The sequence below is a fragment of the Cariama cristata genome, unplaced genomic scaffold (assembly GCF_000690535.1).
Source record: "Cariama cristata isolate BGI_N322 unplaced genomic scaffold, ASM69053v1 scaffold6117, whole genome shotgun sequence".
Lineage (NCBI taxonomy): Eukaryota > Metazoa > Chordata > Aves > Cariamiformes > Cariamidae > Cariama > Cariama cristata.
This window is the reverse complement of record NW_009628253.1, coordinates 1-54,582: the sequence shown is the minus strand read 5'-3', so window position 1 is coordinate 54,582 and position 54,582 is coordinate 1. Positions and strand designations below refer to the sequence as shown.

The 54,582-nt window shown below is 42.8% G+C and overlaps 1 protein-coding gene across 1 annotated transcript; it reads right to left on the bottom strand.

Annotated features, from left to right (window-relative positions):
- Nucleotides 1-27,531: 27,531 nt before the first annotated feature.
- On the bottom strand, nt 27,532-43,516 carry LOC104165161 (transmembrane protease serine 11E-like). Its single transcript, XM_009704723.1, is given in 11 exon segments — nt 27,532-27,693; nt 28,101-28,243; nt 29,133-29,398; nt 29,625-29,805; nt 31,416-31,454; nt 32,415-32,578; nt 34,140-34,207; nt 34,628-34,743; nt 35,887-36,010; nt 40,380-40,386; nt 43,422-43,516. Coding segments are annotated over 11 exon segments (1,365 nt in total).
- Nucleotides 43,517-54,582: the final 11,066 nt, after the last annotated feature.

Below are 54,582 nucleotides of genomic sequence, written 5' to 3'. Positions count from 1 at the left end.
CCCCCCCCCGCCCAAAAGCATGCTTTTCCCAGGAAAATGACTGTGTGCTTTGTTTTTTTGAGCAATACTTAGAGGTAAGGAGCTAAAATACAGGAATGAATAGCTCTTAGGAAAAGAATACTTTTATGAAATCTAAGGAAGATCAATGGTGATGTATTCAGGTTACAAGTGCCCAAATACCATCAACCATGAAAGTTCAGTACTGAATTTGGATTCTTCCTTTTGACAACATCAAGTTCTAAACAACCACTCTCTTGGCTGGCCAGATTTTGATCTCAGTGACACCAGTTCACATCTTGAATCACTTCATTGATTTAATTACCTATAAATGATGCAGTAATTCTGGATTGTGGGTCTATAATTAAGATAAGATTCTACCTTTAATCACACACACTATCAATAACTGCCCTTTATTTAATTTTGAATTCCTTTTTCCAGCTCAGGTTCACATTCATTCTCCTTGTTCACATTTTATAGCTTTTCTTGCCATACACTGGATCTGAATTAGTGTTACTTATTTTGGGGGGGGTGCCATCTTATGATTTTTCTGGCTTTGTACATGCTTATTAGACCTTCTGCCTTGATGAACCAAGAAAAAAATGAAAAAGAAAACTCAGCTTGTATGTCTATTACTTGAGAAAATTACACTGTATTAATAAGTCAAAGAATCAATGAAGTTGAAGGATTGTTGAATTTAAGTTAGAGAAGTTGGATATTATGCACGTTGTTGATAACTAATCATTTCATCCTGGAAATTCGTGCTATTTAGGTAGAGCACACTGACAGTTTGAGATCTTACAGGTGAGAAAAAACACTAAGCTACAGCTTCATGCACTACACTGCGTCAACTCATGCTAGCATTTAAAAGTACTTCATATTTTCCTCAATATTTTTTTAGTTCCCTATGCTACCATGACATGTGGAAACAGGAAAAACTGGAAACAAAAAGTTAGAGCAAGAAAGCATCTCAGTTTTTAAATCAGTGCAGCATATACCCATGCCAGCAGTCTTTTTCTTCTTTTGATTTCAATAGGAATTTCTGAAAAAAGCATCACAAGTGAGACGCAAGAGCTTTCTGTAAGTTATTTCCTCTCTCAGTGTACAGCATTCCACCTGCATCTTTAAGGCCACACCTGTATATATACATACTGACAGTCGAGTGTGCTGTCAACCTCTAATTTCAGAGCTAAATAAACTGCCGTCTTGGCCACTATGGCATTGCCATGTTCCCCAGTTGGCTGAATTACTGTGGAAAGATGCTTTCTGCTTTGTTTCCAGCCCCAGTCACCCATAGAGGGCACCCTTAATGTACCGTGCTGGCCCAAGGACAATGCGAGAAGCATTCCCTTAAAATAAAGCTTTTAAAGCAGAAGTTGTCAAATGCCCTAAATTTATTTTAGGATTTTTTTTTTCCTCAAAATAAATGCTCCTTAATCTTAAAGATCTTTTTTACATAGATTTTTTTTTTCCGTTTTACAACATTATTTTGTAGAACGAGAAAAAAGGGAAAGTACTATTAAAAAGTCTCTAAAAAACTTCATCTAAAAAGCTTCATTATTCTGGCTTTTGTACTATAGATGCATTTTTAAATAAAATTGCCTTCAGTGAAGAACAGGAAAAACTTTCAACAAAAGTTCTGTTCTTTTCACGTCATATCAGTACTAAGCAAGTACTTGAGGGAACACATGAAGAGCCTAGGAAAGCTTGGGTTTAAATAAGGGCTTCGGTTTTAAATTTTGGGAAAACACTACCAAATCTCTTTTGAAGCTTATTACAACCACAAACATTCTTACTCAGTTTGGTCTGGGTGCTGCCAGATTCTGAATAATCTTTGGAAAGACTTGGGTGCTGCAGCTACCATAATTTCTCTTTCTGTGATCTGTCCAGTTTATCTTCAATTTTCTTATGTTTCAGCAGCTGAGAGAAGAAAATAAGTGTTTTATGTGGGGATGGGGAGAGCCCACAGACAGCAAATGAATGATACTTGTACTTTTTAACATTATTCGCTTTTTTACAGCAAGTTGGACTTCCTTGAACTTCAGCACACTGCCTTTTCTTGGGGCCCGTTCAGTTATCACCTCTAAATTAGTCCTCACAGCCTGATCTCCCAGAGCAAAGAGCCTTTAGGAGTGTTTAAAAAAACCTGCTGCCTTGGGGATCTGCTCCGACTGAATTAACCTCCCAACCCAAAGCCCGTAAGGCACTGATCGAGCAAGCCACACGTTTGAGTTTTACCTTAAGATCCACATGGAAGGTGTGACAAGCACACCTCGTGTAGAGTTTCAGCCAGCCTTGCAGCTAGCTCTTGGTTCTGAAGTGATTTGTATTTCACCCCCCCCTCTCTCCCAAATACACACATGCACACTTCTGCTCCCCAGGAAGATGTGAGTCATGTGTGACCCTAAAAAGGCCAAGCGTCATGAAACAGTGGTCTCATCTACTCACTGCTGCCGGGTCTTTTCAGCTAAGCTTCCTTTGAGTTCAGCTCAGATGGAAACCTTAGCCAGTACCTTCAGGCTTTGGCCCTGCTGATGTGACAGTAAGCTCTTCACAACTCAAATGATACAAGGTACTTCCCAATATATCGGGATGACTGCAAGCTTATCACTGGGTATAAAAGCAGAGAACCTTTCAGTTACAAGCATCCTGGTGAAAGCTAACCCATCCACCAAACAAGGTTATCAGGTGTTAAAGCTCTGCTTTCCATGGAAGCATAAGTGTATACATGGGACTTAAGAGAGAACAAACACAAAGCAACTGAAGTACTGTGATAAGGGTGAATAAAACCTGAATGTGCCAAAGGAACTAAGTGGGTCCTTTCCTGATTACCCACAGGCACTTGAAAAATTCTTTCCTATCTCTGGGAATCTCTTCTCAGATGCTTAAGTGGCTTTGCGGATTTGGCCTTTCAACTCTCTCCAACTCACTTCCCTATCTGTACAGACACCAGTGCCCAGGGGCTGGGAAAATGTGGGGTGCTTTGGTCCTAACTGAATTGTACTGAAGCAGCTGAGAATCTGCACCACTGAGGATGCAGAGGACAAAGTGAGCTCCCATTGCACTCCATGGTTGTCCTCTGTGGTCGCGGCCCAGAGGGCAGCTAAGCAGAGGCATTGGATTCAGGACACATTTCCTCACAGAAAGGGTCATTAGGCATTGGAACAGGTTGCCCAGGGAGGTGGTGGAGTCACCCTCCCCAGAGCTGTTTAAAACAGCATGGACGTGGCACTTAGTGCCATGGTCTAGCTGACATGGTGGTGTTAGGGTAAAGGTTGGACTCGATCCCAGAGGTCTCTTCCAACCAAATCCATTCTGTGATTCTGACACCATTTAGCTAACAAGCCCTGTTTGTGAGCCACAAAGCGGCAGGGGACAGTGCAGAGCTGCAGAGAATACCGAGTACCAAATGTTTCACTCAACAGTTCTTGGGACCCTCCCTCACCTTAGCAGCACAAAGAACAGGAGGGGTGTGTGTATAGGGAGGGAGGTGCATGGCACTTGCCTGCCCCTCTGCTGCTCCCCTCTCATAGTGAGAGATGTGCTAACAACCTCTAAAATCATCATCTCCCAAGGGAGAAGACTGTCTCCTTCCTTACCAGCTATGGTACAGGGACTCATCAGTGAGTCCTTAAACTGACCGAGAACAGGCACAGTCATCAGAACTGCAGCGTTTGCCTGTGGTATCACAAGTGTCTCTGCAACACCCAGTAGAGACGCTATTTCTAAGTTAAACCCACACTAATTCAGTTCTATCAGACAGGACAAACTTCACGACCTGTATTCATTAAACACTTTCCCCAACATCTGTACTAAAGGACACAGAAGATTCTCTTACCACTTGAAGTCACTGAAGCAAGATATCTAAGAAAGATATCCTGACACACAACACTGAGTCCTAAGGCAAGAATTACTTGATGAAATTCCATGACTTCAGCAGAAATATAGGGATAGGCAGTACTTTCTCCAGGGCAAGTACCCAGGTATCCTCTTAACACAATCCCCCGTCACTCTGCCCAGATCCAGCCAGTTAGTTCTGTGTTGATTTTGGATGGTGGAAGGACAGGGGAGAGCCCAGGTGCCTTGCAGATGATGAGACGACAGAGGAAATCCATGCTAGTCCATTCCTTGGCTTGAGGCACTTACAAAGAGAAAACAAACACCTCTCCTCTCCCCCAGCCAGCCAGTTAGCCAAGGAGGGAGCCATGCTACACTCATACCTGAGGAGCATCCATCCACCCAACCCATGGCCTGGCTTACCCATCACATGGGAGCAGGAGAGGGTAGGGGATAATGGAGACGGCATAGCCCCAGAAGCAGGGGAGAATACAGTGTCTAATGCAAGAGTCCACAAAGACATGTGGGCTAGGACAGGGAGAAGCAGCCCAACAGCAGGGCTGGGAACAGAGGAGAAGGAGACAGGGACATAGTAAGTGCCCGGGAAAGGAGAAGGGTGGCATAGACTGTCCTCAAAGACGAGAAAGCCCACAACATCTAGGAGAAAGTTATTGTAATGGTAAAAAGAGCAGATGGGTACATTTTCAAGTTACTGGTGGGCAGGGTTAAGGCTGGTGTCCATTTCTATTGAGCAACCAGCCATGTACGGAACAGGTCACGTGCTGTGGCTGCTTGGTAGCCACTACTCTCACAGCCAAACACTTGCCAGCCTTCAGCTGAGACAATTCTCATTAAGATGAGCTTGATGAGGTACTCATTTCAAGCTCTCCTGAATGCACACTCCTTCCCTTGGGGTCAAAGATGACTTTCCACACTGGACGCAAAGCCCTTCCACCCTCCTCCCTGCACACAGGGCAGTTAGTGCTGCTGCCCAGAGTAGGCAACTGGGATCATCCCAGTCACCCAAGTCTGTCTAGAGCTGTCTATCTCAGCTCCCTCCACATTTTGGGGTGCCAGAGGGGGCTGAAGAAGCAAAGTTTAAAGCAAAACCTTGGAAATCTCCCCCGGGATGCTGTTAGTAAGAGGGTAGTGAGGGCCTCCAAGGAGTTCTTGGAAAACCCAAAAGAATATATTTTGTGAGAGAAGAAAAAAATCCAAGTCTGGTGCAGGAGTTGGAGAAAACCAGTAGGTAAAAGTTGTACAGATCAGCCAAGCATTAAGTGAACCCGCTATAAAAATAGAGACTCCTTGGGGAAGGAGCCTTTAAGGCTGTGACTGTGTCCTTTTTATCCAGTGCAAGAGGGGATGGTCTGGCACACCGCATTTTAGCTTGGCAAGGGAAGAATGACTGGTCCAGCTGGAGGAGATTCTGGTGAGCTGGAACATCTCTTTCCACAGTGGCATTCAGTCAGGTCTGCTTTTTCAAGAGAGCACAAAGGGAACCCTCACAGCCACTGGCAGGAAGCCAGGCAAGTAGCAGAGACCTTTCATCATCTGTTCCTCAGTCCCCCCAGCTCCACCCCACAAGACATTTTCCAGACTTTCCAGTCAGCCCTGAGATGTTGACTGGTGCACCAGCTTCATCAGCTCTCTGGCATGATCTCGCTGCATTCCCTCCCACCTTCAATGAGATAAGAGAGTCAGGAATGTCAAGTTCACACAATGGGTGTTACTACTCAACTCTAGAAACCAAAGCAAACATCAGGACAATTGCTGCCAGTCCCAAGGAAAGTGTGGGATGACTTCCCTATGGGAGGAAAAAATTTTTCCTGGTGAAACATCAGCTCTGAAAAGAGCTTCTTTCAGGCCACAAATGAAGGAGGCTTCATCAGGGAGGGATCAGAGAAGGGAGCACTTGGCAGGGAGTTGCACTAACTCAGGTAATTTGAATGCTTCTGATTATCAGAGATGATTCACTTCTGTTCACTTTGCAGCAAGTATTGTGAAAGACATAGCATTTATCTGCATTGACTCACTGTTTCACAACATGAGCTTAAGGTATCGTTCCTACTATGACGATGGGAATGCTTGGACATCCAAAACCCTGACACCAGTCAGGGAAAGACTGCAAAGGATTTTGGTAAATCTAGACAAATCAGGAAGTGTGATAAATTCAACTCTCTCCTCCTCTATTAAATAGATGGTGTGAACCCATGAAAATAATGTAGATGTTCTGAGACAGCTGTCTGTCAAGAAATCAAGAGGATATTTCTGTCTCTGGAAAGACTGCTTTGATTTTTATCACCACAAGCTGAGTTTTGCTCATAGAGAATAATCAGACTTACAAGGAACATGCTATTATTCATTAGTGTATGGAGTCACTTTAAATAAGCTTATGGACAATTCTTGATCTCCTGCATACTTGTTAGATGGAACACCTGGAGCTAAACACACAAAGTCAAAGTTTATGGTAGGGACCATTTATATCAAGTGACCTAAAATTACAGCAAAGGACTCACCAAATTTGAGAGAGGGAGGTAGAAGGTAATAGCTGAATTAAAGGCAGCTCTTAAGAAAAGTCACAGCAATGAAGGAAAGGCAGCACAGTTCTCTCTATGTTTGTTATGGGGTTACTTATCAGGTACAATTAACATGCTCTGAAATAATGGTTCTCACTGCTCAAGCAGCACTGGTATTTACTGTCACTACTGTCAGAAGTGCTCAACACCCATAGAGGAGACAGGGTTTCTAAAGCATTGGCTTCCATTCAAGCATCTAAATTAATAGCCATGTTCAGAGGAAAACTGACTGCATTGGACGCTGTCTGAAAGAACTTCTTAGCTAAAATAAGCGTTTCTTTGTCAAATAAGCCATGTTTTTTAAAAATGAAGGACTAGAGTGGGAGAAAAGGGATACAACTTTACTCAATGAAGCATTATTCCTAAAGACTTCTTCCCAGCCCTTGCCTTCCTCCCACCTCAGCAATACACAATGTCTTCTCGCTCAGGGAGAACATTCCCTCTCCAAGGTCCTACCTATATCACAAAGTTAAAAGTCTGCAATTATTAGATAATAGTTGTAAAATGGTAGCACCTAAGTAAATGCAGCTTATGCAAGACTCTATACATACAGATATGCACCAATAGCAGATTGGTGGAAATATGGTACGGTCCCTAGTAGGCAAAGAGGGCAGAAAGGACACAATTACACAAAGGAGGACAACTTGACTAAGATCTCCAAGGCCCCCAGCAGTGGAGCCGGGAAGAGATGCTAGCACTGCCAAATCCCTATATAGCACCCTGCTTCCCGAGAACAATGTTCACCACAGCTCACATTTTGTTGTGGACAAGCGGCATGGCCCTAAATTAAATGATAGTGGGAAGCAAAGCATTGATTGTCCTATTAACTGAGTATCTGTGCAAGGTTGCTAAACAGGAGGTAAGAGATACGCATCGGTCTCTAATGAACGAAACACAAAAAGATACAAGCACAATCACATGCTTATTGCTGTAAAGAGCTGAACTCTGTAATTATCATCTGTGGGGAAGTATCTCAAAGAGAAAACAAGAAAGGAAATTGCAATGTGTCTATTTATTTCCATAGCTACTGTGTGACTGAGAGACATTCAGCAGCCTCTGCTATTTGTAGGAGGGTTTCCCAACAAACCATACCAAAGGCACAGGAAAAGGGCTTGTGTATTGTTTTCTCAACACACAGCAACAGCCTGACAGGTTGAGTTCCCCACCCCATAAAGGAGAGGATGTAAAAGCATGCTTTCCTTAGAGACAGCGGGGCATAAATCACAAAGCCAGGTTCAGGGCAAGGAAAGAGAAGACACACAAATGATTCAAGATACAAAAGGAAGCTGAGATTATTGTCAATATCTACTTCACCACTGCAGGGACAAAGAGAGGTGACATGCTAGAACAAGTGGACTGGCAAGTGCCTGGTCTGCCAGGTATGGTCATGACTCTCATGTTATCCATTTCCCAGCTCTGCTAACCATGAGGGTTGAGGGTACACCAGACACCCGGGGTCTAAGAGTGCGCTGTTCACATTAATGACTCTTGTATTATCACACAATCCTTAACGGAAAGGCACAGTGGTCCAAACTTACCAATCTCTCAACTCTCTCGCTCAGGTCTCTAAACCTTCCTGAGGATTGTCTGGACAATTCATTATTGTACCGGATGTTGGTGATTTTTACGTTGCCAGTGTAATAGAACAGCTTCTGATCTGTAAGTGAAAGAAGAGGAACAGGCAATACTCAAAGCACCAAGATGAATGAACTTTAGAGAAACACTTGGGGCTGACTGATATCCACATGTCTAGGGCGTGGATGAGCCTTCACCTGTATTCAGCCCATTCAAATACAGCTTCCAAAAGCTAGGAGCCCAGGAGCAAGAACTCAGTTGAGTTAGGTGATCTAAGCCAAATAATGACAAAAAGCCCAGTTTCCCCAACAGTTGCATTTGTGGCCAACCACCAGCACTTTGAGCTCACACAGGATCACAAGCTGCATCTTGCTGGTCACCTACCTTGCTTTCTTGCCTGTATGTTACCAAAAATCATAACCAAGACAACTCTCTAAACAAAAAGATAGTTTAGAAATCCAACGTTGGTTTATTGCAGCGCTATGCCCACTCAACGCCAAGCCCTGGCAGGCGGTTGCTGCTGGTCAGGGCAAAGGAACAGAGAAACACCACAGGTAGAGATGAGTGGAAGGTTCTGTCACTCGCATAAGGGAGACCAGAAGCCTTGTGTGTTGACCTCATCACAGAAGTAGATCATGAAGATGTGAAAAGATTGAAAGCAACTGAAAGCCAACAGACACCACAGCCCTAAACCAGCCCTCCAGCAGGAAATGTTCCTAAGAGATCTGTAGAGATGCTGAGGAAGGAAAGAAAGCACTAGAGAAACCAGTGGTTTTTCCCCAAATGAGCTTTAGACAGACTGATGAAAAGCAAACTCCCAGCACTGTGTGGTACAAGCACAAAGAAAATGCGCTAAATATTAGCAACAGTGATACATTATGTAAAACTTACCATATGCCAGAAAATAAACTAGGAGACCAATGGTGATAGCTGCTGCTACTGCCGTTCCAATAACAATTAGGGCAATTTTCCAGGGCTCAAGATGTCTATCTTTGATGGATGACTGACGAATTCTGGGGGAAAACAAGAACAAAGGGAGAAGATTAGTAAGAGATCCTTTTCTATTAAAAAAAAACCCCCACACAAAAATGAACCTAAAGTTTTCCCCCCCAATATCAGTTGATTCTTCCCAGCAGTATTAATTGACTTCTGACCCAACACCCTTGAAAATGAAACCATGACTCAAGACTTTTGAAATAGATGTTGGGATATGCCAACAGTCACGGAACACAGACAGGGTCTGAAGGTTTGGATTGCTTTTATTATTAGGGCCAAATTAAACAGGAGTCCCACTAAGCACTTTCTCTTGTGAGCCCCAACTGCAAATTTGCAAGAATAAAACTTATTTTTCAGCTAGGTCAACTTTCATACAGCAATGTAGGCAGTTTTCAATTGGTTCAACAAATCAGTTATCACAGACACACTGGCACCTTTGCTCCCAAAACTGCTTTGTGCAATAAAATTGGTAAAAAGGATCCCATGCTTTGTATAGTACACATCTATACATTATCCCAGTTGTTCAGTCCATTTCAGCCTGCAAAGCAGGGCTGGACAAAAAAAGAGAAATATTTCAGAGGGCCAGCCTGTGCTTTGTGTTTTACTCAAACTCAATCTAAAAGCAAAAAGAAAGCACTGCTTTAAGCAGTATTTGCTGAAGTGATGGAATGACAGGGAAGGGCAAGGACATGTGACCGGAGCAGGGAACATAGGTAGGAAGCCTCCCCAGATACTTCTCTCTGCCATGCTCTTAATTACGCAGGTGCTAACCCAAATTAACTCAAGGAAAGTCAACAGTCAGTAGGTCAGTATTATAGTTAGACAAAAAACCTGCCTGAAAAAGATTACTTACAGCAAATTCTGCCTTTGGCTATAAACTCAAAGACATCTGAAGATCCTTAAAGCCATTTTTCTATTATGTTGTCGGCCATTACAGATGCAGAACCGGAAGCCACAATTTTTGGCAGAGTCTCCTTCATTCTAGAGCCAACTACCTCACTCATGCAAACATGAACACCTTCAGGTTAAGGTACAGCCTCCCCCAGGAAAGCAGCTGGCAGGGATCCTCTCCTGAGGGTAGGAGACATCTCAGTGAGTTCCCACTTTCATAACTCACTATAGCTTACTTCCAGAACACATGCCTCAAGAGCCAGAAGTTTAAATACATTAAAATAAGTTGAAAATAATTGCAAACGACTACTGCAGTTGCATGCAAGAATGAGACAGCAAGCACACTGTGAATCGTACATAAAAATCAAAGCAGGTTCTGATTTTTCATTCTAATTTCAGTGTAGAGCCTTACAATTACAGCCTTACTACTTCAGCTTGGAAAACAACTGACTCAGGCTAAATATCATGACATCTGATTGAGTGAAAATGGGAATACTCATTTGTCATTCCTATCTGTTCTGACCTGTCCTGGATCTTCTAGCTAGTGTTTCCTTTACTCCTGAAATGCTCTAAACCAGCTGTTAACCTCTCATCTCATCTGGTTTGCTTCAAAATGCATCTGTGAATCCATAGCAGGAAGAAAAAAAAATTCAGCAGTCCGGTTAAGAGTTTGGAGATGAGCAGCTCCAAAATTATTTCCAAGACTACTGTATGGAAGTTGCTTTAAAACTCTAACTGGAGAAATGAAAAATATGCAGGTATAAATAGTCAGGACTCTACCTCATTAAGAAGAATATTTTTAAATAGTAGCTCTTAGGTGAAACCATAAAGTCAGTGGTAAGTTCAGCTTTAATGTCATATGGGTTTGTTGTTGTTTTTTTTTTTCTGCCACTCCAGCTAGTAGTCCTTTGCATGGCTCATATGCTTTGCAAATGTTTCTACTATGTTTGAAGTAAGACTAAGTTACAAGAAAAGCCAACAAAAAAACAAAACAAAACAAAATGTCACATTTAACTTGACACAACCTACTCACATTCATTCTTTAAAAAGACAATTGTCTTTTTAAAAGTTGTCTTAAGCTGCATAGAAGGAAAAACACTGAGAAGGTCTTTCCGCTACGATGATGCTGGCCCAGCCCCAAACCAAAATGCTGGGTTTGAGAATCCTATTTGAAAGGCTGAATGCCACCTCTACACCACAGTAGGTGCATGTGAAGAAATTATTGCCCATCACATCAGTGAAAGAGCAGTTTCAGACCAGAAGTAACATGGTTGGGACACAGTTAATATAAATATTGAGTACTATAGAATTTGAAACCTTTTCAGGATTCTTTTGTCCATAGTATAACTTTTTTTTATAACTCTTATTCTTTATTTCTTCCCTTTCGAGTTCCATGTTATCATTTAGCAAGCAGAAACCCCAGTCCACAACAGTTACTCACACATATAATTTTACTCACACATGTGACTTTCACTTAATTCACGAAACCTGTTTGAGAACATCATTTCTAAGAGGTGCAAAGGGGACTCAGCATCAGCTTCTAAACTGAATTTCCTCAAATAAGATGTTTGATAAAAACATCTTAGAAAGGGACATGGTTTAGTGGTGGACTTGGCCATGCTAAGTTTACGGTTGGACTCAATCTTAAAGGTCTTTTCCCAACCTAAACAATTCTTTGAGTCTATGATTCTAAAGTCACTTAATAGAGGTGGGGGGGCTGTTTGGGGACTTGGGATGTTTGGGTTTTTTTTCTCTTTTTTTTGTCTAAATAAACTTTTCCCTTTCCTTTTAAATAACAACATGAAATGACTGTTAAGGTTTACTCTCCACTCCTCATTTGTTTTAAAAACAAATATTGGTTGTAAAAACAAAAGGTATTTTTGAGAAAAATGTCCTTGGTTAGGCTGTACCATCTGGATACTTCCCTATTTGAATAGAAGTGCAGACTGAGCACACCAGGAGGATTTCAAATCCAGGTTTTCAAAGATATCTGTGAGACAAAGACAAAGATTGCTGGGCTAATACTTTTCCATTCCCATTAACTTTAAGCTTTATAGACGCTCTGCTCAGTCTCCTCAGGTTCATTCCTCAAAGATCCATTATTTCGTCTGACAACATGTCCCATTGTGTAAAGCTAGACAGTACTAACAGGGATTCAATACACACAAGAGAAGTAACTATCCCAGAACAGAAACAGCTTCGATCTGCATGACCCTGCAGAGCTTGAATACTCTGCAGAGAGCTGATAAAAGTTCAACATTGGGAATTTATTTTCTCAGGTCAAGAGTCAAGCAGTCCCTGCTAACTCCTTGGGAACTCTGCTTAACAGATTCAACCTAGAAATGCACAGCAGGATTAAAAACACTCCAGCTGAGAAGGGCACTGAGATCCTCCACAGTAGAAATGGAGATTTTAAGCCTGAACCAAATACCAGCTGAAAGCCTCCCACTGACCTCAGTGGGCCTTCTGTCGGGGTCCCTTCTGCCTGCAGCCTAAGCGGTCCTTCCCTCAACCCAGAGACTCTGCTCTTTCCCAGACAACCATGCCCATGCAGTAATCTTAAATATGCTGCAACCAGGGACTGGATTTCATCTCTCTGCAGAAGACTGCCAAGATCCAGATTAAGATTTGTCTGATTAGGAAGAGGAGTGAAGTATTTGCTGACAAAGAGAAACAGCAAAAACTGATATAAAATCACCTGCACTGACATAACAATTTTACTTGGTTATCCTCTGTTTCCTACTAATTCCTGACACCGTCTTGGCTTTTTCAACTGGCATCCAGCTGGCATTTTCCTAGAAATACCCACTGAGACCTGTCCTGAGTGGTGGTAGGTGATTTGAAGCCCTACATTCTGTACTTGGGTTCCCCCCCATCATGAGCACAAAGCAGCCCCCCAGGAATCCTTTCCTCAACAATGAGCTCCCACCAATAGACACAGAGCTAGAGGGATCCCTCTCCGTATGCATTTTACAAGGCAGGCATAAGGAGGACACAGTTAACGATGTGTGTTGGCTTTTAGTAACAGAGATATCGGGGGGAAAAAAAAGTCGGTCTCAAAGAAAAATTAAAACTCTTACCTAATATCCTAATTTGTGTTTCTTAAGGCTGCCGTTCAACAAATGTATTGTAAGCATCACATTAAATAAATCATGCATGCACTTGCCTCACTGCAGCCTGAAACTGTTAGTTTACAAAAGAAATGAGAGTGTCTTTTACCTGTTGGAATTTAGATGCACTTCTTGCAAAGAAGCAGAATTAAAACTGCCTTCTACAAGTCAAACTGCTTGCTTCAGAGGAAAAGCCTCAAAAGGTCTTCCTCACCAGGGCAGAAAGCTCTGACATCTGTGTGAACCCCTCCATTACCTGCAGCGAGCTTCGTATCAGAGACAGTGACTAGCTAAGTCAGCATGCACCATGAAAGAGAACACAGGCTCTGCTTTGGCATGCGTGCACCGACAGAGTCTGCTCAAGAAAGGTGCTGACAGGACAGCCTAACAGCCAAACCCGAACCAGTCACCTTGAGCTGATCTCTTGTAAGCTAGTAAATGTCCTTTGTTTTTAGTACTGTAAGAGAAGCATGCTTAGACAATTTTTCTCCACAATTTTAGAATACATGCAGTACTTCACTCAAGGTGCTTTGAGAAAAAATTAATAAAAACCCACTATCAGCCTTAGGAATAATTGTAATATATAAATACACACATAATAGGACAGTGATAGTGTTTTAAACCATTTACTGAAATAAATCTGTTTAATGGTATATGAAATTTCATTATAAAACAACTATACTTACATCAGTCCTGAAGAGTTCTGCAAGTCTGATACAACAGACCATCCCTTCTGCCTTCATGACAGTTTGTGTGCATCTATGACAGCTTGTATCCACTGAGAATCTGACCCAAACTATCCAGCTTTTCCTGTAGTTTAGAAGCTTATGTTTCTGGCTGAATAATAAGTTTTCCCGTATTTTATACTTTATATATAATGAACAATCTCTGGGCTGGGTAGATAAACCAGTGAGATGCTGTAATCTAGCAATGTATTTTCACTGAACAGATAGACCAGTTTCTTCATGGGAGAAATGCTGCTGAAATTAGAGGAGACTCCTTAGACAACAGGTGCAGCTGAGACTCTGAAACCCCAGGCAATTCTCTAGTGACAGAGAAATGGGACAATTCCCATGTTCAGTTCTGTAGGAAATCTGCCCCCATTATCACCAAATCAGTCCACAGACCACATGCAGTTTTCACATTGTCTTGTATCAGAAGCATGCCAGATGAAGCCATCCCAAGCTTTGTGTTAGCTCGACTTCACTCAGAATGAAGTTCTTTGTGTAACCAGAAATACAGACATGGAAGGAATATATGATGGAAGCAGAATAACTTGATTTTAAAAGCTTATGCTGACCCAAAATGCCCAACCATAAAACTGTCTGTGAAAAAATTAGTAAAGTGACGCACTTCTGCAACACCCTCTAACAGGAACAGCAGAGGCCAGAAAAGCTGCTGGGTTTATAATGAGGTTTGCTCAGTTGATGAAGACGACTACATTTTAAGACTCAGGAGGAGGTCTTTTCTCATTCTGGTTTTCCTGTCTAAAATTGTCAGAAACTGAGGGAATGTGGCAACGAAACACAAATGGTGCCAATTCTATATGAGTCAAATCAGGTGTGGTATGTACCAGAATAAAAAGTATTTCACTAGGGTTTCCTGGAATCAGGATTTACTCTGGGGCAAAATGAGCAGAATAGGTTTGTTTGGTATCATGCAGGAACCACATCTGCCTCTTGCAATAATCAAGGTTAACTCCCACTAATGCCAACGGGGCATGAGTGTCCTTGTACCAGGGCTGGTATCTATTTCCTGCTACACCTCAGCAGTCTGTAATTTACACTCATTTTGCTCACCTACTGCATGACAAATTGGTGCAAGCGGCACTGCATTTCCACCTACATATTCACTTTTAGACTACCGTATACAACACCAGCTACTCTTTGCCCTGGCAGGGTGAGGTACGAGACCTTCACGAGGAAGTTGCGGGTAGGACATTGCATTTGCTTCCCAGAATGGAACAAGACCAGCAAGGCTGTCTACTCCACCCAGTTTTCCTTTGCAACTTTGCTTCCTGAAGGATTTTATAGAGCGCACATTCCAACTTAGCTTGAAACGTTGTGAAAAGAGGCATCTTGGAACTGGATAAAGCTAATACTGCAGCACCACTCTTGTAAGAGTTTAAGGCACAGCATGATGAGCTCAAACAGCAAGGCCTACAGCTCCATGCTCAGATCTACATCCCTGCCCAGCAAATGAACTCTGGACATTTAACAGGCTACACAGGGTCTTTGATTAAGATCAGGCAGTCTCCATCTCTTCCCAAATGTGTAAATATTTAATCATCCAACACAGATTTCCCCTAAGGTACTTTAGATTTTATAATAATCTAAACAACTATTTAAACAACTAAATCCTTTCCTAGCTAGGAGGCAACCAAACTGGACTCAGATGTTGTTTAACTACCCTCTAGCAGGCTTATTAAAATTATTTACACAGCTGTTGATATCAACAAGACATGGCAACTAGATTTACCTCTAACTAGAAAACAGAATGGCTTTCCAGTTCTGCTAAGTAGAGAACTCAGTTTTCCCTCTTTCTGTAACACACACAAACTGGTATTCATAACTGATGGGGATTTCTTCCTCACCTGACAGAGCAGCATAGCTTTTAAGGTACGGATATTAAACAGGACAGAGGATCTTTGGGTGTTGAGCTCCACTAAGGAGCACAGAACCAAAAGCTGAACTCAGTCTTCTCCTGTCACAGTCAACATTGTATTGATTAAAATGATACTGTCCTCACAAAGTGAGAAAAACAGTTAAATGGGCATAAAGAATAAGATTTGTCAATCCAGAAACAATGTTTCTATTTTAGCATGTCCAGAAATTATTAAAAAAACACAATTTCTAAAAATACCGAGGATGGAAAAAATAAGAAGTATCTTGCAGTCATCCACAGCCATTTGCCCAAAGCAATGCCAGAGAGGACACTAATATTGTAGTGTTTAGCAATCACACACAAGAATTCAGCCATCCAGCCTAATCATTAGGGTGTTAAAAAAATTTCAGATTCTTTTGGATTTTGTTTCTGAAGTCATACTTTTAAGCTTCATCAATTGCTGAGGCAACAATAAAAAAAACAAACTCAAGGGAGACCGAGCATCTTCTATCGTCACATGAGTCCAGGAGCCACAGCATTAAACAGAAACAACAAATTCCAGGCAGCTTGCTGTACGGTTATGACCAGATCCCTGCTCTGACCCAAGGCACCTGGGAGAGTTATTTTTGTAAAAAGACTCTGAACTTTCCAGAACGGTCTTAAACATTGTTACAGTAAAACAAAACTAAGGATATCCAGCATCTCTGACTGCACAAAATACTTTTGGACATAAAACATCTTGTCATTACTCCCTAGAAATCATGGCTTCTTCCTTAAAAGTACTAGAATCAAAACTGAAATGATGAATACCTGTAGTGTTCCGCTTATGTAACTGTGCTGTCATCACCGATTTAACTGGGATTTTTTGCAGGGTTTGGGGGAAATAATATCGCAACTAGACCTGACCAAAACTCATGGTTTCCAAGAATCGTGTTATTAACATTTGATTTTGATGCAAAAGAGCTTCCAGGATTCTGCACTGCTGTAATAAAAGCCTGCTGGGGGCAGGATAAAACAATCACAGGGAGGAACAGTAAGCATCAACCTAAGCCATCACATCATTGTTCTAAAGAGAAAGCAAATCTTTGCGCTCCAGGCCATGCTAGGGAAGGATTTCCCTCTGCATTTCTCACTCCAACCATATGTTATTCTTTTCATCCATACTACAACCTTGAAAACCTCCTTTTCAGCCTCTAACTTACTATTTAGCCTTCCCCTCCACCTATCGCCCCTTTTCAGGCTGGCTGCACATTTCAGATGGATCCATGATGCACTCTACATTTAAAAGGATGAAAGGGGCAGAGATAGAGCAATGAGGTCCAAGATCAGGCAGGAGAACAAACGGATTTCTTTTCTGGATCTATATATGTCCTTAAAGTCCTAAAGCTGTCCCACAGACAGTATCCTTTACCACCATTACACCTCCAAATCAGACTTGCTGAGTTAAAACATGCCACCTACTTTTGAAGATCCCATGGTAGGTCCCGGTAAGTCTGGTAGCCTTTCTGACCACCAACCAAGGCTTGACTAAAGTCTGGACTGCGTAGCGAATGCTGCTGGAAGACGCAGGAGTCGCATTGACTGGTGTGACGGGAAGGGAAAGGTGTTGAATGAAGATCCTTCATTGAGGTACAGCTGGCACAACACCCAGCACCCTGTGGGTTATTGCAAAATGAGGGAGCGAGCTTCAGAATAAAAACAAACAGAGGTAAGCATGGAGTTGATAAGGAGACTGTAACCTTCGGATCAGCTCCGCATCAAAGAGCTCCCCAGGCAGAGATGGACAGAGTAGATAAACCGGCCCAGGCAAGAAGACTTGTTCTTCACCACAGCAGAACAGGAAGTGCATGAGATTTCCCTTTTCCAGCACTCCCTTTCTGTCCAACTTGTATCCCCACAGCAGGCCTTCTCTTGAGCGGCAGCACCTTCTACCGTACACTCACTGTAAAACCCACACAGGAGAGGCACCACACTGTCCGCAACGCTAAGTCACTTGCCTCCTGAGATAGCCAACACAAAGGCCAAACACAAAAACAAATGCAGACATAAATGGCTTGGTCAGCCAAGCCTGATCTCCCTCGATGCTCGCTCCTCCACAGCTGTCCTGGACTCCCTTGGCATCAGGGACATGACAACTATAAGTATCCAGCCTCCTAATTACACGTTAGTCATTTAATGGTTGGCATAACCCCGCCTGTGGAAAATGCTTACTCTGTGAAAAGGGCCACCAACCTCCTTGGAATTCCCTTCTCCCAGCACAAACATGATTCTTCAGAGCCAGCTGGAATGGGGGAAAATGGATATGCTCTAGTGAGAAATTCTGCACTTGTGTCTAAAATCCCAAAGCAAAAAGGAAAATTACCAGAAACCAAACTTTTGGTTTCTAGGCTTTGACGTGCTTGGATTTGTGCCAAAAAGTTTGAAGCATTTGTTTTTTCAATGAAGTCTTATGATTTCAGTCATTTTTATGGGACCACTTCTTATCTTCCAGAAAGAACCTCAGCAACAGAGGGTAAGAAAAAAAAACAGCAAGAGGAAAATTTCACCTAATCATACCAAGTCCTTTTCCATCTTTAGGAAAAGATGCCCACTCACAGGCACCTCAAGGCAATTATAGAAGCCAGTGCCTGGACAGCCCATTTTCAGGACAGTGGGAAAAGCCGAGCCCTGCTGCATGGCATCTCCTAGTTCTCTAACATTGATTTCTTCCTTTGCTTTGATCAAATCAACTGCTTTTTTTGGTTTCTCCTAGCTCCCCATAAAAAGGGCATTGTTGCAGTTACCTACCTTATGAGGAGCTTTACTGACTGAATACACAGCTACCTGTCAAGTACTAATATCCTCCCTGGGCATTCCCTTCCTTTTCTCCCCCAGCCCTGTTATTTTCTTTTTCAAGATTAGTAAAACTCAAAAAAGTTTGTGCACAAAGGAAATCCCTGCTCCACCCAGAAACACATGCACACCCACAGGAATTCCAGCACTTGATGTAGTGCTGCAGATCGATTACAAACCAATTCAATCCAGGAGTCAAGAAAATACCTCAGAATTCCTTGGTTTGATTTTTTTTTTTTCTTTTTTAATATTGTGATCACAAAATCTGCCATCCTTACAAAACACACTCCTAGAACAGAAAAAGTTTAATTAAGTTTGGGATGTAACGCAAAGAAGCACACAGTAATTTCTGCCCAGAATGGTCAGGTTGAGGCTGTGCATGCCTGCTCAGAGAGATAAGAATTGGCAGCATTGTTAGCGGGTTATTAACATTAATTTCTTCATTAGTATTTAGAGACTACTAATCAAGTGCCCTGAGTACCCAGGCCAAGCGTACTGGGAAAAGGGGTTGAACACTTCAAGGGCCACAAGATACACAGAATTTTCCCTGATGTGACCAGAAGTTCAAAGGCCAGCTCTACCCACCTGGGTCAGGTAAAAAACATATTCTAGCAGAAGTAGATTTTAGCAAACAGCTAGAGTTTGAGACAAAAGTTACCCAAGATCTGCAACAAGATTTTGTGAAGATGAAGAGCATTCATTAGGAGAATACTACCAGGTTGCAAAGTGTCTCGGACAACAGGTGAATGAAGTTCTGGTAACTTTCAGAGCACACTAGGACAGACCTTCCTGTTGTTACTCCAGAGCATGAACAACAGATATTCCAAAAACATGATTTGATTTCCTTACAATCAGGAATTTTTTGTGATCTGCTTAATAAAAATTGAAGTAGGTCTCTCTTGTCTTCAAATTATTTAATCATTAAAATGAACTGTCCTGGAAAACAGTGGAAAATAAGGAAATATACTTGCCTGTGTCAGATTTTGCAAAATCCATTTACACATACCTGTTGTCCAGGAACAACGGTACAGACAGGCAAAGAAAACGACAATCATTAAGGAACAATTTTCCTCACAATAAATTAGCAATTTGCCAAGCGTTTGGTATTATGGGGTTATTCAGTAAGCTAAGGCAGTTACTGACCTCTTTGGTTAATACTAGGGAACCAGTACAGAAACTAGCGTGGGGCGGAAATCTGAGAATGTGGGTGCGCAGGATTTTGTGAACAAAAGCGTAAAAAGATGTAATGACCGTTCTCTCCATTCAATCCTGCAAAGTCAGCCTAGCCGGTCAGACAGACTGCTTGCCTAAGACTGGTAATAATAGGCTACCTTGGTTTATGTTTGCATACTTACATAGGCTCCCTGGCTGTAGAGACAAAGAGTGCCTTTAGAGAAGACCATTGGCCAGCCCCATAGCAATAACATCTTCGGAATTTACAAGCAAAGATATTTTATATAATTGTCTACCAGTTACTCAACCCAGGTCACGAATTTTTGACCAAAGACAGCGGTCAGTCGTTACTTTTAGGCTGAGAAGTGAATGCTCCTGCCAGTAATATTTAACAGAACTGATAGAAGTGCTGTCAAACACCACGGTCTTAAACAACCCAAACTAATTCGATCTGCTTTGAGCAGAGGTTCAACGAGATGACCTCTGTACATCCCTCCCAATCTAAACTACTCTGTGATTCTGTGAGCATCCAGTAAGACCAAGCTGGTACACTGTGATGAAATCCTTCCCTAGGACAAGTCCACTCATTTTTCATCATGACACCTTGACAGCTCAGTTATGGCTTCAGGCCTCCCCCTCCTGAAAAGTAGAAAGGCATCTTGTATTTGGCCTTCAAAATTCAGGGGAAGCTCTAAATGAGCTACATTTTTATACTTTTTAACTTCAGTTGTGGACATGCTATACAACTTTACTGTTTTGACAAAAGAAGTCACCAGTTTATTATCCCACGATTCCTTTGCCACATGAAATTCCCAGCCATGGCTTTTTAATAACTGATAAGTAGAAAAATAAAATCAGAAAATCCACTAAAAGGATAGAATGATTCCCCAGAGTCAATCTCAGGGCTGGGAGAGAAGCCAGGTCCTTTATCTTGAGCCTTGAAAAGTCACTCGGGGCCAGATTTTATTACATGCCCATGCAGCTTTGAGACACTGAACGCGCAGAGGCTTTCAGGTGCTATAGCAATGGCCTCAAGCCCTGAAGTATGCTAGAACCTGCCTTGGTTGGTTTCCAAATAGTCCCTCTTTCCAAGCCCTTATAACAGAAACTGCTACACCTACCTGAATTGCAGCCAGATAGGCCAACCCAGAATACTGACAACACCTTTTGACAACAGAAGTCCCCCCACTGCCAGAGTCATTAAAAAAGAATTCATAGCCCATCGCCCCATTCGAGGCAAAAAGGTAGCAGACGTGTACCCGTCTTCCGCAGCTGCTCAGCCAGAGCTGCTACTTGGCATAGTGAAACAGGCCAGCCCGCATTTTCTTCCAGATGTTGCCCGGCAATCAGGCTAACAAGCTGCTCTCTACATCCTCTGTTCAAATCCTTTGCTCTCAGTCAAGATACACAGCATCTTCAAAGAGACAGGAGATCTTTATATCAATTGGACTAGGTCTACAAAGAAATAAGGCCCATTAAGATAAAAATAAATCCTTTACAAGCACAGCTGGAATTAAAGAACAGCAGCATTGTTTCACACATCAGAAATGCTAGGGAGACTTACTGGGAGCACTAACACAGAGCTCTGCAGAAGACAACACACTCAAAACAAGACTTTTTCTACATTTCTATGTCACCAGAAAATGGTTACCCTGGATTTGACTTCATGTAATTTGTTAGCAGCTAACTTGCCTGGTGGAAGCCAACAGAGTCTGGCTCTTTGAGATGTTTTCTGCCACAGCTATTACCTGTTCCAGTTTGCTCTGCAGCAGCATGCAAGAACCTAAATGTGATCCTTATGAGCAATCGCCTGATTTAGCATAGACCGCATCAGCCTTTGAGGCTTCATAGACTAAATTACACAATGAAAATCAAGCCCAAGACCTCTATCCTGCAGCCATCTCAACTCTGGCTGTCCTTTCAGCCACAGTTCAGGAGCTGAGTCACTCTGATGGAAAAATGCAGCATGCTTCAGGCAGGACTGCTCAGCACCAAACAATGATCCCACTTGGTTAGCTGCCTCCCTGTGAGACCTTCTGGCTGAGCTCACTCTTGGGTAACCTGTGTTCTACCTAGGTGGCACAGAATGGATTGTTTTCTTTTCCATGCCCTGCTATTTTCATTGATTACTCAATCAATGGTAACAATGTCAGCCAAGTTGGGGACAACAGCACTGGGTACTGCACCTAAGGGTCAAGCATGAAGATGACCTGACGTCAGTTTTCTTTAGGTTGTCTACCAGAGCATTGACCTGTCACAGAAACAGTTGAGGGGCAGTCAGCTCATCTGAGACAGTACTCACCACTTAACCATGGCCATGTGCCTTTCCCTGAAGCTGCTAGGCACTTTGGGAGAACAGAATCACAGAGCAGTTGAGGTGGGAAGGGAGCTCTGGAGATGATCTAGCCCAAAATCCCTGCTCAAAACCAGGACAGCCGTACCATGGTGCTCAGGATCATGTTCAATTGGGCTTTGTGTATCTCCAAGGTTGGAGTCTCCATAAACTCTCCTGACAACCAGTTTCGATGTTCAACCACTCTGACAGTAAAAAAGTTTTTTCTTGTGTTCTCACCACCCTGTAGCATGGCAGACATTATTTCCTAGTACGGCTCCTCCATCTGGTCTGTCTGCTGGGGAAGGAATGATCCCAGTAACAGCTCTCCTTGGTATGCAGGTCATCTCCACTGGCCTGGAGAACAGTGCCAGACTGTCTGGGTCACGACTCCAAAGGCTGCAGACTGCAGGTCATCCCAAGAGTCTGGGGAAGGTCAGAGATGTGACAGTTGCAGGCAGCTGACTGTATTGACTTACAAAGAATGATCTGTGGTTAAAACAGGCTCTGGATGCTAGGCTGACGGCAAGGCCCTCCTCAAGGGACTGCCCAGTGGCACAACTGGAAGACAGAAAGCACAGCAGCTGCAGGGACAAACATCACATAGCAAGCACAACTTTTCAGGTTTACTGGAGAGAGGAAGGAATTCAGTAACTGATCAAGCTAATCAAGCTAATCAGAGACATGTCATGTATTTCTTGGACCTATTCAAGCTTACATAAAAGAAAAGAATTGCATTTTTGTATAACAAGTCCCCAAAAGCCTTTTTTTGTCTTTACAGAAGCAATTTATTTGCACCTGCAAAAAAGCCACCACTGATGAATGGCAAATATTCTTCAAAGGAACTGTGATTTAAGAATGGGTTCCATTAAAAATAAAACTTTACCCTAAGATAAAACAGATTAACTGCCATTTGTTGTATTTGTTTCTGAACTATTCTAACCAGATGAGTTTCGAAAAGTTTTTTTATGGCAATAATGAATCAAAGACCCCAAGCAAGCTGAAATATTGATAGCTACGTTTTGTAGAAGGATCCTGGTTCAACCAAACATACAGAAGATCATGAGAGTTATTCTTCTGTTCAGTTCTTCACTTTAAACCCTTTGACAGAATCTCCACTCACATAAGGGCCCCAGCCAGATATGACCACACGAGCTGAACATATCCTTGGGTCATGGCACAGTTGCTAGCTACTGAATGATCATAAATGCTTTAAGTGTCACATACGCAGCATGTACTTTCTCAGAAACTCAGCACAAAACCGTTTTCTCTAAGCCATAAAAAAAGTAAAAAAAAGTCAGATTTGTTAAAATGATGTCCTTTTAAGAAGTCTGTCTCTAAGACTCCCTTTATTGCACTTGACCCAGTAAAACACAACAAAAGGGCTACTGTTCTTCCAAACAAACAGCCACCTTCCCATCCATAGCCAACCTGGCATGTCCTGTAATACTGCAATAAACCTGTTGCACTCCTTTTTACACCCTTAGATAATCTCAAATTCCAAGACCATCCCTTCGGTTGTTAGGTATTATAGCCTAGAATCAATGAACTCCAGCATGTTTCTTTCATCAAGAGCTTGCTCTTCTAGCTCAGAATACAGTGCAATTTGTACCAAGTTGCCCATTTTGATGGGAAAGGGACAAGAAGAAATCCGGCAAGTGCCTTCAATCTACAAGAATCATCAGGAGCTGTCAAAATAGGAGCTCAGAGCAAACAGCAGCTGTATGCCACTGCAAATCCCCCATCCATTCAGATTCTCAAAATTACTGCTGCTCTTTGCTATCTGGTTCACAAGAAGACCAACAAACTCAGAAAACAGACCCATGATGCCAACAATACCTGACAATGTGCCTTTCCAGTCTACTTTTCCACAGAACAAGGGTCCGGCTATGATGTGGCAGAGAAGCAGGCAAAACCTGCTCAGCCCCTTGCTCACAGCAATAGCACACTGTACTTAACATACTTAAAGGGCAGCATTTGATGCCAACTTTGTGATGGAGGGGAGAAGACTGAAACTCACCTAGTGCTGCAGAGGCCTACACTAATAGCTGAACAGTTGTAATCTCCTCAAACTTGGCAAGGTAATCGCTTAGCATCTCCACATCAAGGCGACATGGACACGGTGCCTTGTCCTCCAGATCCTCTCTACTGAGCTGAAACAGAGCATAACCATCAGCCAAGAGCTTCAGGCTCTTCTTATACAATTACCATTCACCCTCTAGTGGCTGACAAGACCTGTTCACTTGCACAGAAATTGGGGTAACCTCTGGCCAGGTGGGTAAATTCTGTCCCAGTCCAGATGGCATGTTGCTCTTCTAACTGTTATGTTCTTATTCTTGCTCTTCGAACAAGTCAATAAAACCAGATGGTTAAGACTACATAAAAGCCAGTAGATAAAGACATAGTACAGGATCAGTGTAACACATTCTAAAATGGTTGAGTCTCTATCTTAGTTTCTTACTGTGATGCAGGAAATTAACAAGTACATGAGACAGAAAGCAAATTTTTAACAGGTTTTATTAAATTCACATATAAATTATTCCTGTGTGTCACGCATGATTGTATAGTTAGATACATCCCATTCTGCCTTGAGCAAAGATGTTCATTCCTATGAAAACATGGCTGAGAGAATATGAAGCTTGAGACTGCAGCTTAAAAGAAATACAAATCTGCTAGGCTACCTAAAACAAATAAAACATTTTGGCTCCCTACATTGCTTCAGGTTTCCATAATTTCCCTCAGGAAAAGCCAGACAATGCTGACATCAGTGTAGTTTTGCCACAAGTAAAGGATTCAGACCCATCACATCCATCCGCACCAACACCACCAGTGGATGAAGGCTGTTCTTTCAAGCGCTCTTCTTGACAGTCCCCATTTATACTCCTTTGCATCACTGAGAGACCTCAGAGCATGAAACCACATTGATCCCAGAAGAAACCGCATCAGAAGACTTCTTGCTGCTATCAGGAAAACTCCACAAGGCAATCCAAAATAAATGCTCCCAGAACATACACCATGTAGATTCAGGTTCTCTTCAGCCCCACTCCTCCTGGCTGCACTGTGCTGGCACTCAGCATTAAGGTGAATCAGGTGCTGTGTCTCTCCAAGTAGATGCTCAGAACTGGTAGCTCCTTCAGCAAATAACGAGTTCAGTTTTTCAGCCTTGTGTGCACTACTTTGGAGAATGATATTTACTGCAGCCCTTGATACAGAGTGAAATGCTCAGGGCTTTCTGATTTTGTACCCAAAATAAGAACAACTGGAAAGGTCACAGATGCAAAGTAAATTTTTTGGACGTCTACTTACTTGTTTTGGAGAACCAGTGAGATAGCTGGGATTTGCAAGCCTAAAAATACTACGTATCCAAGTTACAATGAAATCCAGCAGGACGGGGAAACCATTATGTCCTTTGAAAACCTAAGCCTAAAGTGTTTTGGCAACTGGAAATCCACGGCATCTTGTAATGATGCTTTTCTTCATAAAGATCAAATTTTATTCACTGTCCTGGTAACATAATTGCTATCAGCAAGAAAAAACCAAATCATATATAGTTGTCATACATCACTTTTAAGCTTCTTCAAGCAATATACTTCAAAGCCATGTTCTGCTTAAGGGACTAAAATGAGACTTGTCAGGCTCAGACCTACAGAACTAGTCTGATGCTTTTTGCTCCCTATGTAGAAATCAAGCTATCAAGTTTTGTTTCTGAAGCTTATAACATTCCACAAGAAAAGTTCCCTGAGAAAAAAAAAATGTAAGTGCCAGATTTCCTGATATACAAGAGTATAGAACACACAACAGCTGCAGACTCATCTTTCACACAGACCATCTCTAGGCATCCAAGTATTCCAGTACCTACAGTGAGGTCTAGAAGAGCATGGTCCTTTGTATTGGCAAGCAGCCAGATCACAGGATGCATCACCAAAATACTTCTGTTAACTAGATAAATTGCTGCTTTGTTTGGCAGTATTTGCAGCAAGCTGCATACTCCAGAGAGGATCCTCTGAACTGCCATTGACTGTCAATTGACTTGCACTCAGATTGGACAAGATTTTGATCCTAAGACTGTAATCACTGAGGGCCTGTTTCCCCCAGATCTTCTAACTATGAGCATGCTGAAAGCCTGCTGTTTGTCTTTTCTAGCCTGGCATAAGATTCTTGCTTGCTTGCCATGCTGGACCAGCTCTGAGACTTGGCAGTGTGGTTGGTATCTTTGCTGAGTTTTCTCTTCTGACCATAGAGGGAAAAGAGAGCAATTGAGTGGCTCATTATCTAGCAGCTAAGACCACAGCACTTGCTGTTGTCAGGATCAGCATCCACAAAGTGTTGGAAAGAGTCTGCAGACTCACCAGGAATAGGCATGTTCTGCTGCTGGGGTGCAGAAAGTGTTTGAGATTTACCTGGCAGATGGAAACATGGGCTCCTGAAAACAGGAAGTCAGAGAGAGTATGAAGTTTGTGTGGTTGAGATTAAATGATTTAGCTGTGGTCTGGCAATGAGACACAGGCAATTCTTACTTCTTGACAGAAGAGAGAGATCCTTACATAAGATTAGTGGGTCAGTCAGAAGTTCTGCCCTGCTCTGAAGGAGACAAGTATTTCCACCGTAACAAAAGCTTTTTTTAGGATACAGCTGAACACTCACATATTAAGTTATAAAGCCTTGAGAACAGCATTCACAAGAAAAAGCAGTTTGATAGGGGGTTTTTTGGCAATGGTCATACCAAGATTGTTACAATCCTCCATCCTGCACAAAAAGCCAAGGACTTTTATTCAGAACAATACAACCTGGAAAGTTAAAAATGGAAATTAATTCAGCCAAATACTCTGACATGACAACAGACTGGTATGAATGTAAAGTGGTTTTTGGTCTTAAGTCCAGTAATCACTCTCATGGCAAATGCTGTGGTAGGGGCTGCTCATATGAAGTGATCAGTGGGTGTACATACACTTGTTCAAAGAAGGTGGACAGAAGCTGCTGTTTTCCACAGATTCCTTTTACAGGACAACACAGCAAGGAAAATTTCTCTGTTGATCTAAGTAACAGAACAACATGATATTAGGAACCAGGACTTCTTTAAGCCATCTTCCATTCTTCATTAGAGTACGCTCCCTGGAATGATGCAGGAAAAAGGTCAAGAAGAATTCAGAAGCGCAGCAGTCTTGGAGTCAGGGGTTGGATTGTAGCTGCTCTACAGACAGATGGGGCCTTGGGACCACACAGCAAATGGGTGAGCCATGTTTCAGTTAAAACTTGTCTTGGATGCTCGTAAACGATTGTTTAGGCTCAAACGCTTTGCCTGGGTATAAAAGTCAGGGCCAAGACATTTGGCCACAGAGAAAAAAGGGTCAGTATATTGCATATAGATGGAGGCCGTTGTCCCTTTGACAGGGTACTTCCTGAACAAACAGCTGTCACGTGGATAAAGTCCATTCTTGTCTGGCTGGAGGCCAAACCAATTTCAAGTCCTAGACTACTCCGAGCTTGCTGGCACTCGATACATGACCACAAGCTAAGCCAGCAGCTGTTTAGAGGGTAACCACAGAGCAGAATGTGTCAGAGGAATAGCCATACACAGCCCACAAAACTTAACACGCTGCCGGTTTCAGATGCCCGTTTTGGAGTTGATCCAGTTCCGATAGTAAGTCACTCGTGTGTACACTCCTGGTTTATTTGGCTTGCCACATTCATCTCCCCAGCTCACTATTCCCACAAGATACCAGATTCCTCTGGAGTTCGCGTGCACCAGTGGCCCACCAGAGTCACCCTAAGGAGAAAAGTGTCAACAGGCAGGAACAAAGTAAACAGTGTTCACCTCACGAATGCAGCAAGTCTCAATTTGTTCTGTTACAACTGGCAGATATTTGTCTCTAGACCACAGCTATAACTCAACCTCCACACAGTATACTGACAAGACAGAGGCTGACAGCCTATGTCTAATTCAGTCTGTCCCACTCCACACCCTCACATCTGTATTCTCTCACATTATATATAGACCCCAAGCACGTAAGTGTAGACTTCAGCCCACAAGCCACAAAGCACCTAGTTTCCATCTATCAAGATACTGAGCCCCATAAATTTAATCAAGATTCCCCAAAGTACATTTTATTTCTAGAAAACATCACCTCCCACTCCATCTAATTCCTTTTTACTATTACCTATGAAGAGACTTACCTGGCAGGCATCCACCTGCCCCTCCAAGTATCCAGCACACAACATTCCAGGTGTTATCGCTCCAGCATAGATTTGTCTTCTATTACAACTCGCAGTACTTATAATTTTTACTTCCGCTTGTCGAAGCTGATTAACACTATAGCCTAGAAGAAGTGGCATTAGAATTTGCAGACAGTGTATGCAACCTAAAACACTCAAGGATTAGGAGTAGCCAGATTTTCCTACAGCTTTTTTTGCCATTGCAGGCAATGAAGGGAGCTACCCAGACAATGTCTCAGAAGAAAGTTTCCCCCCCTGCCAAAGTCCTTCGCTTGTTCCCAAATATGACCCTTCTCCATCTTTCATCCTCACCAGATGCTTTTCAGCATAATGGACAAAGGGATTTTCGTCCACATTTCAGTGTGGAATTCAACTGTAGGCTACAAGATATGTCCTTTGTGTCATTGGAAAGACCCACCTCGTTAACTGCAATGTAGCTTTGGACAGTCACTACACACCCCAAGAGCCTACCATGAAACACAACCTGTATAGTTCAATGGCTCTCATAAGCAGATTTATAGTCCCATGACCTCTAACCTCCCCAACATGGACTAATTTGAATGAAGGTCACTGAAGTCATTGGATGAAGCCTGATTTATGACCGGAGAGCAAATAACTGATGAAAACTGTCATGATACATCTATGCAAAGCTGAATGGCCAAAGAACTCAGGTCAGAGCTAAACCTAAAGGGACTGGGCCAGTGGGAATGGAGAACAGAATGTATTCAACCAGCACAATGCATGCAGCAACAACAAAAAAAAAAGCTGCTCTTACTCCTGTAAGGCTAACCTGTAGGGTCTTTTCCCCATATTTCAATCCACTGACCAAGCCAGAAAAAAAAGCAGCAAACTAAGTCCACAAGTGTATCATCAGCACATGCATCTATCAAACACCAAGTCTAAGAAACTCAAAATAAACAAAAACCCCATAAAACTAACAGCAGTCTTCTCAGATACATGTATGACAGGGCACAGGAAGGCAAAGACACTCACCATCATTCTCCAAAGCTCCCCAACCTGTTACAAAACAGGATGTGTTCTCTGGGAAAAAGTGAGATGCTTCAGGAAGACAGACACTGTGCACATCACTTGTGAACTCAATAGGAGAGGCAAGTTCCACAACAGCCACATCATATTCATGATCAAGGATGAAGTCACTGTATTTTTCATGAATGATAATTCTTCGGACGAGTTTTTTCTGTTTTGGAGGTCTCAGCAGAATCCCAAAGCTGGCAGTCCACCTCCGAGGATCTCTTCCTCTGTAAGATATTTAAGGTTAACATCACAGCCACACAAAACAAGATCCCCAAAGGAGCCTAGCTCTCCATTTAAGCATCAAAACACGATATGGCCAGGTTTGCCTAACGGACAGAGAACAGCCAAACTTCATTATGTTTCAGCAGATAAAGATGTTAGTGGGCGACGAAAGGTCAGAGCACCCAAGAGTCCAGGGCCTGTAGGATCAGAAAGGGGCTGATGACTTACCCTCTAAAGCAATGGGCTGCAGTCACTAGCCACGTATTGCTGATCACTGATGCACCACAGCGATGGGTCCCATCAAGCTGAATACTAGCCTGCCATGGCCATTCCCCATCCCGCGCACGCTGCCCGCCAATTATTCTCTCTACTCCTGTGAAGGAGAATGTCTGTCTTCGTATTCCACAGCCTGTCAAAGAAAAGGCAGCTCTGTTTTAGCTGATGGAGGGAAATCAGGGTGTTGCTTCAGGAAAGGGCAGGAGTGTCAAGACACAGTCTTCATGTAGAGCAGTGCCTCTGATAGCAGAGAAACCAAGTGTCATGGTCACAAGCATCTCAGGCTAGATGTGGGGTAAACAAAAGTTTGTAGAAGAGTCACTACTTTTTCATTAAGCCAGTTTTCAAACACACAAGCCCCTATGTACTCCCATGGGAACTGAAGGCTGCATATCTGAGACACTGTTTATTTTCCCCAGTTGTAATTGTTTACCAGGTAAAAAAATATTGCCTCTACAAACCTTGCTTTGTTTGCTACTTGATCAGAGCTGTACAGAGGGAAAGGTAACATATATAGCCATTAGTGTGTCTGTGCATACAGGTACACACACAGGTTATGAGGCACAAAGACATGCACTGATAATTAACCTAAGCATTTACATTCATATAGCTTTCATAATAATGGCATGTAAGTTGCATCTTAAGACTAAACCTCTCTTGGTACTGTATGAAAAAAAGAACATCCTTAGTTTGTTGGTTTTTTTTAAAAAAAACTTCTTTAAAATTCAGTATGAAAATACTGAGGAGCCCCCACAAACAACCACCACACCAGTGCAGCTCTGAGCTTTAATACACACATTACCACCAAAATATGCACAAGGCAGACACTGAACATCACTTGAACTCAGTGGAGGCAATCTTCCCATTATTTGTAACACCCCATCTGTATAGCAAAGGCAAGACCAACAGTCAGTATAGCTTTAAGTGTCACAGAATTACTGAAGACTAGTTGGCAAAAAACCACAAACCAAACAAAAAACCCACCCACAAACTAAGCAAATGAAGAAAAGATTTTGTCAGGTCAGCCTTGACAACAGCAACCCAAAAAGTATCCTCTTCCAACAGTTTACTTATAGCCACTGTCCCAACAGCACAGTCATATATTCGCTCAAAAAAAGTTAGATTCAAACCAGTTAATTCTCAGAACCTGTTTAAAGATGGAAAGCTAACATGCAAAGGCTCTGAGACCATGCAGGGGACCGATGTAGTCCCCTGGGAGGGGACTTATGCTGTCTCTCTGTTTCCAGGGGAGCTACAAGACCTCACAGGGGGAGAACAGAACAGGAGAGGGACTGCAAACCTGCCCCTTTCCAGGGCTGTGCCACTGCCTTGCTCTCAACTATGGACAGCTCTTCTCCCCCTGCCACCCTCTGGCCTTTCCCAGTATATTCCAAGGTTTAGCTCAAATCTAACAGACAGCTATTGCCAAAACTTTCTGCAGGGAGGAGTGCAAAGTCCTTGTGCAAAGCTCACTAACAGCAGCTCATCTACACGCTCCTGCTTCCCATAACCAAGATTAAAGCAAGCGCTTCCCACCACCAAGTCAGAATGCCTGATTCTGCAAACGCTACAGAGCCAGCCTGACGGCAAGAAAATGAGCTGAAGTCTTCCTAGGCTCATGTACTGTCTACTGCTCTAGTATCTTATTTTTTCAACTTGCATCTCAAAAGCATAAGAATGTTGTAAGCACAGAACCTATAGCACCATGTCCCTGGCCCTTTTCTATAAAGCATTTGTACTTACAGTTGTTTAAAAGGTTATCTCCATTTTCCTTATTCAACTCTGAAATGAAACGCAAACACCACAGTGAGTATATCTCCTACTGCTACGTGATCTAGCACACACTCCCTCCCTGTACCCAGCAAACACAAATTAGATGGTTTGCATTGCTGCATGGAGTGACAGTATGATAAAAGGAGTAATTTGCTCTGTTGGAGAAGTTCAGTTGAGCCTCTGTTCCTCACTGAAAGTTTAAGGTCAAAGGATACATCTTTCTTGCGTTAGCTCAAAGCTAACAAAAGTAGATGACTGCAAGTAGGTCCAAGTAACATCTGCATGGACTGGCGGTTGCGCACAATAAACACCTACATGCATTTGTCCAGGTTCAGTATGGCAAGGCAGTCAAAACAGTCTTCACAAATCCTCAGTGCTAGGATTGACTGGAGCTAAATTGTAACATTACTGAGTTTTCCTACAAAAAACCCTTTGCCAGATTCCAATGGTAAGCAGCAACAGATTCATGGGAGAGAATAACTGCCCAGGGAACCTCAGGGTTTTGTTATGAACACTTGCTACAGCAATCTGCCAAATATGCAAAGGAAATAGCAGGGGGTGGAGAAGGGAACCATCTCAGCCTTGCATTTTTTTTAATAGCTTGAGGACTCTGCACTTCAACACCTAGTGATACAGGTTCTTGTCCAATTCACTGTGTGCCTTAAAGTCACCTGTGAACCCATGGTCAAAGTTGGGCCTTTTTTTGATTGAGGGGGGACTATGTCATTCAACAGAGCTAGGTCACACAGACAGAGCCTCTGATGCACAGAGAAGCACTCATACTCATAAATCAGTGCCAGTATGCTTTAGTTCTTTTCATGCGACTTCTTTCAAGTTCCCAGGCTGTCAGCCATAACACAAAATTTTGAGAAGGCAAAAGAAAACAAGAATAGCCCATATTTGCTTACTAAAGTGAAACTCATTACACTAAGAACAGCAAAGTATGAGGAACAAATTCCAAGCACTTGCCTGTGAGTCTGAGGGTAGACTGGTCAACGTTCAAGAACGTGGAGCTTGTTTTCAGCCTCCTGCGTAACACACGGTTGACGTGACCCCAGCTCGTTGACTTACTGTCAGTCGAAGCAAATTTAAATACCAGAACAACAGATGCAAGCACTCCATCAGGATCTGGGCTACAAACCAACAAAAACAAAGTGGTGTCATTCTCTTTGCCCGCTAATCCTCTTTGTTCTGCTTTGCCCCGTTTGCCTTCTTTATACAAGAACAGGTCTGGTCTGCACAGATGTATAGAATAGCATAGATGTGCACAAGTAAAGGAAGATGATGACATGTCAGCAGGCAGCAAAAGACTTAGTTCTCAGTATAACAATGATCAGAGGGAACTTTCTGGGAACTGTTATAAGCAGTACAGCTGAGAAGAGGGATCACACTTTGGCCTCCACACAGCCCATAGCCAGTAGGACACAAATGGCAGCAGGAACAATACAGCAAGTTAAAACCCTTCAACAGATACCTAACAGGTCATCCCTAACAGCCATTCGAAAGATCCAGTTTAGAGCCACAGAAGTTAAAAAGGTCTTTTGGCATCTCTTTCCACTTAAGTCACTTGTCCATTTAGTGGCCAGTTAGCTCCATTGTATCTAGAGACAAAAGTCTCAATAGTTTGAATTATCAGATCAAGGTACGATGACTAACTGTCAGTATAAAATGTTGGGCCCAATATTTTAGACTAACAGTCTAAAGGAAAACCAGCTGAAGCCTAGAGGGAAAGACAGCAGAGATGCAGCTAAGTTGTTCCAGTCCCTAGCTGCACAACAAGGTATCTGTAGTGAAAACAAGCTTGGAAGAGATAACTGTTCAATGTATAAAAGGTGTAAAAAGGTTGCTTGAAGTCTAGCTCCCAAGTTCTGTAATTTCAGTTGATAGACAGTATGGGAGGCTTGTGGAAGAAACCAGCAGCAGAAAACAACGTAGAACAGTTTAAGGAAATGACTCATTCCATCTAGAGACAGGTAAAGGCAAGAAAGCCCAGAACTGCTGTGAAGGAGATTTGTGGGAAGTCTGGCATTCTTTGCCATTTAGGGAAAAATGTTCCACAGCACAATTGAGCCTTATAGAACACCCAATTCCAAACCAAAGTAATGTGAAGGAGAGGGAAGTGATGGCCCTTATCGCTGACAGTGATACATAATTACTGCAGAGAGAGGGAAGACTTAAAAGCTCTCACACAGGACCTTTATACCTCTATGTCCTACTTGCCTCCTTCCTTCAACTCTGTATCTAGGTATCTCACTGTGGAATCATCTATTCCTTCAGACCTTTTCAGAGAATAGTAACCTCCTGCTATACACCATGCAGAGGGGTAAACACCAGCCTGAGCTTCCACAGGAAACATTAAGTGGAATAGAGAGCTGACTATCTCAAGCCTTTAACTAGCAGGGAAGACCAGGATCATCTAGTAATTCAGTTACTGCATCACAGCCACAAACAGCTGGTGTTCAGGTAATCAATCTGCAGAAGTACAATGCCAAATTTCTCTTCCTTGCTGACCTCTGAAGGTAATTCAGCCCTCAGTGTTGTGAGCACCGAAGGAGAGCGACAACCAGCCAAGATTTAGTCATCCTGCTAGCATAACTCCAGCATAAACAACCAAGCATGCTCCTTATGGTCAACGGGTAGGAAGAAAGGATATTTATCACATCCCTGCTTATTCCTGACCTTCACATTACTTACCTTAGACTGACAACATGGGACCTGATGTACCTTTTACTCAGAAAGGATCCCTTGAATACTGCAGATATCTGTTAAAGGAAAAGAGTCTGTTAAGACACACCTGTAATATGTACATGCTCTCAAGATATAAGTCTCATGAACCTCCAAAACAAGAAAATGCCTTCAGATGTCCACCTCTACACCAAAGATACCACTAAATTTCTATCAGAGGATGCAGAACCAAAATAAACAGGTGAGTTGGCCAGTTTTGCTGTCCCTTCTGCTCTGTGGGTGCCTGGTCCACCACAGGGCTGCTGGAACAGACAGCACCTGTGCTTACCATCTGTTTGTACACAGTCAGCAATGCATCTTTAACCCACTACAGCAAGGTCTGAAAGGTAAGGCCAGCCGCATAAGGATGAGGCATAATCACTCCTGACTATTTCTAATCATACAGTCACAGGACTCTTCACCATAGGTCAGGCAGAAAGAGAAACATCTTAGCTTACCATGGTTTCAATCTCTTGGCTCAGGTGCCTGAACTCTTCTGTGGTTTGCCTTTTGTACTGAGGGTCGTACTTGACATTGGTGATTACAAAAGATGCATTGTAATATCGGTCCTGATCTACAGAGGAGAAGAAAAGGAAAGGTGGCTGATCTTCAGTACAACTCAGACACACATAGTACCTCACAGAGCATGGCACAAGTGAGGCTCCCAGTCTCTGGCTGTGACCCTGTCAGATGTGGAATTACAGCTTTAGTAGCACTTTAGGAAGAGGGGGCTCTGGACCACCTTGGTGTTCCATGGACCAGCTGGGGCCTCATTTCTACTTTGCAGACCATCCCAAGTAGCTCTACATGACACCCTCTACAACACTTCTCTGGGGACCATCTCATCAGCCTGAGCTGAGCACAGCACAAAACACACCAGCCCACATATGTCCCTTCTGACTCAGTAGACACACTCCTCCCTAGCCACACTCTGGCATGTCCTGCCCCTCTGAGACAGGTAGCCCAGAGGCGTTTGCATCCATACAGTTGTCAGGTTAAGTTTAAAATCTGGCTCTCAGGTGAATGGTAGAGAGTGGCCCTATAATGCAGAGTTAGCAAAAAGCAAAGCTAAGCTGTAGCTCTGCCACTGCTCTGTCTAGTGTCCTGACACAAGCCACAGCCTCGTCGACTCTCGGTGAGCTGAAACAGCAACAGGATTAGTTCCATCCCAGCAGGAAGGCATTCCAAAACCCCTCATACTGGTATCTCAGAGACTGGGAATGGAACGGCTTGCCTTCATTCATCTGCTACCAAAACTGGGCCCTTGGCAACCAGGACTGACGCCTGGGCTCCAAAAAGCCTAAACCTCTGCCCTCTTTCTGGAATATCCTCAGCTAGGGGTGCCAGGTTCAGTTTCTGCAAAAACCCTGCTCAAGACCAAGCTTACTATGCATAGCCTAAGTATTAGACACACCTCTGGCTTACACAGAAGACTGCTAGCCTTTGGTTAACCATGCACACCAGTGGAGGCACCAGGGCGAGACAAGAAACAAAAAGAGGAACAAAACTTAAATCCCTGCTTCAAGTAAATGATATTTTAAGTATTCTTGCAGGTTTTCTAATCAATTCAGATCTTGAATAGGGTCTAGTAAGCTTTCTCATGCAGATTCTATACCAGGGCTGAACTGTGTACCTAAATCATCAGGCAAGACTACAGTAGCAAGTGAAACAACAGATTCCTGAACACTTGTGACAACAAAAAGAGTGGAGCACTTACCGTGGCACAAAAAAAATGTAATCAAGCCAATGATGAGGGCTAAGCCTACTATCACCAACACAACAATGACTGCTATCTTCCATGGCTCCATACGCTTTGTTGCTCTGTCCATCTGGATGATTATCTGCATTGAAGACGACAACATGGAGAAATTCAACTCTATTACAAAAACAATAGCACATCCTGAGCCAAATCATATCTGGCACAGTTTAGCTCAGCTGACAAACCTCACAGAATGAGGTAGGTTGGGAAGGACCTCTGGACCCTGCGGGTCTGACCTTCTGCTCAAACCAGGTCCCACTACAGCAGTTTGCTCCAGGCTTTGTCCAGTCAAGTTTTTAGTATCTCCAAGAACAAAGATCCCCCAATCTCTCAGGAGTCCTGGTCCAGTCTCTGACCACCCTCACAGCAAAAGCTTTTTCTTTATATTCAGGCAGAATTTCCTGTGTCCTAACTTGCCTCCATTGCCTTGCATGCACCCCTGGGAAAAGCCTAGGGTTGTGCAGGTATTGCTAGTAGAGACAATTTCCCATCAAGAAATATTACACAGATTTCAAGTGCAGCTGACTGTCCACGCGGGTGCTTAAACTGAACATAAATGTAATAATTCATGACTGATAAAATAACTTCTGCACCAAGGATACTCTAGGCTACCAGAGATTCCATACAACATACAGATCTGAGGTTTTTTTTTAGTTGGTATGAGTAGTGACATTTATGTATGCCTTATAGGGTTTGGGTTTTATTACACCAAAGCCACACACACATTGTAAGAGACTGCATCCTGTCTCCTGCCAGACAATCTGTCAGAGGGAAGAGAAACAGCTACTCATGTGTAGATGTGATACGGCAACAAGACCCAGACTTAGTGACTCGCTGAAAGCCAACAGCAGACCTGTAAAAAAGGCTAAGAACTTGACTGACACATGGACAAAGACACATAAGTCTCTCTTTTCCATTTATGTCCTCCTATGTAACATTAAACAAGAGAACATTAGAAAAACTGCATTTTTGCATGTCCTCAGTAGCTTTGTTGAAGGATGATGCAAAGCCTTAAGTACAATTATTTTAGATCCCCAGTAATTCCACAGCACATTATGTAGTAATTGTTGTCGTACCACGCACTGAGTCTCTACATCACAGTCGGCATTAGTACAGGCTATCAGGAAAACACGCGAGATAATCTCTCAGAGGTGCCTGGAGTGACAAGTGGCAGCAGCCAGCTCTGAGGAGGAGCGATTCAACTGGCTAGTCACCATGCTGTTTTACACCCACTGATCCATGTTTGTATTGCTGTGGACCAGACTTAAACACTATTTTCCCCTTCTCAGGCCTATGGCACAGCCACTTCTGAACACCAACCAAGAAAACAGGGGCAGGAAGGGGCAGAAAGGCAGGCAGAGAAAGTCTTTGCAGGTTTTCTGACTACAGGGTGGCAAAGAAGAAATCTCAGCAAGAGGAGAGCAGGATACCAGCAGAGGCTCCATCTTAGGAAACGAGCTGAGGGGGCAGATGAGCAATGAAGGCAAGGGTATGATGCTCAAATCCAAGACAGCAAAAGACAGTTAAGTGGTGGGAGAGCAGAATGGGGTTCTACACTCTACCCTGAGGGCAAGAAAGCTGAGCAAAGCTACAAGGAAGAGATTGTAAGCAAGGCAAAGAAAATAATAAGGATAGAAAGGATAGAGCCACAGAAGCAGCAGCTGAGAGGTCTGCACACATTGAAGGTGTGCTCAGCAAGTGACATGGAAGTTGGAAGTAACTCAGAGTTTAGTCTCCTCACATAAAAGCTTGGTTTTGGCTAGTGAGAGTGCTGGCAGGTATCCCAGTCCATTGCTTAATGGAAGCAGACAGGTTTTACACACCGAAACAGGTGGCATACTGGAAAGAAAAAGTTAAACAGGGTAGCTTCAGCCAGTACAACTGCAGGTGGTCACAAGCAGCAGCTTAGTGTTACCAAACTACACAGGACAGGCAACCAGGATCAAGCCTTCCACTTCAAAGTCACACGGTATGGAGAAGCCTAGTACCTCTCCTTCTGTTGTGTTTGCTTGATCAGGGCAAACTTATGTTCTGGCAACGCACAATCCAAGTGTTCCCCAAATCTGTCTCCCCACTAGATTGGCTCAGTTCCCTGATGGCAAGGCTCTGCAAAACAGACTGTAGGGCAACTGATAGGAGTCCAAAAGCCCAGGCTGGCCAAGATTACCTTCTTCGGAAACTGCAAGCCGCAGTAAGCACATAATATACACACGCTAGAACTCGACTGGTTCCATGGAGGTCTTGACTTCTCACCATCTAGACCTTCACTGTATATGCTATCCATTACCCCCAAGGGTTTAACAGATGCAGAGATTTAGATAAAAGCTCAAGACCAGTGGAACTGTCCTGCCTCAGTTTCTTTAACATGCTGCAGCCTCCCATGAAGCATTCCCATCCTCACCTCACAGTTCAGTCTTTCACAGTCCCAGCTGATGGAATCGCAGCCTACTTCATGGGCAGGCAATTACTGCCCTTGAGGGCAAGCCCCTTGGCTAACCAGAACAGCCCACTGTGGCAATATGCCTCTGCCCCTCCTTAGCTACCCACCTCTCATGTTTCAGAGATTCTGCTTTAGCATCTGATTTTGCTCTCCTCACTGGAAAGCTTTTGCTCTCCAGCCTGAGCCCCTGCCATCAGTCTTGATCAGACTGGTTCCTTGTGCTTCAGCTGTCCCCACCCCAGTGTGCTTCTACCTGAATGGCAGAGCAACATCCCTCCATTGCTCTTGACACACAGAACACACAGCACAGCCCTGATGGCATACGGCTGACTGCAGATATTGAGGCAACAGTATTCTTGTTTCATAACCACCGGCTTTTTTGAACTGTATACAGACAGATTTCGTCAAAACATGGCCTCATGCCTAAGCTACAAAAGCTTAAGACTCACACTTGAAGAAATAAGCGTCTCACTGCCTGTGGGACTCTGGTTCTGACAGGCAGTACTGTCTTCCATTTCAGTCTGTCTCTACTTCCTTTTTGTGCAAATACCAGCTACAGCAACAAACACTGGCAGCGCACAGCCCCTTCTCCAACATTTCAGAACTGCTTGCTCGCCACAGGTCACACAGACTTGCAAGGGGAAACAGATATCTTGGGAACTGCTGCAGCACTGGGGGAAATGGAAACATGGAAGATGAGGAATAAAAACCTCCTCCACTTCTGATACTGATTTCACTTTAAAATTTTTTAAGAAAACAGTTTAAAGGAAGCACTTTGATATATTTCTACATTCACATAGGTAATTAATCTGTCTATAGCATATACAAATTAAAGTGGAAATACCTCTTCAAACCCAAAACAATTTTCTCCCTTTAGCAGGATGCTCTCTCAACTTCCATCTTGCTAAGGTAAGTACCAGAACAGGAAAAAATCTCCTGTGCACTGGAAGAAGCAGGTCTCATCACCTCCCACAGCATACAATTGCCAGTATGCATCCTTCAACTGTGACGCTTGTGTGCAGGACCCAGCTCAGCAGGCCCCTTATTTTTTGTCTCTTATCAGCAGATATAACAGTCATCAGTTGTGCAGAAGGGATGGGAAAGAAACTCTCCTGTTTTTAGCTTTTTAGGAAATACCTAAGTTTTTTGCTATTATGCCATCTAGGGCAGGCTTGTCATGCTCTACCAGAATAGCCACCTGACAGGGATTCCTGCACCTGGGACATCCATCTCTGTAGTTAAATAGTTCAGTGATCCCCCTGTTTAGGAATCAGACTTCTGCATGGTCTTTGCTGCACTCTAGTAACCAAGAAAACTGCTCCATCCAGCAACACCACTGGCCAGAAAAACACTGATCCTCTGCAGCGCTGATAAATGAGGAGGCAGAGATGATCTCATTGCCTTCATAGATGTATCCTTTCTTTCTTCTTGTGGCCTGCTTAATAGATAGGCATTCCCTCAGAAGACCCCCAATACCACAGCTGTCTGTATAAATGCCTTCCAGAATCAGGTGTTTTGTACAGCCTCACATTTCTTGCTTCCTTATACCACGTGCTTTGAATTTTTACTGCTCAAACTCCAGTAAGCTGTGAATTAACTCTCAGCAGGTCAGACATGAGAATTCAGGTAACACCAATGCATTCATCCTCCAGCACAGATGAGGATAACTTTCATTCCCCAAGAGCAAGTTTTAACAAGAGATCAGAAGCAAGGCTCCACCAGGAGACCTTGAAGGTCGAGTCCTCTCTGCTCTGAAAACCACCTCCTCACGGTCTGGCAGGTTTCAGTCTGCAGTGAGAAGTTTCAAACTTTTAGTTCGGTACAAAACTGCTTATCTTGACAAAACCATGGATGAACACTAGACCTCCTCTAGCAATCACTGTTCTCATTTAAAACACTTCATTCCCAAGGAGCCCAAGACAATCCATGGAGGCATCAGCATCTGACAGTTTCATATCATAGTTCATTTGGGTCTGGAAATGCAAACTATTAAGTCTCCTAGTTTACACACCTTGGGTCTGAACCAAAGAATGTGTTTTGATCACTAAAAAGTTAGTCCACACAGAAAAAAAACATCTGAATGAACTATTTTGGAAATAGCCATATTAAACACAACAAAGTTGTGTTTAGAGATATATCAAATCAAGCCTTGATACAGGATATTTTAATAAGTAAAATACAGCAAGAAATAAGGCTAGATTAATAGTTACTGGCACATTAGGAAGAAGAGTTGCACAGAAATTTTACGGACCTAAGATTGTCTGGTCTTCCTTGTGAAACAAAAGAGAAAACAGATAGGATTTCAGGTTGGATTTCTGATCAACTGCAAATGAATTCTTTACCTTCCAATTTGGAACAGTTACCCAAAAGCAAAAGACAAGCACAATACAGGGGTGACAAGCTGTTTTTCCTCTCTTATCCTGTACCAAACACCCTAAAAGTTTACTGTGCTCATTCACAACACAAGTGATGAAAGTTCAGCTCCCACTTCTGCCTGACAGGATCTGACTCACTATATTGAGCTTATCCATCTCTTCCAGTTGAGCTACTGCACATTATCAAAAGCCTCAGTAAGAACAATACCAGAAAGCCAATGAGAAAATGCCTGTTCAGAAAAGAAAAGGAAGTGTAACTTTATCACCTGTGTCCTAAAAGGCCCTAGTCACTGAGCTGCTGGATAAGCAAAGAACAGCTACCTACCTTGTTCTGTTTTGCAGATCCATCCTTGACACTTTTTTAATCTAAACCCTCATAGCACCCCAACCTAGATTTGCTTTTAGATGAATCTAAACCATGTTTTCTGGCACCAGCTCTTTCCTGAAGGTGTTTTGCCATGCTCTGCATAGAAGATCACATGCAACCTCTTCTATCTGATCTGCTGCTGTCTTCCTATAATAAATTTATTATAATATTTATTATTATACCCCTGCTCACTGATGTTCCAATACTCTCAGAAAAGCCAGTGGCAGAGCTTGGGTGGCACATCTGCTGGTGGGGGTCTCTCCACATTTATAGCCGTGACTGGTTTTTCCATTCAAAGATAGATTCAGGCACATCCCTACAATCGCTCTTCCTAGAAATGGGGCCTTTCACAAGACAACTGAACAGACTAATCTGCTGGCCTGGTAAGTGCAATTTGAAAAATCCATACTAGGTCCCTGAAGCTATCTACCTTGGCAGGGGATTGGGAATGGCAGCAATTGAAATACATCTGCCTTAGTTCAGGAGTCCTGTAGCAAAAGCACAAGGCCATGAAGCAAGACATGCTAATTCCACTCCCACCTTTGCCACAAGCAATCACACCAACCTAACGCTTCTCCTCCACTCTCATGGCATACTCAGGACACACACTTCTAAGAGAATGGGACGACAGCAACCTCTACTACTTCAGGCACTGAAATGGAACCAGCTAGTGCCTGCCTAAGACCCTTGTTTGGATGAGGTCAGTTACCTACCAGCCTCCATCACTCAATGTTTGATATCTCCCAAAGCAATTCTGGTACAATGGAAGACTTCAAAAAATTGAAGGGATCTGTTGAGGGAAACCAAATATGTGTGTTCTTCTATGCGTCACACTGAATCAGCCTGATCTCCCCACACCCTCCAACATCCCACAAAAACAGTAGGTGCTGCATGCCACCCCTCTGCAGTCAGATAAAGCATCACTAATGTATTTGCCACTTACTAATTGAGCTCCTCCCTTTAACCATCCAATTCTACCAAGGTCTTGCTGCTTCCCAGGAGCACACTTGAGTTGGGCAAAGACAACATCTCCAAGCACTGCTCTTGTCACTGGCATTAAGACTGAAAGGCACATTCAGTCTTTGGGATGTGTTAACTCAGAGCTTACCACTAACTATATCCATGATGCCTAAGTGCTGCTCATATATGCTTCCCTGATTATTTGATCACCTTTGCAACCAGCACAAGAAGTTTGTTGTTCCTTACTCGCTCATCCATTTTGCATCCAGCGTTTTGGAGGTTATGAGCTCTTTAACTGTCGGGATAGAGCTAGCTTCCCGTACTACTACAGTCTGTGAGACATAACTAATGCCAACAACTGAAATATCCTTAATCAATAAGCCATCTTTCTACAGTTGACTGCCACAGTCAACATCTTGAGGACTCCCATGTTCTGAAATAAGTTTTAGGAGAACTAGGAGGGCTACTCACTGCATAAAGACTTCACAATCTGCAGGAACATGTGAGAGGCCATCCCAGTGTAAAGCAAATATTAAGTACATGGCCACTGATTGCAATCAGTTTAGGATAAGGTTCTGCAACTTCTACATCTTCACCCCTCAGATTTCCACTTCCAGCTGCATTGGTCGTAGATAGGTATCTTATTCTGTTAGTTGAGCAGTCCTGAATATAACAGTAGTTCTCTGCTTTTCAGCCTTTGAAAATAGCTCTGCCTGCCTCCCTTCATCCTGCTTTGACTGGCTGAAATTTACTCCAGAAGACACAAGAAGTTAGTCTGTGGATTTTCAGTTTGATTTTCATTCCAAGGCAGGGTGGGAGAAATTGTCTGCTGCCAGATTTGGTGCATTTCCAAGCGGATTCTGCAGAGATTAACACTTTGCTGGCTGCATACAAAGCCCATGAAAATAAATAAGAGCACAAGAAGCTACTTTTACCTACTTTACTCCACTCACCCTTTCAGTACCAGGCTATTAGCTCAGCAGTTGTGACTGCAACACATTCTAACTGCACTAGCACAAACAGCAGATCAGAGTCAGGACACAGTGAGATGACTCTCACCTGCTTCCCTGCTGCAACCTTCAGTGGCTGTAGGCCACCTGGATTCGTCACAATACCATGCTGTAGAAGAGCTGGGGAATTCTCAGAAAACAAATGCATTTTGGATGAAGAGAAAGGGTGAAATATCAGAAGGATTACTAATGCACGGAAGGCAGCTCAAATCAGAAGCAAGCTCAGAGCTAGTGCCATTTTCTCCAAGCCCTCGGTCAAAGCTCAGACTGCCCTATAAATCTATGCATGATATAGCCATGCTGCCCAAACTACCAAGGAGCAAGTCAGAAGGGTGCAGCACTCACCTCTGTACCACTGAGAGGTCAGCAAGAAGCTCCTCTATCTGGGAGATGCACTGTTCCGAGCACCACAATGGACTGTGCAGCATCTCAGCATAGACTTGAGGCTTTATCTCCCGAATTAGGAAAGAAAGGAGTCATAGGCAAGTCAGAACAAACAAGTCCAGCAAGTCTCAGTGACAGAGGCTTACCCAGTAGCATGATTCCTCCCCTAAAACAATAACAAAACATTTCTTTCATCACACCTTTCATCCAGGAATCCTGAAACCTTTTCAGAGCATTAACTACACCCTGCAACACCCCAAATCAGAAGAGCCATGAAAATTTTGCAAGGACGCAGAGTTTATTTCCTTCTTTGGTATAATTAAAACCAAATCGAAATTATGGGCAGGACCAACACAGAAAACGTGCATGTTCTAAAAAGACAATGTTCAGTCCTAGGCCAGATACAGAGCTGACACTGATGTGATTCAGTGGTATGTGCCTCAACTCACTCAAACGTCCTTGAAATAGGTCATTTGGCCAGACAAGAACTTGCCCCCATAACAAGAGCTACATTCAAGTTTGCCTTCTACTTTAACTCTTTAGACTTTAATTTTATTTGTGGCCACCTAGCACACATTTATCTTGGAAAAATTCTTCTAGGTCATAAACATTTGTGATAAAAATATTTGCAGGTTGTCTAGATAAGCATTATTACTTGTGCTAGTTACAGGAAGTTAACTAGCAACTCAGTTAACACAAGCACAAACTCTAACCTAAAGCAGCATTTCTCAGTCTTTCCTTGGGAACCCTTTTTTCAATTTTAAGTTCTCAATTCCAGCCTTACTAGAAGATACATAAGTCCACATAGCTTTACACACAGATTTGTTTCAGAGGGCAAATAAAGATGACAGAACATCACAAGAAGATACCTGTGCAGCACGTATTTTCTTTGCTTCGCTGCAATGAAGTTTAACATCTAAGGACTCTTTTCCTCCACCTTAATGACCTTCATTTGACCCCTCTACGGCTCAGGGATCACCAGCTTAGTAACACACTGATGCAAATACACGTTACGTGGCTGGATCTCTTCCTTCCACCTTAGATCAAGTCCATAGCCAAGTAACAGGAATACTGCCTTTCTGGGAAGTCCAACGTCTTTTGAATGAAACATAGGCTAAACATAAGCCTCAGCTTCTCATAATTTGGATTCAATGTCTCAGCATCATTTGTTACAAGTGACATTGAATACAGTTGCTAATAACGCACATGAAGTAATTGCTTCTCAGTACTTGAACTGGAAGCTGCATTGCCATCCTGTATAGGAACACTTCTATTGAGTCAGTCCAGATGTGCAAGAGAAATGCAGTCAGAAGTCTAGCTAGAGGGTGACAATTCCCAAGGGTAAAGTATCAAGTGTCATATGATTACCCGACCCATCTGTAGGTGGTGTGAAGATGCATTAATTCCAGGCAGTCCATGCTCCTCAGAGCCCTTTCTTGTGACTTGATCATGGCATAGGTGGAAGAATCATAGAATCATTATAGTTGGAAGAGACCTCAAAAATCATCAAGTCCAGCTGTATACCCAATACCACCATGCCCAAGAATGCAGGACACAGAGGCTTTATGGCAATCTCTGAACAGTCTCACCTGCAGGCAAAAAACTACTGCTGCTTAAGGAAAGAGGTTAAACTGAGGAGGCTTTTTAGGGCACTGAAAAGTTCTTCCAGCCCTCGTTTCATGGCAGGAAGGCACCAAACTGATTAAGGGTGTAATACTCCTAGTCAATCTCCCCTCTCTGCACAAGGTGTCTGTGTAACTTCTTGCACTGACAATACTTCCCTGGGGCAGAAACTCCAGCTGAGAAAGAGAGACAGGCAATAGCCATCAGTGGTTCAGGTACCTAACAGGTTTGGCTGCTCATTCCAGAGAGAGCACACTGATGTTTCTACTGGTGCTACACTGACAAGCTTCAAAAAAGGCCTGGACAAGTTGGGAAATGCTGGGAAAGAGGCAGGGTTGTGGTCCACCTGGGTATCACATAAAAGAAAAGAAAAGATATTTTTGGAGGCAGAATATAGGATGCTGAAGACCAGGACCTCCATCCATAACATAGCTGGTGAGGAAGCAAAGTCTCAGTGTACAACTAAAGCAATGGAGTAAGAAAGAGAGGCTCAGGTTCATCAGGTACTGGGGAAGCTTTTAGAGTAGATTAAGTCTAGCAAAGGATGACTAGATTTCCACATGATGACTAGATTTCCCACTGAGAGGGAAACAGGATCTGCACTTCACATCAGGAAGATAATACATAAATTTCCAAGTGACAAGCAGGAGAAAGCAGACTGATGCACACAGGATACACTGTTCTGTATCTTATGGTAGATACTGCAACTTCAAGTAAAGAATAGAAGTTGACAGAAGTCAAATAGTAAACAAAAGTAATTTAAAAAGTCTGATATGAACAGATACAGCAACAGAAAGGCAAAACAATGCTTTCCATGTTTCACAGAATTCTCTAAGATAATGATCGCACAGACCCAGAATGCTTACCTTAAACAAGGACATGAACACACTCAGGTATAAAGGAAACAGGGTGGCAGGAAGGCAATGGAATGTGGAAATCCCAGGGAACTATTATTTCCAATTATTTTAATTACTCTCAAGTAAAATGTGAGATCTTTACATTGCATACTCAGATAATACTAGATTTCTAGATGCTGTGAATAACTTGCACATGTTTTGACTGGGATGGAGTTCATTTTTTCCATAGTAGCTCATATAAAGCTATGTTTTGGATTTGTGCTGCAAACAGTGTTGATAAGAGGGATGTTTTCTTTACTGCTGAGCAGGGCTTACCCAGAGTCAAGGCCTTTTCTGCCTCTCACCCCATCCCACCAGCGGGGAGGCTGGGGGGGAGGGCAGGACACAAGGAGTTGGGAGGGGACACGGCTGGGACAGCTGACCCCAATGACCCAAGGGATATCCCACACCATATGATGTCATGCTCAGCATATACAGCTGGGGGAAGAAGGAGGAAGGGAGGATGTCTGGAGTGATGGTGTTTGTCTTCATGCATTACCCATGATGGAGCCCTGCTTTCCTGGAGATGGCTGAACCCAGGGGAATGAATTCCTTGTTTTGCTCTGCTTGCATGCGTGGCTTTTGCTTACCCTATTATGCTGTCTTGATCAACCCACGAGTTTTCTCACTTTTACCCTTCTGATTCTTTTCCCCATCCCACTGCGGGGGACTGAGCAAGCAGCTGTGTGGGGTTGAGCTGCCAGCTGGGGTTAAACCATGACATGACTGTTTCAGCAACAGGCAGCTAGGAAATCCACAAAATGGCAAGCAACTCTTCATTCAGTTCTGAGCAGTACACACAATTGGTTTATCATATTTCTGCCATGTACCCAAACTATATCAGCACCAGATTCAGCATTTCTACACACCCCCAAAAGCCAGAAGATCAACCACTGTCATGCTCAATTTCAAAGACAGGAGCCACACAAAAGTAGAAAAATCAATGAACTTGAAAAGGGGAGCCTTAAAGAACTGCATGTTTTCTGGAGACAGAGAGACTATTTCAAGACATCATGTTAGTCTCAGAGTAAATGCATCCTGCCTGTCACAGAAAAAAGCCTTGAGGAAGCCCAAAGCTAAACATAACAGTATTAAAAAAAACTCAAAACCATTGGAAGCAAGAAAGCATACTTCAGAAAAACTGAAAAATGAAAGGGTTAAACTCCAGCACAAACTGCAAAAAAGCCAATCAAACAAAACAAACCAGAACCCTAGAAGTTAGGCAGAAACAGAACCTTCTAGCTGATATTTCTCTGGAGCAAAGTATCAGTATAAGAAACTGGGGCAAGAGCCAACGAAGTGACCAAGATCAGGTAGCACTCAACCAGGGTGAAGGATGGAAAAACTGCATTATTGACGATAGTATGCAACCTTTCACCCAACACTACTTTAATGCCAGAAGACCAAGGGAAACCTTTCCAAAAAAGCATTCTAAAGAAAGCATGGGAAACCTTTGACAGTGTAGTATGATATACAAAATGGCCACATTAGTACAAGCAACTAAAACTAGCAAGTATTTATATAAATATGCTGTATAGGGTAGAATCATCACAGCTTTTGTGAAGCAAAGTGCTGCCTTGCAAACCTACCTCAATGGCCAAGCAGGTCAACAGCTGGTGCATGAAACAGATCTGATAGATACTGTCTGCTCAGATTTCCAAAAGAAATTAAATAAGATCTCTCACAAAAGCCTCTTAAAAGATCTGAGTTGCCATGTGGTATGAAGGCTTGAGGTGGAAAGCCACTTGAGGAAACAGAGAAAATAAATGATAATGCTTTTTGTGAAGCCAGGTCACTTTCACAGGAATCTCTGCTATATTCATAAATGGTCTGGTAAAAAGAAATACTGAGATGACAATCATCCAATGATAACTATCTACTTATGACAGTAAGGAGAAAAACTACAACATGCTGCAGAAACTTCTCATAATATTGAGATATCATGTAATAAAACAGATGAACTTTGGAATGAAAAAATATGAAATGATACACATACAGAAATAACAGCCCTAACCTTACCTACTAGGTGTCAGGTGTTGAGTTAGTTATTCTTGTCAGGAATAAGATTGAGGCAGAGTCTGCTATGAGAATATCAGCTCAGGAACAGTCAAAAACCAAGATGAACGCTAGAAACTACTTGTAAAGAGCATAGAAAAGCAAAAAGGGAACAAACTTATATCACAACATTAATCCACTTTGTGCCTGTATCCTGAATCATGTGTTAAATTCTGGTCCATTTGCCCATCTCAAAGCTGATACAGAGGAATCATAAAAGGTCCCAAAAGAAGCAACACAACTGATCAAAGGAAAAAAGCAGCTTCTATGCACAGAATGCCTGAACAGACCAGGACTCTGCAGTCTGAAAAAGGTATCAAGGAAGGGGTAGGGGTCTAGAGATTAACATGTGGAGTAGCGAAAGCAAACAGGAAAATACTATTCACTGTTTCTTCTCCTACAGTAATGAGGGGACTTCAAACAAAAGCAGCAGGTTTAAGACAAGCACAAGAAGATACTGTCATATAATATACAGGTACGTGACTCCTTGCTGCAAGGTATGTAAAATGTCAAATATTTTGCACATTTAAAGGGAATAATCACTTTTCTGGAAGAAAATTCCAGATAGAGCTCTTAAAGAAGATGATTTCACCTTTGTGATCTAAGAATTTCCCTGAATTAAAATCACTGGAAGTTTAACACACTTTCAGGAAGCACCATAATCTGACTGCTACGTTCTCATCTTCTCTAGGTGTTCTCCATTGACTACTCCACAAGTCTCTAGTTCATTTAGCTGCCAGGCATTCCTTCATAATAATAATAAGGAAGAATTATTAATCCTGTGATAAAACAACTGCCAGCTTGGGATCAATATTCTCCCCATCTGTCTACTGAGCAAAGTGTGGTCTGACCTGCTTAGCTAGATCAGTAGCCACAGGAAGGATGTATTGGTGTCTTTGCTCTTAGATAGTTACAGAACCATGGCAGCCCTCTCAAAATAGCTCAGTTGGAGGGGTCGGTCCTACAACGATCATCTAGTCCAACTGCCAAGAAACTGTAGGCACTGGGTTTCTCAGCACTCAGCAGTGCATTCAGGTCAGATTAGAGGAAGCTTGTGCTTTGCAACAGCATGCATTCAGGCCTACAGATCACCCTATCTGTGTGGTATCTGTATCTGATGACATGTCAGACTCCAGAAAGGGGCTGTGGCCCCCAGGTAAGCTGAATGGTGTTCCTCTGATCTGAGAGAGCCTAAAGGGGTGTCACAAAAGCAATTGCACCTCATGTCTTGCACACAACCAAAATTTGCTGCTGTCTTTTTGGAAATTAATTTCAGACATGTACTGTCATTTTCCTAGATTCCCCCAAAGCTTGGCAAGTGAGGTACAGAATACAACAGGCACTTACCTATAATCAATGCAAAAATTACTTTTTCTTTCACATGTGGACGCTGGGATGACATCAATTCAGTGATCGATGAGCCAAGCATGTTCTTCATCTTCTCCTCCAAAGATGTGCAGTTACCGAGGCACCTGCCAAGGAAACAAAACCCACTTTATTCATAACAATTCTAAATTAGTATTAGAATAGAAATTCCTGAAAGGATATTTGCATTCACAAAAAGTTCTTGGCAGAAAAATTGCTTAGCTCTTTTGTTGGGACAATAGCTCTTCCTTCAAGAAAAAGTCAGTATTGATCTAGTGCTGCCACCCCAAATACAGCTCGAGGCAGGTAGCTACCAGGCAGCCTTCCTTTATAGAAAAGCTGAAGGAAACTCAGGCTACACCTTTGTAGCCACAAGTTTAAGAGAGTCCAGTCCCCAATGCAGGACACTGCAACTCGTTCACAGTTGTGATCTGCAGACACATTTGGGAAAGAAAGGAAGGCTGGCTACAGGCTGTGCAAAATGGAATGGAAAAGCCTAGGCCTATATAATTAAAGCCACAAAAAAGTTTGCAATGCAGCTCTTATCCATTACAAATACAAGTCCAAATTTCATAGCTTATGCTTTTTCTCATGGTTACACAGAAGTATCTTCCAAAATATTAACAATATTTTAAATATTCAGCAAGAATATATTTTAAAATAGTTCTTTAAGTATTCAGGAAAGGCATATTCAAATTTTGTATGAGGAAAAAGCACAGTATACACCCAACACACCTTAGAACCTGGCTTGTCCCTAGGTTTGAGTGTCCTTTCCCACAAGTTGCATGTGGCTTAAGTGTATTTGCCATTGGATTTCAGTCACATTCACTTGCCTTTACAAATACCAATTACTAGACTGCACAAACTGGTACACAAAGTTTGTCTTGGCTAATCTCTGTACAAGTGGGTTTCTGAAGAGAAATCTGCATGTTCAAACCCAAAATTTCCCAACAAAGGACTTGAAACCAGGGTTCCAGACCATGATTTTTTAAACCAGATATCTAGGAGCAGGAAACATTTAAAGATGTGGGATTTCCCAGGATAAACTCTAGTTAGACAAACTTAACTAAACACAAAATGGTGGTCAAGAACGCAGTGTGCCTGCAGCCTCGCACACTGACTAGCGCTCAGGTTCCCCTGCCCGGGGGTTAGCAGTTAGGCCACATCAGCACAATGCCTTTGCATGGCAGGTGCTGAACTATTCCAGTACAGACCTGCCTGTGCTTCTCTGAAGACCTAGCTCCAAATCCTCATCTAGCAGTTAAAATAAAGCTCCTGAAAAACAAAATCAAGTCACTTTTCCAGAAGCCATCAACATCCTTTATCAGGCCCACAAGCAATAGCTACTAAACCTTTGCTTTCCTTTCTGATTTCATTGAGGGAGTATCTTTCATTATGAGACTTCAGGAAACAAGAGCAGCTTTCAATATACAAGGACCTTCACCCACTTTTTGCTCTTATTCTTGGTAGCACTGTTGCAACTGAGACTGTCATAGGGCTGCGTTTGATTACACTTGCCAGAGGATTTGCTGCCAAATTTATTTTATTAATAGTCTGTTTAATTCAAGTCAAAATATGCTTGGAACTTAAAGCCTTCAGTCCAACTTTGGCACCTGCTCTAGCCTCACACTTGGTCTACCCCTTATGTTCAAAATGGACCATCTTGCTGATTGATGTCAGGTCCCCCAAACACAAGAATCAAAGTAATACTCAGGCACAATAATTGCAGGAACTGAATCTGGAAGAAACTCGACACAAAGCTAGACTATTATCTTTTTTTATGGTGTCTGAACAGAGACACTCTATGGCAGCAAGGCATGTATGTCACTTCACCCTGGTTCTGTAGGGATAAGTCATGTAGCTGACTCCAAGCAGGTTCACAGCTTCATCTTCAGCAAAGTTTCCTACAAGGCACACACAGAGCAGAGCTTCCCTACAAGGAGCTCACCATCCCATCTGGTCCACAAATGCTCTGGTACCTTTCGTGTCACCCAAATAATCCCAACATCCTATGACTTCAGTCTCATTCCTTACATAAAGGTTACGGTAAGAAAGCCAAAAGCAAACAAAGGTAAGTGCTGTTTCAGCCTTTGGAAAGGCATTTGCTAACTACTTCCTCTTAGCACACTGCTTTGATTTGTCAGTAACAAAACATTAACAGGATTAAGTTGCTCTGCTAGAACTGTATCAGCACAAGCTACAGAATATCCAGGATTCTGTTCAGCAGCAACCAGTCTAAATAGCTTGTGTACAAGCTGGAAATTACTTAAAGCAGAGCTTACTACACAAGCAAACTCAAGTCTTCAGCTGCCTTTTTTTTATTGCTGTACTACCAACCTCATTGAACTCATGCATATTGCAAGCAGATGGGGGAGAGATCCAAAGCCAGTGGATACAGAAGTAAATTTTTATGCCTGTGACTTTATCTTGTTTTGCTTCTGTGCCCTTAAAAGCAAACTGTATAGTTTCACCTAGGGCTCTGAGTCAAACAGCATTTACCCAGTCTCTCAGGATAATCCTAAAAAAACCTCCTCCTTATTAAACTACTGTGAAGTCATTTTCTGGTCAGAGCCTCCTGCTGCCTTGTCAATCTTGTCCCTAATTGAGAAATGTGCATTATCCAGAACTGCCCTGACTTGCAGAATGCTAAAGAATTGTCTTAAACACTAAGCCATTAACAAGATCTTGCTATACTAATGTGTCATCGAATTGCTTCAACAACTCTTGTGACTCCTCCCCATCATGTTTGCCACAACAGCTCTCATTTTCTTCCTTAAATGATACCAATATATACACACCAACAGCACATGCTATCGCCATAGTATTTAACCTCTCCTTGGGCAGTTCTTGAAAGAGAGAAGCAAGAACAACCAGCTGCTGTTGTAATGACTTGTCCATGCAGAATTTAGTGAAAAAATAGAAACTGATATGCAGGCACAAGTCTACAGCTGATTCAAATCATCTTCACTGGGTTACCCAGTACAGAGCTGTGTTAATACTCACTAGCTGAAGGTTGAAGGTTTTTCCCCATTACTTCAGGGATGGCTATTCAGGTACAGGCAATGATACATGTGCTTGGAGACTGAGCTACAAGTCTTGTTAAAGGCAAAGTGAAAAAGGGGAGAAGGAACAGAGAGATTAAGAAAAAAAATATCTCCGTATTTGTTTCTGGATTTACGGTCCTCTAGGGGATGAACGATGACTACAAAGAATAAAGCAATTTTCCATTCGTGTTTTCTGTTGAATTCAATTGTTCTACAAAGCTAGTGTTAAGATGAAGAGAAATTTAATTACCTTATTCCTCTTGTGAAGAATGAAATTAACAACATGTCCATGATAGGACAAAGTATTTCCAGCTTATTGTTAGTCTGTATGAAGAAAGACTCAAGGAAGTGGAAGCAGACATGATCTTGATCACAGCTCTGGTTTCTAAGTCAGGAAAGGGAAGGTGGCGGTGAAGAACAGTAAGATGAGAATTAAAAATAATGCAAATTAGACCTTGGAGCATTTGCACATAAAGGCTGAGACTGACATGAATGACAAGGATCTAAACTCAGCTAAGTAGAGAAAAAAACATTAAGAAATTTGTGTCATTCTCATGCCCACTTCTAGCCTCCAGAAAGGATTTAAGAAAATTTGAGGCTGCAGCAACAAATAAAGGAATATCAACAATTGAACAGCTGGACAGCAAAAACGAACAGTGCTTCAATACTAGCCCAGTGGACCCTGCAGTCTTATGGATCCAGAAATCTTCCTGCCACACCAAGGGGCATGTCAGTCACACATGCCAGACCCAGGGAATACAGAGCAAAGACACCATGCAAGTAGCTACCAGCGTGTGAGGGACACCACCCATGACCTTCTGCACTTCATTGCTCCTAGCAAAGACACCATGCAAGTAGCTACCAGCATGTGAGGGACACCACCCACGACCTTCTGCACTTCATTGCTCCCGTCCATGCTGGGCAGAGGTGCACTAGACCATCACCAGCAAGAACAGTGTTGCCTCTGGCTGTACACAACTGCCTGTGCCTCCCAGCTCCAGTACTCAGAGGGCTTGTTCTCACAGCCCGATTCAAATTCCCTCCTGCCCCCAAAGTGTCCTAGCAGCAACCGCAGGTGACTTCTCTAGTAAGCCTGGAGCTTCATGCACTGCAGGAAACAGAGCAAGGTATAGACCACACTTAGGGCACCCTGTAACACTCAATGCTATAGACAGATGGCACACACAGTAGCAGGAGGCAATCTTTTTATAACCAGCAACCTTTGAGAGTCAGCCCTTCAAGATTTTTCCTAGTTAGAACACAGCATTAAGGATTTTTTTTCCAATCTTTTTATAACCAGCAACCTTTGAGAATCAGCCCTTCAAGATTTTTCCTAGCTAGAACACAGCATTTTAAGGATTTTTTTTTTTCCTTTCTTTCTTTTAAATATAAGACGACCTCCCCCACTCTGGTGCCAGTACTTTCACATATTTACACTAAAACAGAAGGACACATGCATATGGAATGCTTAGTTATAACAGGGCTGCAATAATAACACAGCAACATCTTTGTGCTGAGTGTATGCGTGATCTCCCTGCAGACAGGCAGGGTTCTCTGGGTGTTCCACCCTTCCTGCTTGCTGAGTCTGGGTGGGCTGGACCCTGCTCTGGGTTGCTAAAAAAAAAAGAGAAGGCTGGTGCAGGAAGCCAGGCTTACAAAGCATTTGGGTGGTAAGACAGAATCAAATGGTGCTGGTGACAGCTGATTTTCTCAGGCTGTGTCTGCACACTAGAAACAGTCTGTGTACCTCCCTTACTTGTGGGGACATGAGGCTCTCAGACTTAAGTGGAAGGAGCTTCTGTCTCTCCTCAATCATCCCTGTTATGCAGACACTGCCAGGCAGCATGCTTTCAAGGATCCAGGTCAGCACACAGCAACTGCAAGGGGAGAAGTTTTGACAGTGATAAGCCAGGTCCCGTGTTGCAACTGTGCAGGGACAAGTCAGCAAGATCATTTCCGAGACCATTTAGGTAAGGTTGGAGACTTTGGTGAAATGGAGAAGTTTTGACAGTGATAAGCCAGGTCCTGTGTTGCAACTGTGCAGGGACAAGTCAGGAAGATCATTTCCGAGACCATTCAGGTAAGGTTGGAGACGTTGGTGAAATAGTACTCTGACATTTGCAAGGAAGGCAGGG